At 36.0% G+C, this 72,089-nt stretch overlaps 1 protein-coding gene across 1 annotated transcript; it reads left to right on the top strand.

Annotated features, from left to right (window-relative positions):
* The first annotated feature begins 35,060 nt into the window (after nucleotides 1-35,060).
* Nucleotides 35,061-62,895, top strand: LOC131061670 (uncharacterized). Its single transcript, XM_057995488.2, has 7 exons — nucleotides 35,061-35,480; nucleotides 36,215-36,357; nucleotides 49,728-49,999; nucleotides 51,713-51,867; nucleotides 52,511-52,773; nucleotides 55,915-55,977; nucleotides 61,902-62,895. Exons 1-7 carry the CDS (start codon nucleotides 35,201-35,203, stop codon nucleotides 62,151-62,153), a joined length of 1,428 nt encoding a protein of 475 aa, XP_057851471.2. The 5' UTR covers nucleotides 35,061-35,200; the 3' UTR covers nucleotides 62,154-62,895.
* The last annotated feature ends 9,194 nt before the right edge of the window (nucleotides 62,896-72,089 follow it).

Raw genomic sequence — 72,089 nt, 5'->3', positions numbered from 1 at the left:
CCTCTTGTCTATTATAGGGAAATTTGACACACTAGTGATACATAGAAGGCACTGCTTGCATTTCATGTATCCAAGGTTGACCTAATAAAATATTGTAGGTGAGGTCTATGTCTAAGACCTGACACATAGTATCCTTTTGCACTGGTCCAACTTGAATGGGTAACATCATGATTCCTTTAGATGACCTTTCCTCATCATCATAGGCCTTTATGGTAATCTTTTTATGGGGATCAATAGACTCCTCTGAGAAGCCTAATGCGCAGATAAGTTTTAAAGTACATATATTAAGTCTAGCTCCTCCATCTATTAAGACTCTTTTTACTCAGTGTTTATAAACGATGACTTCAATATGGAGAGGAGTGTTATGCGGATGACTCAAGGAAGTATTATCATGCTCTGAGAAGGTGAGATTATGAGGCCCTGTCATATGAGTGACCATGGCTTGAAATCTGTCTGCATCCAGATCTTGAGGTACATTTGTTTCCAATAGCGCTTGCTCCAATATGTTTTTGTGTTTTGGTGACAGTTTCAGTAGTTCTAGTATAGATATCTGAGCTAGAGTTTTGCGTAGTTGGCTGACTAAATCATATTGGATTTTTGGTGTAGTGGTTGTAGGCACGGTATGTCCCTTCAAGACATATTTCTGAGCTCTGGTGGTTACATTGATGGATTCATGATCATGTTGGTCTCAGATTGTGATGACATTTACCTGATGGTCTTTAGCTGATATGTGACTGATGGTGTTATTGTAGATGTTGTTGATACGAGCTCCACGTGCATCATTTGAGGTTGAAGCTCCATCTTTGTTGTAGTTTGGAAGAGGATTTTTAAAGGCTCCATGGTCACCATTTGTTTTGAGACCATCTACCGTTAAGTCACCCCGATCAATCATGTCTTGAACAATGTTTTTCAATCTCATGCAATCATTTGTTCGATGACCTTTGTTATGATGAAAATCAAAATAATATGAGTCATTCCACCAAGGTGGTTTGATTTGGGGTTCATAGTTGTTGATTGCAGGCAACGAGAGAATCTTGTTTGCCAAAAGCTCTCTGAATGCTTACTCTAGTGATTGTCCCAGTGGTGTGAAGACATGTTTCTGGAAATTGTTAGTGTTGTCGCGTGAATTGTTATTAGGTCCTTGATTCATGGTTTTGTTTTGAGTATCATTGGTGTTGTTTGCATTGGGTTGACCTTGATTGGTATTTGGTGCATATGCGTTAGTGTTTGGATTAGCACCTTTAGGATTTTTCATAGCTTGAGGATTTCCAGATAATGCGAGCACTGGTTGCTTGGATTTTAGATCATGCGATTCATTGTTGCCTTCATTTTTGTTTCGACTCCAGAATCGAGACTTGTCTAAGTTGCTGTTGTTTTGGTTATTATAGTTTGATGAATTTGTTCCTTCGTTGAAGAATTTGAGCGTTCCCTTTTTTACACATTGTAGCGTCCTAAAATTGCGACACTTGCAATTTCGACTGCATTTGGGTCTTCACGATGGCGACGCAACATTGAACATGAATGGAGACCCCGAAACTTGTTCACGACACCAAAAACTGCATTTTTCAGCACCCTGGCCTGATTCCTCCTTGCACCCCGCTGTCCCTGGAGGTGAGACCAGGGCGCCCAGCGCCCTGGTCCCTGGTCCTATTTTGGGCCCGGTCTCTTTTGGGGCCTCGGGTCTTTATGTTTGTAATTCGGGAAATAATCTTTCCTGGTCGGCCTAAGGTCAGAAAAATCAGTCTATCAACCCTAATTGACAAGTATATAAACTACATTTTCCTCTCCCATTTTGGTAGAGAAAAAAGAGGAAGGACTTATGTGTACAAGACACGTAAACGACATTCAAGCATTCAAGCATTCAAGCATTCCTTCAAGCAATTGATCATTCTAAGTCTCCATTCAAGGCTAAGTGTTGCATTCAAGACAAGTATTCAACCATTGAAGAGGAGATCACATACAACATACAACAACATCTACACCTTCGCATGTAAGAATACAAACATTCTTACAACAAGGTACTAGTACTTGTTTTACATTACAATCATTTACATTTACAGCATTTCTCATTTCTTGGTTAATTCTGAAACCGGGGTTTGACCTAAGGGCAAACCCCTAATCCCTAACCCCCCAATCATCTTCGCTTTTCTGTGTGTAGGTTGCAGGTCCGCGGCTGTAATTGAAGATCTGGAATCCTTGTGCAGAGACGAACAGATCCCCCTTTGTTTCGCGGATTTTTCGGAGGACCGTGTGCACGCCGGGCGCCATCGTCCCGTCAACTTTTGCTCAAATTTGCAGGACAGCGTCGTCTCGACATTTTACTGCTAATTCTAGGTCCGCAGCTTCATCCTATATCCCTATCTCAGTTTATAAGTGAATCTTTCTCACTTTTCATGCATTCCTAGCTTAATCCTCCTATCTACATTCTTTACAAAACAGGGTAGCCTTGTTGTCTTAACCCTTGAAACTCATTTAGAATCCAATCTTGCATTGTGTAGGATTGGATCTTGTGGGTTTCAACCCCTCTTTTGAATGTAAAGTCTCCCCTAAGTGAAAACCGTCAACCCTAGTGACCTCCTTCCCCTCTCCTCGGAGTGGTGGGGGGAACACTTAGGGTTCGCTCGCGATTTTCCGCTTTACATTTTGGTGAACTCGACGTGAACATCCTTTCTGATTATTCATGGTTAGATCTGAAAATTTGCTTCCTTAATTACATTTCCATGTTTGATCTTTTGCAAATTTTAGAGGTTGATTGCATAAAAACCCTAAATTTTCTTTTTAGTAATTAAGCTTGTGAAATGTGTAATTGTTAATTCTTGTTTCAGATCTACCCTTCTATTACAAATTGTCAATTCATATTTGTGCTTTAATTCTGAAAATTAAGTGGTTAAGTGTCAAAACCCTAATTTTTAAAACCCTCTTGATTCAACCTTTGACTGATAATTTCACTGATCAAAACATTTCCAAATCGGCTGTAACTTTGGATTCCGCAACAAAATCATAATATCTTTCATCCCTGAAAATTTGGAAAAAAGTTGTGAGGACCGTGTGCACCCCGAGCGCCATCATCCCCGACATTTTTTCCGAAATTTCGGGAGCTAGATCTTACTGTATTTTTATGCTAAAATCCAGAATTTTGGCTGATTTTATCAATTCTAACACATTCAAAATTAAAGTCAAAGTTGGTCTAGTGATTGCTTGGATTAAGGCTTCTAATCATTCAAAAATTGGTGAAATTGAAATTTTGTGTCAAAATTATGTTCTTACTGTCCTAAATCTGAAAAGTGTGTCGGCATTCATTCGAAATTTCAGTGCTTTATTCAAATTTTTGCAATTTGTGACTTTTGAAATTAAGTGTTTAATTGCAACAACTTTGATTTCTGCTTTCAAAATTGAATTTTGCGTGAAATTGAGTCAACTTTTAAAATTCAAAACTTGCATTGCTTTTGGTATTCCCTCTAAAATCATAAAATTCAAAATTTCAGTTTCCCTCTCTTTTTCAAAATTCAAATTTTACATTTTTCAACAATCTGGGTAGGGTTCAATTTTGAGATTGCAACTTTAATTTGGCCTATCTACAGATCGTAAAATCACTCAATTTTTTCAGATTAGCTTTAAAATCATCATAACTTTCATACCTGAAAATTTTGAAAAAAGTTGCGAGGACTGTGTGCACTCCGGGCGCCACGGTCCCTGACATTTTTTTCGAAATTTCGGGAGATTGTTGTGATTGCATTTAACAGCTTAAATCTAGGAGATTGGCTGATTTTATTGAAATTTGCTATCTCTGAATTCAAAATCTTCTCTCCCTCTCTAGTGCATGAGTTTTACAACAATAAGCCCTACTTACACTATTCCCATTAGATAAAGCCTTAGAATTAAGTCTTTCCAAGGTTTAATTACCGAGGAGATGGAACCTAATTTGAATAGCCTTTTTAACGAGGACACGGGTAATTCCTCTAATCCTCTTAATGATGAAGAAGCTCTCCATGAGGTTTCTGTAGAACAACTTTCAAAATTGGATAACCAATTTGACGATTTTCGACAATGGATGTCTCAAGAATACCCCGATAGTCAAGCTCTTCCTTTAATTGAGGGTCTAAAACATATGCTTCAAAGTGATAAGAATGGAATTGATATTTTGCGTGGTATTGCACACATTGTGGATTCGAATGTGATGCCTATGAAGAGTTGTGCTGAAACCTTAGGTTATACACAACCTCCCACTCAAGTCAATCATTCTATTCCTTTGACAACTTCTATTGCTAGTATACCTACTTTTACATCAAACATAATGACTACTTCTATACAAGACATTCCGCCTATGATCACCAGTCATGGGGGCAATCCTTCCTCTTCAATTAACCCTATTCCTTCATTCAATCCAACTTCTTCATTCATTCCTTCAATGAGTGTCCCTATTACATCTCCACAAATAAACATGATGCAAGGGGGCAATTCATTTAACCATTCCATTCCTCCTTGTAGTGTTCCTCCTTTCCAATCATCTCCCATGACTAACTATCATAGTGTCCCACCACCTTACTCTCAATCAATACCTTCTTTCAATAACATAACACCTCCATCACAATCTAACACATCTAATATGAACTCTTCGACTGAAACGACCATTAACAATCTTGCGCAAATTGTCTCTTCTTTACAGCAACAAATTGCCTCTATGAATCAATCTAAGTTTAGTGTGCCCACATTTGATGTTGTGAGCCCACTTTCTCTTGACATTGTTCAAGCTATTCCTCCTAAACATGTTGAAATCCCGCATTTGGAGCTTTATAATGGTAAAGGTGATCCTCTAACACATGTTAAGACTTTTCAAACAATATGTACCGATTTTGCTTATGACCAAAGGTTGCTTGCAAAACTGTTTACTAGAACATTAAGAGATAAAGCCCTACAATGGTATTACTCGTTGCCTTCTTATTCTATTACTTCTTTTGAACAACTTGCAAATGCTTTTATTCAACAATTTCAAAACAATATAAGTCCTAAAGTTACTTTGATTGATTTAATGCATTGTAAACAAGGTGTTAAAGAAAAAGTGACTGATTTCATTGGTAGATATAAGCATTTGTATGCTCAAATTTCTTTTCCAATGCCTGACAATGATATTCAAAGAATCTTTATTTCTAATTTACAAAAAGATATTCGATATAAACTTCTATTTTCTAAGTTTACTTCTTTCCAACAGTTGTGTGCAACTCTTCACAATTATCAACTGACTGTGAGTCAAATGGAACAATCACATCCTATGGCTCCGAGTGATAAGGGTGATAGTAGTCAACAACCATTTGGGAAGTTTAAACCGAACAAAGAGTCCATCAAATTCAATGAAAACACCATCAACAACAATGTGAATGCAGCATCAGGTCCTATTTCTAAGTTTTTCAAGAAAGAAAGAAAGTTTACTCCTTTGAATGAATCATTGCATAGTATTATGAATAAGTTATTGGAACAAAATGTGCTTACTCTTCCTCCTATAAGGCAAATCGATCCTACAAAGATTAATTCACCCTATTTTGATAACAAATCTTTTTGTCAATTTCATCGTCAACCTGGGCATGATACTGAAAAATATTTTGCTTTAAAGGGTAAAATTCAAGATTTGATTGATAATAATACTATCTCTGTTTTTGGAGTGAATGATAAAGGCAACACATCTGTAGCTCCTCCTAACCAAAATCTTCAGATTTTTATTGATCCATTACCTTCTCATACCTCTAATGCGATTGAGACTAATGATTCCTCTTTCTCATCTGATGGTCTTGTGTCTATGACTCCGAATGTGATTAACTTTGTAGAGCAGCAAGAAAACCCTAAAGAACCTTCTATCACATTTGATTCTAGTGAAACTATCAGGGCACCTGATGGTCCTTTATACATAGTTGCAAAAGTCAAGAATACACCTTGCCGTGGAGTGCTTATTGATCCTTCGTGCATGGTTAATGTTATTACTGAAGAATTTCTTTTTACTTTGCAATTGAATCAAGTGATCTATGACAAAACAGATGTGGTTGTGAAATTATTTGATGCATTTTCTTCTCCTGCAATTGGTTCTATTACATTACCTATTGAGGTCCATAACAAATCCCTTGATGTGAACTTTGCTATTATTCCTTCATCTGAACAATTTCGTGTGAAGCTAGGCTATCATTGGCTATCTTCCATGAAAGCTATTGCTTCTCCTATTCATAAGTGTTTGAAATTTCCCCATAATAGTGAAGTTGTTACTGTCAATCATAGTCTCTTTAAACCAGCTGAAAGAACTTATAGCGTTCCTATTGATTATTTTTGGCCTAAACAATTCCAACCTCTTCCACCGCGAAGTGATCATCTTTTCAAATCTTATCAAAAGTGGAAAACAGATATGATCCTATCTCTAAGTGAACTTAGACACCCAAACTTGATATTCCTATCGTTCTTGAGAAGGAAGTTCTTCCTTTGAAAGATAAAACTAATGTCTTTCCTCAAGAAGATTCCCAACCCATTCCTATGGATGTGACTATGTCTATGTCTAATAAACTTTCTAAAAGTAGACCTATACCTCCTCATCATAATGGACTTGGTCTCCTTCCTAAACCAAATATTCCTCCTTTATACGGAGCAATTCCTCCTCCTTCTTTTTATAGAGAGAAGAGACCTTCCTCTTCTCCTATTATCCAGCCTAAGAGACCACAATCTAAACACCCAAGTGATAAGGATGAGAACATTCCTCCTCCTCAATCTTCTCCACTTCCTACTAAGACTAGACGAAATCGTTCTGCACGTGAACGCCGACGAAAGCGTCGTCTTAGAGCTCAGGCAGCTGCTTTTCAAACTTTGCAATCTCCAAAAACACCTTCAACAAGCATTATTCCATTTTCTCCAAAATCTCCTAAACATAAGATACATGATGATCTTGATCCTGTGTGAGTTAAAGATCCTATTTTTACAAATCTTGATGATGATATAGATGAAAATGTTATTCATGATGAAAATGTTACTTCTCTTGCTTCTGATAGTGAATATGAACTTGTTGATATTGATAACCATTTATCTAACGAATTTTCTAAAGCACTTATCCTAGCTCCTAGACAAGAACAACGTGGCTTGGGACATGAACATAGCCCTTGTTTGGATCTCGTGATAGCTCCATCTGCTGTGTTGGATGTTCCTCCTCTAGCATGTTCCCTGCCTTCCCGAAACATTGATCAGCAAGATCGAGGGGTAGATGACGTGCTAGACTAGTTCATTAGCATAGCAGATTCTCTCCTCCTCTCTTTTGTTACTTCTTCTATGTGTTATTCTCATTCTTCTATTTGTTGTCCTTAGTGTTGTCTACTTGAGGACGATGCAAAGCATTGAGATCTCTGTTGGTCTCTCTCATGTTGACTCAAAAGACACATGTGTTCCCTTCTTCTAGGTGACCTTCCTTGATTGGGGAATGAAGAACAATTATGCATACATACATATGATATACATGAATTATCATATAGCATACTGACCCCGAGGAAAGCGAAGTCACCTTGTGCTTTGTGTTTTGTGTCTATTATCCTTGGGTTTATCTCACACTTGGGGGCTAAATCTTTGTGATAACATGCTCCTTTCCCTTCTCATTTCTTATGTGTATCACTACCTTAAAGCAATCACCCCCGTTGAGGCGTGTGCGATCGCTTTAACGTACGGGGGCATACACCCCGTCTATCTCTTCAAGATACTTGAAAATTTCTTGGCGAACTTAGCTTTGCCTTGAAAATTTTTGGCATTTCTCTTGCAGGACTCATAGTGAGGGAACCTTACCACTGACAGTCATGGTTCTCCCTCGTGATCTTCCCTTTTACTTTGTCAATCGAAGTCGTAAGATCCTTAGTCGACTGGGGGCTTGGTGTGTCTTGCCTCCTTGACGTGGTGAAAGTCTTTCAATGTTGTTTCCTTGTACTTTACCGGAAGTATGAGCGTACACTTATACTCCCGCTAAAGTGGGGGCTAAATGCAACGTCCTAAAATTGTGACACTTGCAATTTCGACCGCATTTGGGTCTTCACGATGGCGACGCAACACTGAACCTGAATGGAGACCCCGAAACTTGTTCACGACACCAAAAACTGCATTTTTCAGCACCCTGGCCTGATTCCTCCTTGCACCCCGCTGTCCCTGGGGGTGGGACCATGGCACCCAGTGCCCTGGTCCTTTAGGACTAGGGCGCCCAGCGCCCTGGTCCCCCAGGACCATGGCGCCCAACGCCCTGGTCCCTGGCCCTATTTTGGGCCCGGTCTCTTTTGGGGCCTCGGCTCTTTATGTTTGTAATTCGGGAAATAATCTTTCCTGGTCAGCCTAAGGTCGGAAAAATCAGTCTATCAACCCTAATTGGCAAGTATATAAACTACATTTTCCTCTCCCATTTTGGTAGAGAAAAAAGAGGAAGGACATACGTGTACAAGACGCGTAAATGACATTCAAGCATTCAAGCATTCAAGCATTCCTTCAAGCAATTGATCATTCTAAGTCTCCATTCAAGGCTAAGTGTTGCATTCAAGACAAGGATTCAACCATTGAAGAGGAGATCACATACAACATACAATAACATCTACACCTTCGCATGTAAGAATACAAACATTCTTACAACAAGGTACTAGTACTTGTTTTACATTACAATCATTTACATTTACAGCATTTCTCATTTCTTGGTTAATTCCAAAACTAGGGTTTGACCTAAGGGCAAACCCCTAATCCCTAACCCCCCAATTGTCTTCGCTTTTTTGTGTGTAGGTTGCAAGTACGCGGCTGTAATTGAAGATCTGGAATCCTTGTGCAGAGACGAACAGATCCCCCTTTGTTTCGCGGATTTTTCGGAGGACCGTGTGCACGTCGGGCGCCATCATCCCGTCAACTTTTGCTCAAATTTGTAGGACAGCGCCATCTCGACATTTTACTACTAATTCCAGGTCCGCAACTTCATCCTATATCCCTATCTCAGTTTATAAGTGAATCTTTCTCACTTTTCATGCATTCCTAGCTTAATCCTCCTATCTACATTCTTTACAAAAGAGGGTAGCCTTGCTGTCTTAACCCTTGAAACTCATTTAGAATCCAATCTTGCATTGTGTAGGATTGGATCTTGTGGGTTTCAACCCCTCTTTTGAATGTAAAGTCTCCCCTAAGTGAAAACCGTCAACCCTAGTGACCTCCTTCCCCTCTCCTCGGAGTGGTGGGGGGAGCACTTAGGGTTCACTCGCGAGTTTCCACTTTACACACATGCTTCCTCTACTTGAATGTCATTTTCGATCAATTTAGCGAAAGATGGTATGCATTGGAGTTTGAGCTTGTAACTCATCTCACCATTCAAGTTGTCGATGAAGATTTCCATTTTCTCCTTTTCAAGAATATCTCGAGGATATCATGATACCATACGTCGCCAGCGTTGAAGGAATATCATTAATGTTTCATTGTTTTTCTATTTGGTGTTGCAGATGTCTAGCATGGTTATAATATGTTGAATGTTATAGGAGTATTGTGTTATGAACTTGTTAACCAATTCATCAAACGATCTGATAGGTGGTGTAATTTTGGATAACCATTCCATTGTTTGTCCTCCCAAGCTTCTTGGGAATAACCTCAGCAGATAGGTGTCATCATGAGCAAATTCAAGACTCATGGTATAGAATTCTCTGACATGATCACGGGGATCACTTTTTCCATCATATTTGTCAAATTTAGGTACGTCTGAGTTTGGAGGAAAAGGGATCATGTGCAATCTTCTATCAAAAGGATAAGGACAGATTTCATTTAATGAGTACCACACTATTGTCCCTTGTTGCATATCTTGCATTTGTCTTTGTAACATTTGCATTTTTTGAGTAAGGGAAACCAAAGGCACATTGTTTTGCTGAGGGAAAAGTTCTTCCCTTGTATTGATCTTGGGTTGAAATAGTGTATGGAATGGTATGTTTTGCTCAGGAATGTATTGTCTTGGTGTATGTTGCTCTGGTATGTTTTGATTTGGGATGTTTTGTCTTGATGTATGTTGTTCTGGTATGTTTTGATCAGGGATATCTTGTTCAGGGTCGCGTGCTTCCCCTTCCCGTTGTCGTTCTTGATATTCGTAATGTTGAGGTCGCGTTCTAAACACATCTGCGTCAAAGTTTTCAAGGAGTTTTACTCCTTTGCTTGTGAGCATGAGCAAGTATTTTTCTTTGTCATTTTCCATGAGCTTTTCTACAAGCTTTTGGAATGAAACACTTTCTTGGCATTCCTGAAGGAGCTCTTCAGAAATTTCAGTATCCTCTAGGTGTGGACCTTCAAAAGGATTTGATAACCTTTGATTCATACTAGATTCTGCTTGTGTCTCGCTTTGTTGGTTTTGTTGAGAGCGAGTAACAAGCATTTTAGTAGAAACTTTTAGTGATGAAGGGGACAAAATCCTCTTCGATATGTTGCTCGAGGGTTGGTGGTTCAGGTCAGGGTGTGTTATAAGTGATACACTCGTCGAGCAAGAACGTCGGATTGATCCTTCCTCCACGATTTATGATTTGATTAAAAGCAAATTTTTGACAATATGCCCTAGTCTTTAAAGGCTCTTTGTCAAATTCGTTGGATTTGTTTTGGATATAACATTTGACGTGATGAAGGAATACTCGATGAGATTTGAAGAGTTGACGATTGATGTATAAAAACTTGTTTCTCTTGATAAATTTGGAAAAACTTGGTTGTTGTTTCCTTAACGTGGTGTTACGATAAATATTCTTTCTTCTCAAAATATGGGGATTAGTCATGCATAAATGATCAATGGTTTGCTTTTGATTTGTTTTGGATATAATTGATCTTGTTTTGAAAATTCAAGTTTTACTCTATCAAAGTGAAGGTTTAGATGTCCCTTCACAACAAAGCGTGTCAAATGATATGGATAAAGTCTCCCGATATGGAAACTTGATTTAACAACCTGAGGTTTTAAACAAATGTTTTTGAGATGAAATCCATGAGATGATAAAGGATTCTTTTGATACTTGTGATGATGTTTCCGGATTTTGATAGGATAGATATGTTTTATCATGCGATCAGTTTTGGATTTTTATAACGTTTGTTTGACACAAACTTTGCTCAAGAAATGGCTTTTACAGTTTGTTTTTGCTACTCTGTTTTGATGAAAAATGATGCTGATGAAAAGAGGCTTCTAAAGATGTTTTCTAAATTTTTAAAATTCCTCACTGTTTTGCCCCCTGTTTTTTTTATTTTGGTCACGCGCTAAAACAGAGACAAGATGTGCTATCAAATTTACTTCACGCGCTAAATAAAGGACCACACGCACTAAGCTGCCCCCTGCTACGCGCTAAAGTTTTCGACTGCTTAAATTTTATTTTCTGCCTGGCTCAAAAAGCTATGCGCTAGTATGGGTCTGTGACGCACTAACTGTTAAACCCTACGCGCTAAAATGTGACTCCTATGCGCTAAGCTGATGCTTCAACGCGCTATGCTATTTTCCAGATGCGCTAACTATTTAACACTGTTTTGAAATTTTGGATAAAATGCTACTGTTTTGACTGGATGCGCTAACTTTTCGTTTTGATGTGCTAACAAATGTACCCTATGTGCTAAGAAGTTGTTCTCACGTGCTAAACTGCCCTGATTTTTCCTTTGGTTGGTTTTTGCAATTTTTGGATTTGATTGTGAGTTTTTTTGGTCTTGATGGATGATTTTCTGAAGTAGTAAATGCAAGCACAACACAAAAAAGACAACCATTTTGCCTAATCTAACAAAAAGTGTATGTTCTGTGAGGATGTGTTCAAATCCCCAATGTTTTAACAAGTTTGGATACGAATAATACACTTCACGAAGACTCTTTATTCAAAGGTCATAAATAACATCATAGCCCACTAGTCTCGATACTCCGTCAGCTCAAACAACCATGTCACCCCCTAGAGGGCGCCCATTTTTTTGCCTTTTGCCAGAAATTAACTCAAAGTGAATCACTTCACAATTGAGTAGTTATCTTGGGAGATACATGGTGAGTGATCTTGGGGGTGGATTCTTCCCCACCCTTGCACTATGATGTTATAAATGTCTGGTTATTGACTCAGCTCAAGGTTTCTATTTCTATGGTTCGTAATCAGGCTTCCTGTTCGGCTGTTAGTGATAAACTCCCTGAGGAGGCTTCCTAACCTTTAGAACAAAGGCTTTACGTATCTCGAGGATACTAGGGGAAGGCTAATCGCTGTGCACAACCGTTGAAAAAGATTTTCGTCACTTTCCACTTTTGATTATAGTGGGCTGGAATACTTGGCGTCAAAGTCATTTCCCACTTAGATCATTCCCTTCACACCGGCCATAAATGGCTTTAAGAGTTGATTCCAACTCCTTGGGAAGGTAGGTCTGCTAAAAGATTTATTGCTTGAAGTAAAGAAAGCTTTAAGAGTGGTCTGGATTTTTGATCACCCAATTAAGGGGAGAGCATATTCCTTCCACTTTCGAGACAAGGCAAACAATTTTTTTCTTTTTTCTTTTTAGCTTTTAAGACAAATGATTTGCTAACTCCTATTGAGAGATGTTGCTCCAAAAAGCATGGTGTTAATTTTATTTTCTCCAAATCAATGATTATTTAATCTAGGAAAATAATCAAGTCAACAAAACAAAAGTTTGATTTTGGATAACAAAAGGAAACCGACAAAAGGGGAATAACTTCCCTCCTTTGATTGTAACAAAAGCTTTTAAGTGTGGTTCTTTCCTTTGCAAATTTTTTGAAATGAATCCTTTTATACACCAAAGGATGGTGAGGTTCTTTTTATAGCTACTTTTGCAAAAAGGAAGGTTTGTATGGTTCTTTTTAAAGCCCAAAATAATTTTTTCTCCTATGAAAGCAAGAAATTTTCTGATTTGCGGTTCTTTTTATAGCCCAAAAAAACAAGTGAGTTCAATTTTAAGAATGAAAGAAGTTCAAAATTTTAAACTAACTTAACCAAGTTAGTGAAAATTCTAACTATCTTAATAATTTTAAAACTAAGCTCCCATCTGCAATAAAATTGTTAGAATCCTGCAAAAGAACAAGCCAAAAACGTTAGATGACGGGTGGACTTCAACAAGTCTAAATTTTACCCTCGGTTATAGATTTTAATTTTTTTATTTTTGTCTGTTTTTTTATGTGCTACAGAACAAACTGTATGCGCTACAAAATAACAGTGATGCGCTGAAATAAATCAGTGATGCGCTATGCTGTTTTCGGGATGCGCTTCTCTATGTTCCGAACGCGCTGCTCTATTTTTCTCCCGCGTCGAGACCTACAGGAAAAGTTTAGTATTGTGATGCGCTAATAAACAGACTCCACATGCTAGATGATGGACCCAATGTGCTGAACAGTAAACTGGATGCGCTAAGCTGTTGACTAGATGCGCTAGGGAATGCTTCCCACGTGCTAATTCTTATTTTCCGCGGACCTGCAAAAGTGGTTAAATTTAAAAACCGATTTGATATATGGGGTAATGCCCCATGGTGGGTGCCAGAAATGTATGCGGGAAAAGCGGGCCGATAGAACTCAATATGTGAAAAACGGAGCTCTATGGAGCCTTGCTCACACACCCACATGACTTCTTGGTGCAAGCTACAGAGTCATCAAGTATGGCTCAGCTTCCCAAGGATGGTTCCATGGTTCTCTATCTTGTACGGTCCCTCAAACCAATGTTTTTGCTCTCAGATCATTGAGCAAAATGGTTTAGGGATGACAAATGCAAGAACGAGGGATGCTTTTGATGATTTTAAGATGAGATGCATCCTAAGCTATGCATGATGCTACAAATGCAATAAACTAGCTATAAGATGACAAGGTTAGTAAACTGGACTATCCTAGTATACTATATTAGTTCATGATTTAAGCTAAATGATAAGGAACATACTCTAAATTAGCATATTTAGATTAATTCCTATTTAAAAGAGAAGCTAAAATGATGAGCATAAAATGAGATATGAAAGCTTGAATGGATTTAAGTATAAGTATGATGCTAAAGACTTGGATGATGAAAATAGAGGAATGAGAGCTCTATTTGTAGCAAAAATAGGGCAATGGATGGTCAGGATTGAAGAGTTAATCAAGGGCCAAGTTTGAAAGTTGGGAATCCATGTTTGCAATTGACACCAATGAAATGGTGACAATTGTCAACATAAGGTTGGTTGAGAGGAGATGTAAGAAGCATTAAATGCTTGAGAAGACCTCATGGTTACCCTAGGGGTGAAGGGTTAAGGTTAAGTTAGGGTTATCAATTGGATAAAGCTTTTACCCAAAGGATAAACTCTTGTGCAAAGGTTTAAGGATAACCATTGTCAAAGCAATAAATGCTTGATGAGACCCTTGGGTTAGATGGAGATTGAGTTTATGGAAATTCTTTAACCATGTAAGAGGGTTGAGTTAACCATTAATGGTTATGAAGACTTTGGGGATAAATTTGTAAGAGTCCTTCCAAATTTGGGGGCATTCAACAAGTCTTTAATGCAATTTGAAGACTTTACTCCAATTTTGAGAAGTGACCTCCTCAAATTTAGGGAAAAGGGATAATGGATGGGTTTGGGTTAATTAATTAGGTTTAGAAGAATCTAGAAGAGGTTAGAAAGAGGGTTAGGATGCAAGTGGGAGGTGTAGGATTTTGCAAGTGGGTGAGGGAAAATAGGTTTTAATTGAATTTAATTCAATTTGGTTGTAATTAAATAAATTAGATTTATTTAATTTAGGATAACTATTTTAATTAAATTTGAATTTAATTAAAAAGTGGACAGGGGCTTTAATTGAATAAAATGAATTTATCCTATTAAATGGTATAGTGAATTTAATTGAGTAATTTACTTAATTAAATAGAGGAATATGGGTTATTTAATTAAATTATATTTAATTAAATAGAGAAATGAACATAAAATATTCATTTAGGAATATGGTCATTTTTATACATCTACAGTAATTACGGACATTCCTCACAGAGTTGTTGGCGATGTTAGATGAGTTAGGGAGAGATGATGGGAAACTTGCATATTTGGTGCCACTTAGAAGAGGTCCGCCCTTGTTTGCAGCCATGGCAGCCAGAAGGATCCTCTGTGAGTTCGATCACCTCTTAGCTTTTTTACCCAGAACCACCCACCACTCTCCTTCCTCATCACTCTACATCAGAGCGTAAATGGTCGCAGGAAATGTCAAAATTCACATTTTCGCTTCTACAGCCACAGTTGAGTTACTGAATAAATAAGGAAATATTTTAATATTTCCTAAGTTATGGATTTAAATAAATTATATTAAAGTGATATTATAATCACTTTACAATAATATAATTTATAATAAGTTGGCCCCCTTTTTCCTAGGCATTTGAGACATAAAATGTTGTAATAATAAGGGGAAAACATTATAATAATAAAATATAATGCCTAAGGGATAAATTTTTAAAGGAAGACTTTATTTTATTAAAAATAATGAAGTGAAATCATAAAAACCCTAAAAGTGACGACCTAGGGTTTGGAGCTTTTTTAAAAGGCATTTGGAGATCATTTTGCATCATCATTATTATTCATTTTTTTATCGACTCTTCTTGTGAAGCAACCTGCAACTTGCAAAACAACAATTGTTTATGAGTTTGGGAACAAAAACTCTCAGCTCTAGGGTGATTGGACAAAGCCCCAACCACCCACAACACATAGGCACATAAGAGAAGCTTCAAATTAGGCTATTGAAGGCCAAAATCTTGAAGTTTATTGACAAATACAGTAACTACAGTGCATACACATCAGATATGGGTTAATTGGAGGACATTAGCAGCAAAATAAGTACTGTTTTTAGCAGATCATACCTTCTACAATAGGCTCGTACTTCCTATTCATGCCTGGGGAGGATAAATAAATAATTAGAGGGGTTTAGTGGTGGAAATAAAGTTTAAAATTATTGTCAGACATTAATAATAGTAGATGATCAATTATTTCAAGGAAATTACAACATGTGTGACCTACATCAGCATTTCATTGGGGAAAATTGATCAATTCTAGAGACCTTGCCTGACGAACTTGGAGAATTTGCATTAGATCTACCATTTATTCATTCATTTGTTTCAGATAATTATTAGTGAAGAAAATAGATAAATTTGGAGCAATTGATAGCACTTGAAGGCTCTAGTATTGTTCAGTGCATCACTTCCAACAATAAAATAAGCTCATCCAAGCTAACATGGGACACCTTGTAGGCCAATTTTGTCTTTGGATGTCATAAATAGTTATTTCTTTGAATTTATAAATTGCTAGTAATAAAATCAGAATTTTGAGTTTTCATTTTAGTCAATTATTCTTTCATGTATTGCATTATATTTTCATTCCTCATTGGCAAACCAAAAAGAAAAACATAAAAAAACTGAAAAACTTCAAAAAACCCAAAAATACTTTGCTAGTCAAAGATTGAAATCAAACTAAAACAATCAGATTTGGCAAGATTCCTAGTTAGCATCTTATAGTGGTATTAGAGCTTTGATTATGTCAGCTTGAGGGTAGAAGTTAGTTGCTTCAACTGTTGATTACATCAATGGCCAAAATTAAGAATGGAAGGTTATTACCTACCTTCCTTCCTGCTTCACCAGTGAAGGAAATGGTACCTAGCTGGGAGAAAATAATGAAGGGCCCTGCAAAATTAAGAGAAACAAAACAACAGAACAATCAAGAATTACAACATTTCGATGATTCGCATTCAAGAAAATTTGGGTACTCTAAGGTTTCATCTCCATCTACAAGGTCAATTAAGAGACCTACTGCCATGACAAAAAATGGTGCTTTTATGAGCAGCTACCATAAGTATTTCTCCCTTCCTAAGAAGATACTTGACCTCCTTTCCTTCACACAATTTATGGGTGTACCCAAAGTAGATGATGATGATTTGGTATCTATAAGTTCAAATCAGTAGTGTAAGAGGAAAGATTATTTAAATGAAGTATGCGAAAATCTACATGAAGGATTTGATAAACATGCAAATCCATTCATGAAGACAAAAGGATAGCATTGGGGAGTGACTCATATGAGGCATCATCATCTTTGCAAGAAGATTCACGAGAGGATTCTATTATAGGAGAGATCAGCATGACTTCCCTTGATGTAGGGCATGAGATTGGCATGGATAATCACATTGTGCTTAAGGCACTTGATTATGAGACACAAGATGGGACAACAAAGAGCATGTTTGTTTTCTCTAACTTTGATGACTCCAAAGGTAAGGATACAATGGAGAAATTCGGTCCTCATTCTCTGATTTATAACAACAGTGGGGTAAGTGCACCAAGATGGTGAACAGAAAAGTGGCCACATGCCAAAAAAAAATAAAAATTCATAACCCGTGTGGGTTCTAAAATTTCAAAAACATGCTAGGCTTGGTAACACCAAACCTAGAGAAAAAACAATTAAAAAAACCAAAAGTTCCTCAAAACTCGTATGGGTTTTGAGGAACATTTTTTTTAAATAAAAATATTTAAAGTTTCTCAAAACTCATACGGGTTTTGAGAAACATATTTCTTTTGTTTAGGCCATGGGTTTTGGCCATTTTCAATGCCAAAACCCGTGGAACAACAGCAAGGAGAAGCCAAAAAAAGCATCAAACCCACATGAGTTTGCAACAATTTTTTATTTTCCCATCATCGAAAGCAATTTTCAACAATGGCACCCCGTCGAACAGGTAAGATTTGATTTGTTTGATTATTTTTCTTTACATTTTAATTAAATTAGGGTTTTTTAACTGATTTAAGTTTTGTTTTTATTAATTTGATGTCAGATTCTTCAAGCAATCCCCAAAAACAAAATAGACAACAAAGACCTCCTCCTGCACAAGCAACACAAGAAAACCCTGCTAACATTGCACAAGAGCAACAAGAAAACCCTCAAAATCCTGAAAATGTTGCTCCTCAACAACCATCACCACCCCGAAACCCTCCACATCCTCCATTAGATCATGTAGATGCCACACAAGAGGATCTCATCAATTGCCTTACACAAAATAGTGCCCAAATTTCTATATTGGTGAATAGGTTGAGGACCTCTAGCCTTGAGCACCACTCAACCCTTGCCAGAACACTAGAAACAATGGCTAATAGTGCAAATGAGGTATCTATGGAGGTTACGAAATGGGGTTCATGGAGGGATAGATGTCAAATATTTTATGCGGATGGGTTGTCATATGATCAAGTGAAGAAAAAGGGCATAGTTAAAGCTGACATATGTGCTCTTTTCACCGATCCTATTACCAATAACAACCTAGAACTAAATATGACTCGATTTCCTATACATTGGTGTGTTCATGCTAGGTTGAAAGATGCTTTTTGGGATAGGTGGTATATGGTCTTTGACCAACCACCTTGTAATAATTGGGAGGTGCCTCTATATTTTTTGAGAAAGTTGTATTGTGAGTTTATCCTCGGCGACAAGCCGAATTACTTTGACATCCGACAATTTCAGGGTAGAGGGAGAGGCTCTGCGCAGGATAGACCTAGGGCCCATAGGGTGGCAGATCCACAACATAGGAGGCGTAAAACTCCTAAACCCATGGTTCATGTTACTGTCCCTATATCCTTGAAGGAGTCTATGGAATTATAAACTCTTCAAGCAGCTGCATCATTGACTGATGTCATTGTTCAGCATGGCACACAGTTGGTTGGAGTAGAGGATGTACCAAAACCTGTAGCACCTCCTTCATCAGTGACACCTCCTTCATCAGTAGCACCTCCTTCCCCAGCGACACCTCCTTCATCAGCAACACCTCATGCATCATTTGGCACGAGCCAACCCATTTAGCATATGTGCTCCACCTGCCAGGGTGTATGTTCTGGTGTAGACACTGATGCGGACGAGGATGGTGGGACATCTCATTCGTGTACATGTTGCGGGAGTAGATGCCATGCTTCCACTGTAGAAGATGTGGCCCTCACCGACGAACTGCTCAATATGTTGTACCCTCTCTATCAAACACAGGTGTGTTTAATTCTGTTTATGACATGTTATCAATTAAGTGACTAAATCTTATAAAAAGAAATAATTTTTTACTTTTAGAACAATTTAAAGTGACATATAAATAAAATGCATTGCAGGGTGCAACAGGTGGTGGGAGTACACCACATATTGTTCAGTCGACTCCACGATCATGAGTAGTTTCACCACCACAGGTAAAGATTTGTAAATTTGTTAAAAATATAATAATACATTGGATTCAAAATATATTTTGTTAATTATATGTATCACTACTTGATATTTTGTAGGGCTTATCAAGGGCTGAGATGTCCCAACTTGATGATATCACGCTTTCAACCATTGACTTTGGCCAAGATAGCTATACGGTACCATTTAGATTTATATATATTTTACTTAAGTGATATATTAAATACATGCTCTTTTCCCTTATGTTAATTTTTTTCCATTAGTTTACCCCACCTGCCTCGAGGACATCTGGTGTGAGAAAGCCATCCTCTAGCACTCCAAGGAAGAAAAAGATATCCTCTCGGACACCCAAACGATAGAAGGTAATTCACTACAATTTAAATTCAATTGTTGAAATGTATTATGATTAAACATGTATATGTAGATATTGATAAATGCACTTAATTTATTTGTTCTATCTATAGAAACATATGGGGTTTATGGAATTAATGAATGCACCTAATGTTGATGAGGTTCAGCAGAGGGAAGAGGTGATATCTTCATATTCACTTTGGATTGCATTCTTGCTTATTCGAAATAACTAAATCCTTTTATGTCTATATCGTATGTTATCATTTTTCATACAGGAAATGGTAATAGTTGCATCAGATTCAACTAGGCCTCCTAAGGTTATAGGAGAACTATACAAGGCTTCGGTGTGCATTTTTTCTACATATGTTAAAAATATTTATTTTATCTATTTTTTCAACAACTTTGGGTTATTAACTTGTATGATTGTATTTAAACTATTACAGGCCCCTTCCAAACTTCCTACTGTTATTCTACTATTCCATTTTAGTAGAAGTCCTACACGTATATTATGGGATCCAACATGACCAAGGCAAAAGGTATGTCTATCTTAGATCAACTCCTTTTCACTCAGTGCACAACGGAGTTGAAACCGTCTAGTTAACTCATTTTTTATCACTTACCATGGATATAGGAAATGGTCTTAACTAATTCATCTGTGACTTTGCCTTCTACGACCATAACACATCCATATGAGGCTCCGGTATGCTTTAGTTTTTTAGTCTATATGGCGTATACTTTTAAACTATCTATTGCTCATATTGTGTATACCCAAGTACTGATACCGATAATGTTGATATTCTATATTTTGATTGAGTGAATTTTCTTTGAGTCCTTTGTGCATGAAGAGATTGGAGTGAAGTTATTATTTCATAAACTCATGCTTATGGAGTAAAGTTCATCATTTCAAGAACCAATTAAGACATTTCATGCTTATGGAGTGAAGTTCATCATTTCATCACCTATTAAAGAAGAGTTGAAGCACTTATGGACAATTTTTTTGAACCTATGGGGTCGTGTTGTCGCTGCCTAAAAAATCCTATCTCGGTTTCAGACAATTCGATTCCATTTTCTTGTGGTGAGATTTTTTCTGTAGCATCAAAAACCGTCAAAAGCTGTCAGTGAGAAGTGGCAAAATAGTGCATCTTTCATTCTGCTTGTCGTGGAAACAAACCGTCAGCGTGAGCGCATCTAGGTGGACAGGTTTACGCTAGGTGTGCCCTTGTCTTGCTCCCCAAGGTGTCTGATCGTTACGAGCCACCTCATAGTGACGTTTTCCCTTGTGCGCTCAAAGTAGAAAAAATGGTCAAACTTTGACGTCCTGTAACTCAGAGACCGTGGCACTTATGAACGATCTGCTTGAACCTATGGGGTCATGTTGTCACTGCCTACAAAATCCTATCTCGGTTTTGGGCAACTTGATTCCGTTTTCTTGTGGTGAGATTTTTTCTATCGCATCAAAAACTATCAAAAGCTGTCAGTGAGAGGTGGCAAAATAGTGCATCTTTCATTCTACTTGTCGTGGGAATGAACCATCAATGCGAGTGCATCTGGGTGGTCAGGTTTACAATAGGTGTGCCCTTGTCTCACTCCCCAAGGTGTCCGATCGTTATGAGCCACCTCATAGCAACGTTTTCCCTTGAGCACTCAAAGCGAAAAAAATAGTCAAACTTTGACGTAGCCTAACTCGGAGACCGTGGCACTTATGGATGATCCGTTTGAACCTATGGGGTCATGTTATCACTGCCTACAAAATCCTATCTCGGATTCAGGCAACTCAATTGCGTTTTCTTGTGGTGAGATTTTTGTTGTCGCATCAAAAACTGTCAGTGAGAGGTGGCAAAATAGTGCATCTTTCGTTTTGCTTGTCATGGGAACAAACCATCAGTGCGAGCATGTCTGGGTGGCCATGTTTACGCTAGGTGTTCCCTTGTCTCTCTCCCCAAGGCATCCGATCATTACGAGCCACCTCGTAGCGACATTTTCCCTTGAGTACTCAAAGCGAAAAAAAAGGGTCAAACTTTGCGTAGCCCAACTCGGAGACCGTGGCACTTAAGGACGATCCATTTGAACCTATGGGGTTATGTTATCACTGCCTACAACATCCTATCTCGGATTCGGGTAACTCGATTCCATTTTCTTGTGGTGAGATTTTTCTGTCGCATCAAAAACTGTCAGTGGGAGGTGGCAAATTAGTGCATCTTTTGTTCTGCTTGTCGTGGGAATGAACCGTCAGTGCGAACATGTCCAGGTGGCTGGGTTTATGATAGGTGTGCCCTTTTCTTTCTCCCCAAGGCATCTGATCATTACGAGCCTCCTCATAGCGACGTTTTCCCTTGAGCACTCAAAGCGAAAAAAATGGTCAAACTTTGACGTAGCCTAACTCGGAGACCGTGACACTTATGGATGATCCGTTTGAACCTATGGGGTTGTGTTATCACTGCCTACAAAATCCTATCTCGGATTTGGGCAACTGTTGCAAACCACCACATGTAGGACAAAAACCTCTCAAACACATCATCTTATAATAAATGCACCCGTCATCTCGTCTACATAGTACACTCGAAATAAATTCTCTCGGTGACTTAGGAGGTGCTTGTAGAGCACATTCCTGCAAAACATTGTTAGTGTGCAAAGTACAACAGATATAGCGATAAGTATCATAATGCATGAAAAATTCAACATGGACCCTACAACAACATGTAGTATGTGCATGATTAATCTTAACATAAAATGGTTTTGTCATCTCAAAAAATCTTTGATTAATTTTAATCCGAGGAAAGCTTTGAAGAAACCTTTCATAAAATTGTGTTTGAGTTGTATATAAATAGTGTTTTGGATGTGGCTCACGATTACTAATTCCAATTCGCCTTCTAACAACATCTCTTTGGTTGGGTGAAACCCTTGTGTTTTCATGCCAAAATCTCTCAATTAACGTTCTTAGTGCATCAACTACAACCTTGTCCTTGCGTGGGAGTCTACCAGAGAATGCCCAAAGAGAATTATTGTTAGGATGCTCAATTTTCTCTCACCTCTCTAAGGCATAGTGTAATGTGGTTCTACTTATCCTTAATGACTTACTTATTTTGCTTATTAAATGAGATTTTTTAATTTCCTTTCCCATTATGATTGATGTGAGGACATGACGAGTAACATTAGCATCTTTAGTGCGTGATTTTGAACCAATGGCTTGGTATGCATCAAAAAGATTTCTCACAATGGTTCTTTCACTATTATTTTCAGATGTTCTTAACCCCAAAATTTTCATTGTCTCTCTAAATTTCAGATTTTTAATCATTTCAACAACTAATTGGCATCTTCCACTTTGATTTAAGTTTTCAAAATAGTTATTCCAAATTCTTCTAACCGTTCTTCTACAAGTTCTTTCGAAAATTTTATCATGCATTGGCTTCACAATATTTTCATCAATATCTATTAGGAACTTTGGTTTTCTACGAATTATTCTAAGAGGTGTTAAGATTGGTGCATGCTCTTCGTTTTCATTAGGTGCGTTATGTGCATTGATCACATCAAATTCAAATGGTAAATCTTCTTCAATTTCATTAACATGTGCATTCACCAAATCATTTTCAAATGGTCTATGTTCATTGCATTAATTAGGTGCATTCATCATATGTATTTGAATTGGTGTATGTTTATCATTTTGATTTGGTGCATTAATCATATCAATTTTAATTGTTGAATGTTCATCACTTTCATTAGGTGCATTAGATGGCGTACCTTCACGTAATCTCTTCATATGCTCCCTTTGTCTCTCCTTTTCTGCCTCTCTTTGTTCATTTGTTCCTCTCTTATTCTTTCCCATTGTCCTACACATAACATCATGATGACAATCCACAATCAAATAGCAAAAAAACAACAAATGATCATCATTTTGTTATAATCTAAAGTAACAATAATAAAATAACTTTAAAAAAAACCAAAAAAACAACAAATGATCATGATTTTGTTATTATCTAAAGTAACAATTATAAAATAACTTAAAAATCAATCATTCCAAAGCAAAAGTGACAAAAGAATATGAAAACCTGATTGTTATTGTCCCAGAAAATCATGTGCAAAAGCAGTGGGGCCTTCAAACAACTTACAATGTTGTTTTTTAAGCCGTTGGGACTAAAATATATAAAGATTTTCCCATAACCCGTATGGGTTATGGAAACCTTATATGTCAACGTTCACAATTTCTCATAACCCGTATGGGTTATGTAGAACTAGAAGTTTTGGCCTTGGTTCTACCCATACGGGCTATGTAGAACTAGGAAAAGGAGAGGGGGAGAGAGAGAGAGGGAGAGAGGGAGAGAAGGAGAGGGGAAGGAAGAGAGGGAGAGGGAGAGAGCGAGATTGGGAAAAGGAGAGGGGGAGGGAGAGGGAGAGAGAGGGAGATTGGGAAAAGGAGAGATCGGGGAAAGGAGAGGGGGAGAGGGAGAGAGAAGGAGATAAGGAGAGGGGGAGGGAGAGAGGGAGATTGGGGAAAGGAGAGGGGGAGAGGGAGAGAGAGAGAGGGAGATTGGGGAAAGGAGAGGGGGAGAGGGAGATTGGGAAAAGGAGAGGGGGAGAAGGAGAGGGAGGGAGATTGGGAAAAGGAGAGGGGGAGAGGGAGAGAGGGAGAGAGGGAGAGGGGGAGGGAGAGAGGGAGAGGGAGAGAGCGAGATTGGGAAAAGGAGAGGGGGAGAGGGGGAGAGGGAGAGAAGGAGAGGGGGAGGGAGAGAGGGAGATTGGGGAAAGGAGAGGGGGAGAGGGAGAGAGGGAGAGGGAGAGAGCGAGATTGGGAAAAGGAGAGGTGGAGAGAGAGAGAGAGAGGGAGAGAGAGGGAGATTGGGGAAAGGAGAGGGGGAGAGGGAGAGAAAGCGAGATTGGGAAAAGGAGAGGGGGAGATGAAGAGAGGGAGGGAGAGGGAGGGAGAGAGGAAGGGAGAGGGAGAGGGAGATTGGGAAAGGAGAGGGAGAGAGGGAGAGCAGGAGAGGGGGAGGGAGAGAGGGAGATTGGGGAAAGGAGAGGGGGAGAGGGAGAGAGAGGGATATTGGGAAAGGAGATGGGGAGAGGGAGAGAGGGAGGGAGAGGGAGAGAGGGAGGGAGGGAGGGGAGAGAGAGGGAGATTGGGAAAAGGATAGGGGGAGAGAGAGAGGGAGATTGGTAAAAGGAGAGGGAGAGAGGGAGAGAAGGATAGGGGGAGGGAGAGAGGGAGATTGGTAAAAGGAGAGGGGGAGAGGGAGAGAGAGGGAGATTGTGAAAAGGAGAGGGGGAGAGGGAGAGAGGAAGGGAGAGGGAGAGAGAGGGAGATTGGGAAAAGGAGAGGAGGAGAGGGAGAGAGGAAGGGAGAGGGAGAGAGAGGGAGATTGGGAAAAGGAGAGGGGGAGAGGGAGAGAGGAAGGGAGAGGGAGGGCGGAGATGGGAAGAATAGGATAAAGAGAGGGAGAGGGAGAGGGAGGGGGAGAGAAGGAGAGAGAAGGGGGAGAGGGTGAGAATAGGATAGGATAATGTGTGTGTGTGTGTGTGTGTGTGTGTGTGTGTGTGTGTGTGTGTGAGAGAGAGAGAGAGAGAGAGGAGAGAGAGAGAGAGAGAGAGAGAGAGAGAGAGAGAGAGAGAGAGAGAGATGAGGTAGAGAGAGAACAAGGAGGAGAAAAGGGTGAGAGAATAAAAAAATAGAGAAGTGTGAGGGGGAGAGAGATGAGATAGAACTCAAGGAAGATAATTAGGGCTCAGAATAGACAAAGACAATGATGGGGGAAGTAAGACGAGAGAGAGAGAGAGAGGAAAGAAGAGGTACATGCATGTATACAAACATATATACATATATCTATATAAATATATGTATATATAACTATAGATATATATATATACATACATAAACACATATTATCTAGGTATGTATAAAACATGTGTAGTAAATGCTAAGTTTACAAGCATACACTATTATATCTTCATAAACCGTATGGGTTTTGTGAAACCAAAAAAAATGTTTTTAGTTCTTCATAACTCGTATGCATTTTGTGAAACAAAACAAAAATTTCTAGTTCATAACCCGTACTGGTTATTTAGAATTGTGAATAGTACTTTTGGTTCTTCAAAACCCGTGCGAGTTTTGGCTTGGTAAGAGGGTTGGAAAATGACCCTAAGGCTTGCAAGCCTATTTTCCCCCCTTTTTTGTTCCTTTACACGTTTTTTCATCCTCCACCATGATTTCTTGACTTCATCATCATCAGGTTTACAAATGATGAAGTGGGTATCTCTAAAATTACCACCATAATCTCACACATCTTCTTAGTTTTCTGACCATGTAAATTTTTTAATTTTTGGACACCATTAGCATAGTAAACTTTAATTTTTTTTATCAGTGCCTTGACAGTCCTTACAGACATATGTCTACCATTTTTTTAATAACTTTTGATATACTTGACCAAATTCAAAATACTAGATTATATACACTTCTAAAAAAAAAATTGCATTTTTGATTATTTTGATGCAAGTTATGCCCAGCGCACGAACATGTACCAAATTTTCAAAATGCGATCACTTCCAAAAATCATAAAAAATAAAATACTCAACGAAAAATTACAAAAAAATACACAACTTCTAGATCTCACTCTTACCTATCATCCTACCAAAGGGTTTTGAAAAATACTAAATCTAACTATATATTTTGTGCAACGCACTAAAACAACTATGTTATATTTTTTTGAAAAAAACAGGAACAGTTTTTCATGCATGAAAGGTTTGACCCTCTTAATCTTATCCAATTTTTTTTAAAATTAGTAGTTTAGAAACAAGATTCAGAGTACTACAATTCTTATTCTTTTTTCAACTCCTAGTTTTGAGTGCATGACCTTCAAATAGCTCTTTGAAGTTCAAGTTTACCTATTTTCAGAAAACAGTGGCCACTTATACCCCCCTTTTTGTTCACCATCTTGGTGCACTTACCCAGTGATTCATCCTCTCCTTTTCATGACGTTGGTGATTCTAATCATTGGGAAATGAGTCATGATAATTCTATTGCGATGGGTACACATGAAGCATGCTTTGGTCATGATAAGTCACATGGTATATCTCATGCTAGGACTGGGTTTAAACACTTTGGGACAACTGATATAACTTTGTCCCAAATGATGAATGATGCTTGGCTAGAAAGGGAAAGGCAAGGCAAGCTATTGGCTCAACAAGCCAAGATCAATCTTGAACGTGTTCATGATGTTCACCATTCATTTGATTATAAGAGACATGAGTTGCCTAATTTAGAATTTCTAGTTGAGGTATTTGATCATTCTCTTAGTGATGATAGTGGTTTGATTGATGAATCTCTTAGTGGGATAGCCACTCAAGAGTTGTTTGTATGGAGTAGTGTTGACATGCATACTTCATTTTTGAGTTTGTCACCTATTTCACTTGATATGGGAACAATATCTTTGTTGGTTGGTGACTTCATATTCTTTGATTCCTTGTGGAGTAGTGTTGGCATGCATACTTCATTTTTGAGTTTGTCACCTATTTCACTTGATATGGGAACAATATCTTTGTTGGTTGGTGACTTCATATTCTTCGATTCCTCATGGACTAGTGATTGTCCTAGTTGGAATCATGTGGCATATTCAGACTTTTCATTGTCTACATCAGTTTCCCAGCAGTATGGGAGTTTTTGGAGGTATACCTTTGGGATAGAGATGGAGTGTGGAGTAATTTTCCTTGATTGACATTGGTTTGTTGACATGTTTGATATCACGTATATTGTTGAGAAGAGTTAAAACGACGAAGTTGGGTGGCCATTTATGTTAGTTCATTGGCATGTGGGGGTTCACTTTCACATTGTTTCGATATTCTACATGCTTGTATGGTTACTTCATCGTGATCATTTGACATTCTCTTACTTCATCCCCTACAAAATATTCTTCATTTTGGTATGGGATCCAGGGATTGGTGTTCAGTGTGTAGGTATAGATTGCTTGAGGACAAGCAATCTATGGGAAGGGAAGACTGTAATATCCCCTTTCTAGGCAGCAGGAGATGAGCAAAGGGTTGACCTATCACTTGAGTTCCCCTAGGTCAACCTGATGGTTAGGGGACTCATTCTAAGGGGCATAGAGCTTTGCAGGGGCTCTATGAGCCATTTTGAGTGTTTGCACAACAGTTCCTAATTTTTAGGGAAGTCTCCTATTTTTTTAGGGAGAATTGGTAGTTGATTGGATGACCACTCGGGGGGACCACAAAGTAGAGCATGAGCCTTTTGAGCAGTTTCTAGAGTTTGGAGTGAGATTCCTATTTTTTAGAGCGAGTTCCTATTTTTTAGGAGGAACTACCAATTAACCTGCAAGACTCAGGTGACATCAGTGACCATAGTGCTTTAGACGGAATTTAGATCTGAGTCTTGGATTGCATTTTATGAATAAATAAGGAAATATTTTAATATTTCCTAAGTTATGGATTTAAATAAATTATATTAAAGTGATATTATAACCACTTTATAATAATATAATTTATAATAAGTTGGCCCCCTTTTTCCTAGGCGTTTGAGGCATAAAATGTTGTGATAATAAGGGGAAAACATTATAATAATAAAATATAATGCGAAAGGGGTCAATTTTTGAAGGAAGACTTTATTTTATTAAAAATATTAAAGTGAAATCATAGAAACCCTAAAAGTGACGACTTAGGGTTTGAAGCTTTTTAAAAAAGCATTTGGAGATCATTTTGCATCATCATTATTCATTTTTTCATTGACTCTTCTTGGGAAGCAACTTGCAACTTGCAGAACAACAATTGTTTATGAGTTTGGGAACAAAAACTCTCAGCTCTAGGGTGATTTGACATAGCCCCAACCACCTGCAACACATAGGCACATAAGAGAAGCTTCAAATCAAGCTATTGAGGGCCAAAATCTTGAAGTTTATTGATATTATATAGTAACTACAGTTCATGCACATCAGATCTGGGTGAATTGGAGGACATTAGCAACAAAATAAAAATTGATTTTAGCAAACCATACCTTCTACAATAGGGTCGCACCTCCCATTCATGCATGGGGAGGCTAAATTATTAATTAGAGGGGTTTTAGTGGTGGAAATAAAGTTTGAAATTATTGTCAAACATTGATAACATTAGATCATCAGTTATTTCAAGGAAATTGCAACGTGTGTGACCTACATCAACATTTCATTGGGGAAAATTGATCAATTCTGGAGACCTTGCCTGGCAACCTTGGAGAATTTTCATCAGATCTGTCATTTATTGATTCATTTGTTTTATATAATTATTAGTGAAGCAAATAAATAATTTTGGAGCAATTGATAGCACTTGGAGGCTGTCATGTCCCCTCCTTGATCGAAGTAATTATTATTAATATGATAATTATCAAACAAAAGATTATTTGAAATTATTAAATGTTATTTTTTAATTAATTAATATTTATTATTAATATGATGAACCTTATAGTGTATTTTTATCTTATAATATTACATCAACGTGTGGCCAAGGTGGTGGAGAATATTACTAAGTGATTTATTAAATACCAATGAATATGTAAAAAGAAACATGATATAAATAATCAGGATTTGGTATAGAGAAATATGCAAACAGGACTTGACTCAGAGCAACACTTACCAATGAAAAAATATCAGGCAACAAGCGACTTCATAGAACCAAAGAATATATAATGCATCGAAGGATATACAAGGTGAGCAAGATATTAATAGAACAACACGACTATGAGCAGTGATCAGATTGAGAAATGTATTCATTAATTATATGATTTAATAAACTTACGTCTGTTGAGAATAAAGATAAAATAATTCAAAGTTACTTATTATCAAGATGGTCGATTGGGTCAACTATATGAGAGACGGTTACATTATAATAATCTATCTGTTTAAGAATTATAAAAAATCATTAAGAAAATGAGATTATGATTTGTTAAGTAACCAATCAAAGTATAACTAAAAGGTGCGATTACTAAAAAGTCAACGTATTTTGATAAGATGTGACTTATCTTTGGAAAACTCTTCAATGAAGAGGCATGTCTTTATAATGAAATATAGGTATATATAAAGGTTGTGAATCGTAATTGATTGGGGGAGTACGAAATATATTAAAAATAGATCTATCATGAGAATAATATGTGTGATTAATGCTGGAAATAGAACACCGTATACATAAAAAATATACAAAAAATATGAAATATAAGAAGAGTTTTGGGGTAGGATATATGAAGATAAATAAAGACCATGGATTGGATCAGATCAGAACTGTTATTAAGTTACATGCAGTAGCATCTTTGTTCTTGGTGGTATGTGTGGGATGTGCTTAATATATAATATTTGTTATGGAGGATTTAATAGTAATATTTAAGGATAATACTAATACAGTATATGATTCGTAATGATATTGCTATTAGGTAGAATAATGATTAGTGTTTTAGTAAATGGCAGTGAACTGATCTGATCCAATCCATGGTCTTTATATATCTTCATATATCCTACCCCAAAACGCTTCTTATATTTCGGATTTTTGTATATTTTTTTATGTATATGGTGTTCTATTTTCAACATTAATCACACATATTATTCTCATGATAGATCTATTTTTAATATATTTCGTACTCCCCCAATCAATTACGATTCACAACCTTTATATATACCTATATTTCATTATAAAGACATGCCTCTTCATTGAAGAGTTTTCCAAAGATAAGTCACATCTTATCAAAATAAGTTGACTTTTTAGTAATCGCACCTTTTAGTTATACTTCAATTGGTTACTTAACAAATCATAATCTCATTTTCTTAATGATTTTTTATAATTCTTAAACAGATAGATTATTATAATGTAATTGTCTCTCATATAGTTGACCCAATCGACCATCTTGATAATAAGTAACTTTGAATTATTTTATCTTTATTCTCAACAGACGTAAGTTTATTAAATCAAATAATTAATGAATACATTTCTCAATCCGATCACTGCTCATAGTCGTGTTGTTCATCACTGTAATTTACTAAAACTCTAATCATTATTCTACCTAATAGCAATAGTAGCAGACAGATCTGACGCCTGGTTTGCCATTGTATGTGGAGTTAAGTATGAGTGCCTTACGAATCATATACTGTATCAGTATTATCCTTAAATATTACTATTAAATCCTCCATAACAAATATTATATATTAAGCACATCCCATACATACCACCAAGAACAAAGATGCTACTGCATGTAACTATTCTGCAGTAAAACATATAGTGATACTATCTGAGAATATATATATTCTGTAGTAATTTGAATGAATAAGTAAATGTGAGATTATAAATCTGATTGAATTATCAATTCAATATCAGGAAGAAGATTATGTTAACGCTGATTGAATTTAGGTTAGATGGTTTTTGTCTCCTAATCAATGTAGTTTAAGTCATAAGTATGTTGAGATGGAGTAATTAAGGTTAAAATAGGTCTAAAACTGGTAGGAGACATTACAGAGGCTCTATTATTGTTTAGTGCATCACTTCCAACAATAAAATAAGCTCATCCAGGCTAGTGTGGGACACCTGGTTGGCCAATTTTGGCTTTGGATGTCATAAATAGTTATTTCTTTGAATTTGTAAATTGTTGGTAATAAAATCAGAATTATGAGTTTTCATTTCAATCAATTATTCTTTCATGTATTGTATTCTATTTTCATTTCTCATTGGCAAAATAAAAATAAAAACCTCAAAAAACTGAAAAACTGAAAAACTTCAAAAAACAAAAAATACTTTATTGTTCAGAGATTAAAATCAAACCAAAAATATCAGATTTGGCAAGATTCCTAGTTGGCATCTTACATCATTGTAGTGCAATAAAAGACTTATTTTGCTGAAAATTCTCTAAAATCTTTGTTAAAGATTGGTAATACTTTGAAGGTTATCAAAAACATGTTGAGAAAACATACGAAATATCATATGATTATTGTTAAGGAGTTGAAACATTACGACAAGCTTCAAGGCTATCCTATGCCATCTTTTTGGAAGGAAGATGTGAAGGAAAAAACTCATGCAGAATGGAAAGAGAAGTTTGCAAAAGTGTTAACAAAAATCATTAATATCGTAAATAATGATGATGAGAAATTGTAGATAATTTGAGTTTTCAATTAGATAAGTTGTTAATGCTTGAGTATGGGATGACGTAAATCAATTCTATCAATGTGACATGCCGACCATGAGTATTTAGATCACTTGGCCAAGATGAATTAGTTTATACTTTGGTAGATTTGAGTATAGAAAGGGAAATGCACATTGAGTTATACTTTAGTTTATGTAGAACCTTGGCATATCAATTGAATCACATGTGTTTATTGCTATGAGATGAAAATGAAGTATGATCAATTTGCATTTCCCCAGACTTTAGTGTCTTGGCCATTTCAACATTTTATTGTTAATTGTCATTTTCCTATGGTTTCTTTAGTTTCATTTTGGCCAAATCAATTCGAGGAATATAGTGTCTACATCAAACTGTGCACTGATTTTGCAACTATATTTTCTTCTAATTTCCTTTTAGGCAGTGCAACTTCTTTTTGTCCTATATGCCTTCAAAGATGCCTTGTCACATTCTCCTATTATAATTGCTTATCAAATAAAAACTTGACGTATGTACATGGCCTGATGCTTGTTGCCCCCTTATTTTATAAAAGGGATTTCAAGGCCATTAGAAAGTGTTTTGAATTTTGTTTTGGGAGGGTAATATTAAATAGTGTTATAGAAGAATTTTGCAGAGCAATAATTGTAGTTTTTGAGTATCAATATCAAATCAAGTTCCGATAAAATAATAATATTCTTGTAGAATTGTCTCCATACATGCACACAAAATTTTATATGAATACAAACATCAAGGATGTTTTGGGATTCATCTTTACAATTTTATTGTGATGTGTGTTTTGTTTATTGCTTTCTTTCAAGGAAATAATTAAATGCTTTGAATAATTCAAAGTAAACTTATGTGTATGTTGTGGATTTAAAGTAGAATTCTATGAGATTCACATTTTAAATTTATTAATGTAAGGCATTAATGTGATATTTCTAGTAATTCAAGTTATATTGATACAAAGATATCCTTTAGATTCGCATTTGGACTCCATACCATAGGATAGGTACCAATCTGGTGAATTGCCTAAACTTGGTTTAGAAACAACCACAAATTATGAAATCATTTCATTTTCACGCTATTAAGAGTAGTATTAGTTAGAAATTTGTTCTCAACATGGTTAAATGTATGATTATCCTATAAATGAGCCAATTCAAGTGAAATCAAACATTTCCTTGGTATATTGTCATTGAGAACCATCTGCTATAGATATATAATATCTGAATATAATTTTTTGAAGATCATAAGATATTGTAGAGGAACCCACCTTGGTCTTGCAGAGTCAAAAGTGTAGAAGACACCAATCTTTTGATTAGGTCTTGTTTGTTGGTTAGTGATCCAAGATTCTATGCATTGAACCTGGTTAATTCATAGGAAATTTTGGATAATCAGTTAGAAAAACCAACAGGGTTATTTTTATGTTTTTCTTTATTGTAAAGATTCATTATATTATAGTATATTATAATCATTTAGATGCTTTTTTGCATCAATATAATTTTCAATAGTTGCATAAAAAATCAATTGCTTTTTCTTTCTCTTTGTGATAGGTATCTTGGTGCAAGTGATTTTTGGGAGTTGTGGGTTTAACAAACAACTCCAACATTTTGTTTGTAGATACTATTGATTAATGATTAGTTAAGGATATTTAAATGAATGTTATACACTACTCATTGAAACTTTTATGCTTGTAGGTTTTTAATGGAGCTATGGACTTATGAGGAACATGCAAAAAATCATCATATTTTTTATTTTTTTGAATGCTTGAATATTTAATTTCATGTTGACTATTTCTTTACTTCAACATGTATTTTCATAGTAATTCACAAGAAAGTCAAAGTGGAAGTAAAATGCGAGGGAACAAATTGCATACCACACACTTTTCCCTTTAATTTTGGACTCACTATAATTCGATTGTCTGTAATGAAATGATGAATGTATAAGTTACATTTTTCTACGTAAAATTTTGATAATCTGACCCTACCATCACACATCCTTAGGGACTAGTCTTGAATCACATATTATCCATACATATACTTAGGTCAAATCCATAATATAATAATGAACTCAATTCAAATTTGTGATGAAGAAATGACCCCCAAGTTTCCAAGTTCAAATTTTATCATAGACCTAAGTCAACTCCCTTCCAACCAATAACGATTTGCTAACTTAAGTGTGAAATGTTTAAACTTGCAAAACCTTGATTCATTTTGATGATTTTGAAACCATTAAGCATATTTAGATAGATAGGTTAATAAGCTTTAAGGAATATTAACATTAATTAGACATATTATGTGATTACTTAGCATGTCTTTGATAATTGTTCAAACCATTAATTTAGTTCAAAGGGTTTGACTAAAGAGAAGCTCCTCATATAGCAAGGCATTAAAGGTGCTCATCAACACAATTAGCTTTGTGGGCATATTCTAGGTGTTCATAAATGTGTAGATCATTTCTATTTATAGAGATTGAAACTATAAACGTAAATCAAATTTGTAAGTACATATTAAATTTGACTTTAATCCACAATACAAAAATGATCCAAAGTGAGACAATGAATTTTTTAATTTGATAAATGTTTAATACATTTCATATATACAAAATATGGTAACAATCACCAAAAATATCTACAACTAAATATTTTATATTAATTTTTAAAACTAAATACCCCAACTCTTCACATAATATTAATATGCATTTCTTGACATAATTTATCTAAACTTGTAATTCTAGAATAGTTTATTTATTACAATTAATCAACTACTTAATAAATAGTTTATATTTTCAACCACTTAATATTGATTTTCCATACTATACTATACATAAATAAACTAGACACACTTTATTGAATGGCATACTCTATATTTTCATTTTTTTAAAAATAAAATATAATAATATATTTTCTAAAATAAAAAGTTATTATTTTTCATGTTTGTATTAAAAAATAAGAATAAGGGCAGGTCCCCATGCGGCTGCTTAGCTTATTTTGGCTAGCAGCCACTGCTCAATTTTTTTAACATTAATTTGTGGAGCTCGTGGCCCCATGAATGTAAAATTTTGCTGCTTATAATAAGCAGTCATCTTAAATTGCATTATTAAAAGAAATATTTAATTCTAATTGGTCACATAAATTGTGGAGAAAAAATTGGAAACAAAGGAAATTGTTTAGGAGAGCCACATGTCAATCTTCTTAATAAGCAGTTGCTGCTTATATCCAGCCCCCCTTTTTTTTCAAAGCTTATTTTTAAGTTTTAAGCAGCTTATTTTTAAGTTTTAAGCAGCCACTGCTCCACTTAAATAAGAAAAGATTCCAATTTATCCTTTCCTCTTAATTAAAAAATTGCATGGGAACACTCTCACCGCTTAATTTTAAGCAGAAGTTGCACTTAAGCAACTGCATGGGGACATGGGGTAATTAATCTAAAACATTAAAGGGTAATTAACGTCGTGTTCATTTCTAATTTGAATGAGGCTGTTTAGCAGGCCTTCGGTATTCTTCTTCACTGATTTTTTCTGCAATATTTATTTGCCTTTTTGCGGCCAGTGAATGTGGAGTCTCACACGCCAACAGACATCTATAGTTGTGGATTCAAGGTTTTATCGACTTTAATGGCGAAGCCTGGAGGAGGCGCGGGTGGAGGCATCTGGTTAGGTGTTCCGAAGCAGTGTATTTTTCTTGCACTGCTGCTGATTTTCTGCATTTCCACAGCCCTTGCTCTCATTTTCAGATCTGTGTGTGACGAACAACAATCTCATCTTCACCCGCAATTAAGAAGTTATGTACCCGATCAACATAAATCCTCCAGAGTGAGTGGCACGACTTCCAATGCTCTGGACTTCATGAAGTTGAAGCTCGTGCTTTTGGTCTCCCACGAGCTCTCCCTTTCGGGTTAGTATCAAATTCTCGTTTCCCTACTGTCATCATTCTGGGGTTTCGCCAGAACCCTAGTTTACTTAACAGCCTTGGCACAGAAAACGATCTCATGTCATATGCACTACTTCGCTCAAATTTTCCAGGAATTGTTTGATCTTGGGAGTGCATTTTAAACGAACTAGTTATAACAAATAGATTTTGAGATAGTCGTGCCATTATTAGTTCTAGATTAGCTTCTTACCAATTTTCCGAAGTCCAGAAGTAACGAGGCAATTTTTTTTATTAAAGTTCTATTGAATGTAGTATATAACATCAGGATGACCGAAACGAGAATGTAGCATATAACTTCAGGAGGACCAAAACAAGAATGTAGTATGTAACATCAGGAGGACCAAAACAAGACTCTAGCTGTAGAAATTTATCTGCTTTAGCCGCCTGAAGTTCTGAGGCATTAATTTCTTCATCTTCAACTTGGTGAGGCTTCTCCCCAATTCCAGCAGGACCTGGCCATTGCACCCGTCTTGCTTGGTAAAGTTCTCGAGCACATGATTTATCACACTTTCTCTTTCCGTGGTTGTGATTTATAACGGGAAGATTCTCCTCTCTTTGCTGCTAACTACTATGATTGAAAGCCTTCTTCAAATTGGTTTATTTCTTCTCTACGAATTTCTTTATACCATCTAACAAGTTTTTACATATGTGCCATGTAGGCAGCTTTTTTTGAGTCACTTCTTGTTTCTTTTTTTCAGGTGGTCCGCTACTCTTGATGGAGTTGGCCTTTCTATTGAGAAATGCAGGCACTCAAGTTGTATGGATTACAAATCAGAAACCAGATGAAACTGACGAGGTGACTTACAATTTGAAACAAAGAATGCTGGACAGAGGAGTGGTGGTATTATATTCACCCTTTTCCAATTAAAAAGGATACTTTACACACATAAATGCTGAACTATCTGATGACTATGATGATGATGATGATGTCGAATCCTGTTAACTTCCTTTAGACCAGATTTGTTAGTAGGTGATATCTTCCAAAAAAAAAATGGCAACTTTTTTTCTTTCTTGAAAAGGCAATAACTTATTGATATTTAACAAGTTGGTAACCTATTAAATGTTTACTAACATGATGTAATGTCTCCTACCTGATTAACATAATTAATCTATTTCAATATACTAAAATTGATTGAGAGACTAATCATGAAGCCAGTCATTGATATTCTTCAACTTATTAGTTATTAACAAGTGCTTATTTATTTTCCTCATTAGATGATTAATTTCATTATTCATAGTTCTTAATATAGTTATCAGACCCTGCTACTACTTCAGTTTTAAGGGAGAAGGGTCTATGTATGTTACCAAAGTGCTTAGAGATCAAATACAATAGATTCCCTCAAAGTTTTTACAGATCCAAGCCCTTACCTATCTTAGATCTATACCTTCAAGGCTTATGGGTCACTGATCCCCACCCTATCTTGGGACTTAACCTATTGCTTGGATTTAGACTGCCCCTCTTTGGAACATCTCATTCCCATCTTCTTAAATACTGACAGTAATAACATGATTTAGACTGTAAGTATACTAATTTCTTATGTATTATGAATATATATGAAATTAAGTATGACTGTCATACATATTGCAGTCCATATTAATATTACTATTTATTCTGTCATAAAAACATTATCGGGCTTCATATATTAAGTATACTTATTAAACACATCCCCATGCATACCACCAAGAACAAGGATGTTACTGGCTGATCTGATTTTGATCCATAGTGCTGTCACTGGATGCTTTTGATTCCTTTCCTTTATATCTCTCAATGTGAGGGAGAGGTCACACCTCTTCATCATGTATGCCCTTTGGCAAGAGACACACCCTTTGAAAGAGTGAAACTCTTCATTATTTCTGCCCTTTGAAAGGGACACAACCTTTCACAATCAGATCCACACTTCTTATTTAAATCAGATCTGCACTTTTCATTCCCAAATTATCCCTTCTTCAAATGAGTTCTCTCCTCCCTTTTATATTTGGGGGAGTCGCAACTTATCATTTTATGCCTTTTGACCATTCATTAACTTTAATCAAATCTTAATTATATTTAATTATATTTTTTTATATTTTATATTTTATTTTTATTCTTTTATATTTTAATTTTATTATTATCATTTATTATTATTATATTTCAATGTGGGGACATTACAGTCCGCCCTTACTAAATTTGCTTGTCCTCAAGCAATGTCGATTTTAATTTTCTCAAACTGAGTCATCTATCATTATTAATCAAACACGGAGCATACACATAAAAGACACAAAGCATACACATGGATATATGCAAACACATAGCATACACATGAATACATGTATTTTTAGATTTCTTCTTATTGACTAGAATGATTCATTAATTCATCTTTACCCTGCAGGATGGCAGGATCAAAGCTCTGATACCATTTGTAATGTCCCATACCTGATTAACATAATTAATCTATTTCAATATACTAAAATTGATTGAGGGACTAATCATGAAGCCAGTCATTGCTATTCTTCAACTTATTAGTTATTAACAAGTGCTTATTTATTTTCCTCATTAGATGATTAATTTCATTATTCATAGTTCTTAATAGAGTTATCAGACCTTGCTACTACTTCAGTTTTAACGGAGAAGGGTCTATGTATGTTACCAAAGTGCTTATAGACCAAATACAATATCTCTCAATGTGAGGGAGAGGTCACACCTCTTCATCATGTATGCCCTTTGGCAAGAGACACACCCTTTGAAAGAGTGCAACTCTTCATTATTTCTTCCCTTTGAAAGGGACACAACCTTTCACAATCAGATCTGCACTTCTTATTCAAATCAGATCTGCACTTCTCATTCCCAAATTATCCCCTCTTCAAATGAGTTCTCTCCTCCCTTTTATACCTCATATTTGGGGGGGGTCGCAACTTATCATTCTCGCCTTTTGACTTTTCATTAACTTTAATCAAATCTTAATTATATTTAATTATATTCTTTTGTATTTTATTTTTATTTTTAATCTTTTGTATTTTCATTTTATTATTATCATTTATTATTAAATTATATTTCAAAGTGGGGACATTACACATGAATACATCTTAATCATTTGTTTTGTTAGATGAACTATATGTTGATCAGAGTCATTTGGTTTTTAAATCTTTGGAATCGACAATCTTGATATGTGAGATCAACCAAGTTAACTTGTAACTTATTCCTTTATGGTGAGATCATTCATATGTGAGCAATGTCAAAATATTACGGTACTTTGAAATGTAGTTGGAGTCTGTAAGACTTTACAAGATGAAGATTGAGACTATGCACTGCCTCATAGAAGTTGTCTTTTATGTATGAGAAGTTTTAAAAACAGATTAACTTCTAGTTTGTTGGAACAAAAGGCACTGTATTTTATCACATTCATTATTTCTATCGTCATTCATTCTGCTTTTTCATAATCATTAACTCACTGTTGAATCAAACAAGACTCACTAACATATTGATTGCATAAGTCATTTAAGATCTAAACCCCTTGATTGGTGCAGTACAATCTAATTGGAATGAAAAAATCTTCTCAGGTTATAGTATTAAAGTACAGAAGAAAAGGACATTGTCAAGCCTTGGTTTTAAATCATTTAATGAAATAGATCTTGCAATGCCAATCTGGGTTTACTTTGTATGCAAGAGTTTTCCATACCAGTCTAATTCATAAGCAATGTCTGTTCTAAGTTTGATGAATATGTATGATTTATGAGAAGATATTATTATATACCCCTGTTTTGTGGCAGTGGTCTTAAGTACCAACTTAATTTATTTTAAGATATAAGAGTTTGACAGAATTTGTAAATTTACACAGGGAGATCTTCTTCTTAAACCTCAGTCATCACGTTCAACTTTCCAATCAATCCAGAGACAATCAGAATACAGCAGTACCATTGATAGCTTAAATCTAGAAAGCTGAATAACTGAAATATTTACATGAGTTCTTAATGCTTGTAAGTTGTGACATGATCAGAAAAATTGACATTCAATACACCGTAATGATTAGATCAGGTCACATGTACAACTGAAGCTAATAGTCAAGATATTTGGAATCCTGGAATCTCATAGAACAGAGCTAAACATCAAAATTTGACATGCTTGTTTTGTTTAGATTTAAGGCAGTTGTATCACTGTAGTGAGTATGAATCTTAGGTGAAGAGTGGTGAGATTAAACTTAAGGACAATCGAGAGGCTAAAGATGATAGATTTCAATTGGATAAATACTGATGTATGACCAGTTTTCCCCTCCAGTATTTCAAAGCACAGGCATCACGCCTAGGGTTGTACTATCATCCATGTCACATTGAGACAGAACATTGTATGTTGGCATTCTTGGTAAGAACAGAAGTTTAAATTCTTTGTACAATACCTCCAAAACATGTCAGTACAATAGGAGATACGAAAGCTTAGAGTTGCATTACGTCCATCCACTCTAAGCTCAATATCAACATTTCTAAGTCTGCAAGAACTCAAGGTGTGGGAAATATCTGCTTACAGGATATTGCAAAATCAAGACCAACAAGATTCAATCGTATTTAATGGCAGATTGGGCCCACTAATAGAACTATTCCGAATGCTGAAATGCTACAATGCAATTGCTATGTGAATTGATTCCATATGGCCAAGGACATGATGTTCTTTTTTTTTGAAGGACATGATGTTCTTTTTTTTTGAAGGACATGATGTTCTTAATCTTGACATCTCTAACATGATGCCACAGTTCAAGCATATGATTCAAGTACCACAAAAGTTTTCCTATCTCATTCAAATTCATAACAGGATGCACAAACCTTATCTAAATTTTGTAAGTCATGAACAATCTGTGAGGAGGTCTGATGACGAACTCATAACTAGATGCAAAAGCCTTATTCAAATTTTGTAAGCCATGAACAAATTGTTAGATACATTAATGAATATCCTTGTGAACGTTTTATGCAAGACTAGCACCATGGTCCAGTGTCTTTCCATACTGGAGATCTAGATGTGGTGATCAAGGTTTATTGATATAATTCTTAGTTAAGCTATGCATAGTAAAGAAAATGCCATCCTTGGTAATGAAATTCTCTATTGTCACAGGAAGAGAACCTCGACAGTCTCACAGTGCTTTGAAGAGGATATGAAACTATTAGGAGTGTCATCCACAGGCAATCCATCAATATCATTAAAAGCAACACTCTATTCCTGAGATTGATGGTAGTCCATAATAATAAGGGTATACTGAATTTCATGCCACTGTGTAATTGTAAATTATGGATATTAAAATGAGGATATGTATCTCACAATCATTATCTTATTCTTCTTGTCATGTGACAGAGATTGCATTTAATACAAAGATAAAATCTCTTAACCACAGCCAATTATGGTAAGTCATAAATATTCAACAACACTGTCATTATAGCCTTTTGGTAGAAATGGTTCAGTACAAGTAGGACATAGTCCACAAGGATTAGAACAAGTTGAGAGATTTTGATAGGAATCTTGTCAGTCTGTTCCAGTCTGAATCACCAAACATTTAGCATAATCTCCAAGTGTGAGAGAGAAAGGACATCATGCAGGCATTTTACCACCAACCGCAGAGCATAACAAGTTCTCTTGTACATCATCCATGTTGATGCGACTCTATCCTTCATGGGAAGCATCAGAATGAGACACCGTAGAGCAGAGATAGGGATGAGATCACATAGTGTGAATGCCTATGATAAAACTGTGAGGCATTGAACTCAAGTAATCATAGTGATTTTGAGATGCCTTGGTCAAGGTCTTAGAACATCATTGCAATGCATTTGCAACATAATTATAATTAGTATGAGACTACCTCCACTCATTGCATGGATATATTGGTGCAATACAATTGCAACTCAATAGAAGGCTTGAGGCTACAACTCATCACATCACAGTGATCACACAAATATTTGTACAATAAAGGTGTAGAGGCACAACACATCTACAGCATCAAGTTCAAGCTGAATTCATTCATAACTATGGTGACTATCACAAGGTAAATATAGAGAGTGATGATTTGACTAAAGGAGAAATGTTCCCTCGTGATATTGGAGAACTTAAAGAGGAATACTTGCAGCATTACAAGTCCATAGACAAATGATGCATTCTCATGGTAATTGTGCAGTGTGCCTATTAAATAGGCTTACAAAGGGAATTCAAATGGGCTATTTGTGAAACAACCTACACATGCAAGAAACATGAAAGCACAACAAATTAGTAACAATGCTTTTAATTTGGCTGCTATTTTAAATGCCTAGTTTCATCTATAAAATATCTAACATCCCCTTAATTATTAAATCAGGTTTGATTCCAAGCTATATCCAAATTTGACAAATTTATCTCTAATAAGTGGTTTAGTCATTATGTTTGCAAGGTGCTCCCTTGTAGGGAAATAATAAAGTCAAACATCTTCATTATCTACCAACATGTGGATGTAATAGTGATGAATCTCAATACACTTGGTGTGGGCATGGTAGACAAGATTCTTCAATATCTTGTGGACTTTGTTAACATTTACAAAGAGTGAAGTCATTGTAGCGGGACCAAGATGAAGATCAACCAAGATCCTTCACAAAAACATCACTTCACATCCTGCGCTAGTGTTTGTTTTATAGTTCTATTTAGTGGAAAATAAGGCAACTGCAACCCATAACTTAGTTTGCCATGAAATTGCTCGTGATCAAGAGTAAATATTGTTAGTTTTAATGATCAGATTAACAATTAATGAGCAGAAAACAAAAATGCACAGTAAGAAGGACACACAACACAACTATGTCCTGGGAAAACCTCCCTCTTGGAGGTGAAAAACCCAGCTAAATTCTCAGATCATATTAATCAATGAACAGTAGGTCTCTTTACAACTAGCTTCAGCACATGAAGCATTTAGCTCATCTGAATTAGGTGAGCATGTAACTTATCTGCAGTCACCAATGGAGTTCGCTGATGAATTGCAGACCCGAAGGTGAGTGTGGAGACCCTGGAAGATAGTTAGCTGCCACTGGAAATGGTTCGCTATTTCAGGGTTATGAATCGCTGTCCCTTGAACCAGTTTGCACACCTTGAAATATGATTCGCTGTCCTTGTAATGTGAATCGTTGATGCTCATGAATGCTTCGCTGATAAATGATCTTGCTGAATGGAGAAGTTCGCTGAATGTATATAATGAATGCTCTCAACAACTCGAATATATAGGAGATAATACATTCTAATTTCCCTCTTGGTCGGCCTAGACAATTTTCCCACCAAGAAGAATAGGTCTAGGTTAAGTACAAGTTACATATGAACACAAGTTACATGAATAGGTCTTGACCTATTTTTTGTTTACAAGTTACACATATGTAATTCGCCCAAATAGGGCCTGCCCTAATTCAAGCTACATAATATCCCAAATAGGCCCATACACAATAAATTTTAAGGCCGAAGGCCACATTAAAATTTACCAAGCTAGGTCGGCCCAATCAAGGGATACGACCTTGCTACATTTTCAACACTCCCTCTTAGCTAGGGAGGATCCCTTGATCAATCAAGTCACATCGTGACTACTACCATGGCTACTCCCATGGGATGAACAAACACATCATGGAATTTCATCCATGATACCCACCATACCTTCTCGCAGAGGGTGGAAAGGGCTCTAACCTCAGACTTCTCCCAGAGAAGAATACAACACCACCATGCCTACTTGTAGAGGGTGGAACGAGGGCTTTCACCTCAACCTTCTCTTGAAAGATTGCCTTAATAAAATGTGGCTTCCTCTAAAGCTGAAACAACAACAAGCTCCCTTTGAAACAACAAGCTCCCTCTGAAGCTGATGAGCTTCCTCTGAAGCTAATATCAACCTTCCTCGTTGCTTTTGACGGTATGTCAGACTCCCTCTGAATATTGATTCTTCCTCTTCGAAGAATGCAAACAATTATCAAGATTTTCCTTTCTTGAATGCAATTTCTCATCATCCTTATGCTCCCCAGTCCGTTTTGAAAGCATTAAGAGAGATTACTAATAGTTCAAGAAAATATCAATGCTAGAATCCAAATAGCATGAATGAAAAAAATTCATGAACATTATTCAACCATAAAAAATACTTATCTCTTATAAGTTAGTCCTCAACATTCTTTCCTAATTTCGCTTAGCAATGAAATTACCATCCACTTAGGTCATAATGAAGCATCTGATGATGACTGCGTGGCCTTCGGGCCTCGCCATCACTCATCATCTATCTTCAACTCAGTGACGACATGTAGGAGTTGCACGCAAGGATCACTCAAAGCTGTCAACACAGTAGACTGAAATAATTAAAGTAACCTTGATACTAATTTGCAGCATTGTCAACTTGCACAAACCAAGTATCATGCCAATGTTGGGAAATACTGCACCAAATTATAGCTTACCAAAACACTCAGAAAATTATTGAATAAGGACATATCAACTTGGTAAGAGTTATTTTATGAAAGAGCAGATCTGTTAACTCAATCTGGCCAAACAGCTAGGTCAGCCAATAACATCAGATGTTCACCTTGCAAGTGAAACATCAGATGTCCACCTTGCAAGTGACTGGAAACTACATGTAAACTCAAGGAGCCATATAACATTTATGATTAAAGGCAGCGATTCTCACCATGTTCACCCGTCCTTACCTACCGACTATTATGGCCTGCCAGAATAGTAGGGCCCCTTCAATCTTCCTCCTTTCTGATCTGTTTCCAAACTTGGAGGAAGTATTGACTTGTATTTAAGATGAAAACTCATCAGGTTTCATGCAATTATGAGGTAAAAAGTCATGACACGAGATTGAAACGTGCCAATGTGGGTTAAAATGTGCTGGGGCAGGTTAAAATGCAAGTTAAAACATGTTAGGGAAGGTTAAAATGCGTATTTCACAAGGATTTTTTCTATAAATGTTTAAAACCCTGCATTCACCCCTCCAATAAACCCTGGTTTTTTCCAAGTCGAAAATTTTGGCTTGCTGAATGGTCTCTGAATTCGAGTTTGCGAACTACGGTCTTGACCTTGCTTTGAAAGTTGGTTATCTTCTTGTTCATCTTTGGGGGTTTATCGTTGTAAATTGGTAGCTAATGTGGCTGTATATTTGTTGGACCCATCTTTACTTTCCTAAGTTGCACTTATGGGGGGGTGTTGGTGTAAATTCATACTTCACCTTAGATATGTTTATATCTTAAGTGTGATATTGCATCTAATCAATAAGTTTATTTTAGATATTAGGAATATTTAGTTATCCTTACATAAGTAGCTAATAACATGTGCACACTTTGACTGAATGTAGATAAGTGCCACCATTGCCTCATCAATTCTTGATTGATGGTAGTTTGGTGCCATCCATGTCTTAGTCAGATTGAGTTAATTAGCCCATTGATTGAGAGTGATCAAGAGTCAATTTCATGACTTCTTGGACATGTTATCTCCTTGATTCATGTATCCAAGAGGTCTATATATTTCTAAGCAATCTTTTGTATTGCATTTTTTCACATCCTCTACATTGGAATAGGTGTTATTTGCATTCTGTATCATTTGTCTATTTCCTTCTAGCTTATTGCAACTTGTCTTCTTTCACCTAGATCTTGGTTTATGTGATTACAGCTCATTGAATTTTACAATTGATGATGATGCTAATGTTGTTGATAGGCTTTTGGCATTTTGCAATTGACAAGTAACCTTTGCTTCTATGGATGCTTTAACGCTCCTTTTTGATCTACAGCCTTTTGTACCTGACAGGTCTACATATATTTTGCATTTCTTTGTCAAGTTTTTTTAGTCATTGAGTATCACTTAAGGGGGTACGAGTTAAGCAATATATACTCTCTCACTTGCAGATGGGTGCAGTTGATATGGGTAGACTCCAAAACTTTTATGCCTATGAGCATTCTTGGATCTTACACCCATTTGTGATGAAAAGATGATGTTGGTGGTTCTTCTGGCCCAAGTTTTATTAACTTCACTTTGTGTTTGGAATCTAATCATATTCTTGTGTCTTCCTATCCGAGTACTTATCTTTTATAATTTATTGTAATTTTTCATTGCCATTAATCTATTTTGGTTATTTGTGGACATTAATCTGTTTTGTATGTTTCTTGGTTGGCAGTGGAAAGTAAGTATCTCCTTCAGAATACTGTATGATCTGCATTGTCTAGAAGGATTTTGAAATATTTTTGAAACAATAATGTTCATAAATGTGTGGCAGCCTGAGAGGCCAGATGACCTAGCATATATGCTCTAGCTAATGTCAGTTGAATTCAAATATGTTCTTGTTATCATGATATTATGAGAAGTCATATGTATGTAAAATCACAGATTTATAGGCAACAGTTTAACTGGTTTCTTTTGAATTTGACAATTTAATTTTTTTATTAAAATATTGAAATAAAGTATCGTCATATTCTACCAATATTTGTAAAAGCTCATTTTTATAGGTTTGTCTAGAAGAACAGATTGATTTGTAATAGTTGATTAGCACTGCCATTACATTTGCAGGATATATATTTTTTGTACAAGTACTTGGGCATAGATATGAAGTAGGATTTAGTGTCGGAAAAGAGATGGTTCATAGCACAGAGTCTCACTAGGAAATAATATGGAATATTTAAGCAAAGAAAATTAACCAATTTCATCTTTTCATACAAAGCTGCTCAAGTACTAATTTCTGTTTGCTTTCAGTAGACATGCATTTATTAGAGAATATGCTATTTCTTAAATATTAGAGAAAAATGTTTAGCATTTCTGGGATCATTAAAATCATAATATCTTGCAGATAATCAGTCTAAATCTAAATTGTCCTACCCTGTCAGTATTATTCCTGCAATTTACATACCAACTTTCATTGCTTTGTTGTGGTCCTATACGTATTATACTCTCTACCATGAGTCATTTTTGTTGGGAATTAGTGTTCACATAGGTGTTAGAATTTAGAGTTTAAGTTAAATAAGTGTCATAATATTAAGTTATTGAGAAACAATTTAATATTATCATGTCGCATGGTTTGTTAAATAGGTTATTAGAATAGTGGTACGCATTGATTGTTAAAAACAACTCAATATTAATAGAAATTTTGTTTGGGTTGTTTCCTATAAAATAGGATATGGAAATTTTATAAATATGTAACGTGTATTTGATTGAATATGAAAATATAGAAACATTATTATTTTGTGTGCAGCCCTCTGAAAATTAATATGGTATCAGAGCGACTAGAGGAGAAATCATGCTTTGATTCCTCCTAAAATTGTGGGCCTGTTTCTAGAAAAAATCGTGCTTGCCTCATAGAAACAAATATTACTAGGAATTCTGATTTTGAGTTGATCTACTTCTATATTCAGAGCGACAGACTTGACATAACTAACTATGGAGCTTTAACTACGACAATTGTGTATTTCCAATGGATTGAGGATATGAGATTAGCTTGTACCTGAGTTAATGTAGAAGAAGATGGAAAAACAAAGTTCCTAGAGTTCTTTATCGATGTCCAATGAATGACAGCAAATGCCATAGATGGTTCTATTGTCCAAAAGAAAATAGTGATTAGAGAGGCGCACTGCTCTTTGGCACTCATTTCTTTGTAAGTGTCTGTCGTTTTTTAATTTGTAGATTTGGATACTAACCTTTACATCAGCACATGCCTTTGGAGTGACCAAGGCAAAACCTATTGTTGAGGCTGAAGCCGCAATTATGTGGAAGCTAACAAAGCCATCGATACTATTATAAGACACTTAGGTCATGGCTTCTAGCTGACGTTGAAGTAATAGAAGGCATGCGAAAAGTCCACAGATAGGGATTTCCACTGTAGGCCAATTCATTTCATTGCTTGATCTGATTCATAGGTCATTGCTTCTAGGAGATTTTGCATTTCCAACTTGGAGCTCATTTTCAGTCATTTTCCATTATTATTCTTGCCATTATAAAAATTCCTTTTCTTGGCATCCACACGCTCTCCTTCCATCAGTATTGTTTACTCCTCTTGATCGGGGTCCTTTTCTGGTCTCTGCGAGTTTGTGTTTCATTTCAAGAGCTTCCTGGCATGAACTCTCTGTTGCGACCAAGAGAGATAGGCGGTGGTTTCTTATTCTAGAATTTGTGATGCTCTCTGATTGGGTAGACTTTCTGTGCAACCTCCAACCCGAACAATGACACAAGGGCAATTTGGCAGCCTTGGCCCAGTTGAAGACACCATCGTCAGCAGTGGTGATACTCTGAATGTACTGGCACAACTCTCACCTCTACTCACTACTTTTGGCTTTGCCCTGCAGGCTCCCTAAGTCATTACAACACCCCTACGTTGGCTCTAGAGCATTATTTGCAGCGAAGGGTAGGCACAGAATAAACTCCGATAAGTTCAGGCGCATGGAAGAACATCGCATGGGGTATGATTTCTTCAAGTGTTGAATCTCATAGACGAATCTCATAAGGCACGGTGTGCAGTTGCTTGATCTGTCAATGGTGTTTAGTGTTCTGATGTTTTGAGAGGCATGTGTTTTTATTGCATTTTGTTAGTTGTCTTCTATTAGGTTAGTATTATCACTTTTATAGAATCATTTAGTTTGTTGCTATTATTTAAAAAATCTATATACCTAGGTTTGGAAAGAATACACCTTGCATTATAGATTTTCCATTTGGTTACATAAAGAATCCTCAATATGTTGGATTTATTCTTTGTGTTGTTAGTTGTTTTTATTGGGTACCTTGGCAATCTAGTTGTCTTTGTATAGTTGGATATTTTGTGTCATAAAAGTCAAGTTGTATCTTTTTTTTAGATAGGGTCCAATTTTTTCCTCTTCAATGTATGACTCAATGATTGTATGTCATTAAAAGAATGAATGTCAAAAATTCAAGAAGTGTTGAAAAATAATAGAAATTAAATTTCTCATAGTTGTAATTGGAGTGCATGATTGGTGGTACCCGACACTCCATGTAAAAAATTCACATCATGGGGGATATATTAATTCCTCATGTTTGATGAAATGAGCCTCAAAATCCAAATCTGCTAAGTAGCAAATCAATTGAAGGTTGGAGGCACATGAGGTTGGAGGACATTCAATGACCTCTCGTCAGTCACTAGTGACGGGGTCGTGAAACTGTCGTGAAACTGTATTAGTGACAAAACTATTTGTGCCAAAATGACTAAAGACAAGATCGGTTTCCAAGTGCCAGCGACAACCGTCTCATATCATTTGTGATTAGAGTGGCAATGATCTATAATGGTGTCTGCATACGCGACAATGAGGGCTTGGCATTCAAGCTTTTTTTGTTGTGGTTGGATGTGTATGTCCCCAATCACATTTCTTGGTTGTATATGAATGGATGTTTTTTTTCTCCCCATTCACAAGATGGTGTAGGTGATTGGAAGTGTTTGTCCCTAGTCACATAAGTTGGAAATTATGATTGGATGTGTGTGTACCCAATTGTAATTCTTGTGAGTAGAAGTGTATTTCCCCGTTCATGACCTTGTTTTTGGATAGATGTGTTCGTCCCTATCCAAACTTGATGTAAGACCTTGGATAGATGTGTTAGTCCCTATCCTTGGTTCCATGAGTAGATGTGTTTGTCTCTATCCTTGGATGAAGGTATACTGAGCATAGTGAGGCTAGTTCCACTATTGCTTGTCATAAGTAGATGTGTTTGTCCCTACTCATATCTTATGATGAACTACGAAATGTGGTCATCAAGTATTGTGAGGTACTTTCTCCCCATGTTCACACTAATGTTGGGAATTAGTGTTCACATAGGTGTTAGAATTTAGAGTTTATGTTAAATAAGTGTCATAATTTTAAGTTGTTGAGAAACAACTTAATATTATCATGTCACATGGTTTGTTAAATAGGTTATTAGAATAGTGGTATGTATTGAGTTGTTAAAAATAACTCAATATTAATAGAAATTTTGTTTGGGTTGTCTACTATAAAATAGGATATGGAAATCCTATAAATATGTAACCTGTATTTGATTGAATATGAAAATATAGAAACATTATTATTTTGTGTGCAGCCCTCTGAAAATTAATAGTTTTACAGTTTTACTATCTAATGTGTTTTTTAAATTTTTTCTGTATAAACTCCTCTTAATCAATTTTTACATGCTAACTTCCATCTCTTTCATGTGGTTCTATACATATTATACTCTCTATCATGAGAAGTTTTCCCATCTAATGTGTTTTTTTACCCGTACAAGCATCTCCTCTTATATTGAATGTTGTTTTTCCACATTAGGTTTTGCCAGCTAGGGGTGACGAAGCTGTTGACATAGCTCTGAAAGCAGATTTGGTTATTCTAAATACAGCAGTTGCTGGGAAGTGGATTGACCCTGTTCTCAAAGACAATGCCCCACGTGTATTGCCTAAGATTCTTTGGTGGATCCATGAGATGCGTGGGCACTACTTTACTTTGGAGTATGTCAAGCACCTACCAAATGTTGCGGGTGCAATGATTGATTCCTACACCACAGCTGACTACTGGCATAATAGGACTCGGGAACGACTTGGGTAAAGACTATTTGTGGCAAGTTTGCTTCCTTGTTTCAAAATTTGATCTACTATCATATGTATGGAATAGCAGCAACTATTTGTTTAGTCCATGTTTCTTTCTGTCAATATTTTACATTAAAATATTAGCTGTATGAGATTTTCTTACAACTGTTCTGGCCAAGAGAAATGCCACAAGCTTATTGGATCTGTTAAATGTTATGAATAGATACATTTTTTCTTCTTCTCTTGTTTGTAGATAAATTTCGCAAAACAAATAATCACAAACAGACAAATTTTAAATGTAGTGTGCTAATGCCTGATGTTTACTTCTAATGGGGTCTATAATACTATAACCACAGTAACATTCCACTTACATACCATTGACATGGCGTGGCAAAAGTGTAAATGGGATTCAATTACCTGGGTTTATTAAGACAGGAAAAACTTGAGAGACTACAAAATGATAGAATATTTGAAATAATAGAGAAATTCTTGATTTGGTTATTTCATGTCAAATTTATTGTGTAGATATTAGAAATAAACACAATATGTTTAAAAATACCCCATTACAAAAGAAGAGTTGTTAAAAAAAACCAAATTTACTGTCACGTAAGAGACATTATATATAAAGCAATTGTCTGGTCTAAAATTGTAAATGGCTAAATAGTAAATACCTAGCATCATAGAGCACAACCTTTAGGGACAGCCCCATGTTTTTCACCTAAATCCTCACTAGAGTATAAAATTATAAATTATAGAAAAAAAACCCTCCATAGCGTTTGAAATTTTGACCCTAAAACAAATCTATTGAAAGTCACTATAAAAATGCAAATTTTATGCAAAAATTGTAAATGCTTTGGTCTTAACCCTAAATTTAGACACTCCAGTTCTCCCTTGTTTTAATTTTTCTGACCCTAAGTAGAAAAATGAGCCAAAGAAATGAAAGGTGTGCATAAAAAAATTGCAGATTGCGAAACAGCAGGCAAATGTGGCAGGTTTTGATCACTTGGGACTAAAAATTTTCTACTTAGGGACAGCCCCATGTTTTTCACCTAATTCCTCATTAGAGTATAAAGTTATAAATAATAAAAAAAAAACCCTCCATAGTGTTTGAAATTTTGAACCTAAAACAAATCTATTGAAAGTCACTCTAAAAATGAAAATTTTATACAAAATTTTAAATGCTTTGGTCTTAACTTTAAATTTAGACACTCCAGTTCTCCCTTGTTTTAATTTTTCTGATCCTATGTAGAAAAATGAGCCAAAGAAAAAAGGAGCGCATAAAATTTTTTCAGATTGTGAAATAGCAGGCAAATGTGGCAGGTTGTGATCACCTAAATCCACATTAGAGTATAAAATTATAAATTATAAAAAAAAAACCCCTCCATAGTGTTTGGAATTTTGACCCTAAAACAAATCTATTGAAAGTCACTCTAAAAATGAAAATTTTATACAAAAAATTTAAATGCTTTGGTCTTACCCTAAATTTAGACACTCCAGTTCTCCCTTGTTTTAATTTTTTCTGACCCTAAGTAGAAAAATGAGCCAAAGAAATGAAAGGTGCAAATAAAAAAATTTCAGATTGCGAAACAGCAGGCAAATGTGGCAGGTTGTGATCGCTTGGGACTGATTTCAAGTTTTTTTAGTGTAATGCTACTATGGCATAAACTGATTTCTTTTATTTTCAAGTATGATATTATTTGAGTATTCAGAGTTTATTTTTGTGGACAGGATAAAAATGCCACAGACATATGTGGTGCATCTGGGTAATAGTAAAGACCTAATGGAAGCAGCAGAAGATAGTGTTGCAAAGAGAGTTCTACGGGAGCATGTTCGTGAATCTCTTGGTGTACGAAATGAGGATCTCTTATTTGCAATCATTAATAGTATGCCCATGACCTCCTAAAACAATCACTTCTAACATAAATTTAAACTGAAAATATTATTGTCTCCCTATGTGATAGAAATCATGTTATATATCGTGCTTGATTCTTTGAATTTTAATGTTATCATAAGTGCATTCTACGTCTAGGTTTCTTGAAAGAACTGTATATGCATGGCATAATGAGTTCAAATTTATAAATCATGACTTTCTGGTCTAGAGTTTGGAACTCTTGTTTGGCTCACAACCTGTTGCTGAAGACAATTTCAATTCATAATATGTTGGCCCAACTACTAAGTTTACCATACATATTTGCTCAAGAGAAAGGTTTAGCATTTCTGGTTTCAAATTAAATCTTTAAATGAATCTATGTTTTTCTTTCAGAGATAGACAGGTTGTCCACTTTCCTAGCATACGATTGATGTAAGTCCTTTTATATTCAAGGAATGAATACTATTTAAGATTCTTAAAGGCAAGTTCAAAAGCTCAGAAATAGAGGGGATGGTCATAATTTATATGCGGTGTTACTTATGGTCTACAGACTATTCTTATGTTATCTTGCTCATATTGGAAGATATTCTGCAGATATGATTTTTTTCTGTTGTACAATTTTATACTTAATTTGTCCATTATCTGAAAGCATACAGGTGTTTCACGAGGAAAAGGCCAAGATTTGTTTCTACGCTCATTCTATGAGAGCCTTCAAATAATCCAGGAACAACGACTACAAGTACCTTCAATCCATGCAGTAGTAGTAGGAAGTGACATGAATGCACAGACTAAGTTTGAAAAGCAGCTGAGGGATTTGGTCAAGGAAAATAAAATGCAGGACCGTGTGCATTTTGTCAATAAAACATTGAATGTAATACCTTATTTAGCAGCAGTTGATGTGCTGGTCCAAAATTCTCAGGTATATTACAATATCATTGCTGCCTTATATTGCTTGAAACTTTTCGAGTATATCTGCATATGTCTTTATGAGACCCAATTTGATGACTGTGAGATAGATAAGCTCTTTAAATTAGTGTAGTCATCTTTTAATTTTGGTAGACTACTTTTGAAGGCTCTTCTTATGATTGGAAGAATTACCGAGACATTGTTTTCATACTCAATTGTTTACTTAGGATTAACTACTCGAAAAGATCAACCACTTGCAAAGGTCTCTTCACATTTAGCTTACTAGCCCTGACAACAAAGTATCTATTATGCCAAATTAGCTAGAGAATTGAACATGACCTGAGTCATGTTAGGATATTGAGGTGGGAGGACATCCCATTGATGATCATTCATAGGGTTTATAGAGTTAAACACATTAGTTTTATCTTATAGTTTTTAATTTCCTTGTATAATTTTAATCATGTCAATATTCTTTTCACTTCTAGTTGTAATAAATCTTGAGTTGTTAGCCCTAAGTTAGCTAGTTGTTTAGTTGCTTTGTATGTTTATTCCATTCTATTCAGTCTTAAATATCTTATACTTACCTTACAGACAGCAGTATCTCCATTTCTCCATAGGAGATTAGCAATAGCTAGAGACTAAAGGATACACAGGGATTTCTTCACCCACAAACCATACTGAACTCAGAAGGACAATGTTATAGAAAATCCTTAAATCCCTTATAATAAGTAAGGTTTGAATATACTTATTGTTTGAAAGAAATATTCCTACAGAAATAACTCTTATTTTGATTCTTTCGAAATGGAGTCTCACTCATATGCTTAGAAAACCTAGCCAACCAACTACTAAACAGTTCATCGCTGAAGAGAGTATGTTTTTGCCTAGTAATGACACTTTCAAAGATTAATAAACCATAAGGGTTTACTTTTTTCTCTGTAATCCTTCTAAGATTCAGTATGCATACCTGATAGTTGATACATCATACAATGTAAACCCTGAATACTGGATGGTAAAGGGTTAAGCATTCCCCCAAATCCTTATAAACTGATTGCAGACACAATACTTTGAGATCTCCAGCTGAACAATCCCCTAAACTTTTATAGATTCAGGTCAAGTCAGCCAATTCCTCGTGCAGAATAACTGTTGCCATAAGAATAGCCTTATCTGTCTGATCTGATGCATGGAGATCAGTCTCCATTTAGAACCCAGGAAAAAACTGTAGACAATGAAAGCTTAAATTTACGAGAATGACAAAAATCTCAAACAAGAAGAATTAACTGTTCTTAATGTTGGTTTACTGTTTTGACTTGGGATAGGCTGCATTAATTTTGGCTATAAGACCATTAAATATTCATAAATAACTGACTACCGCTTCTTCACAAAAGCTTGTACTCAAATGGATCTCATATCTGTGAGGCATGGGATGGGTCATGCTTATCCCATTAATCTCCTTTCTACAAATATAATTCTATTTTCAAGTTTAGACTTAAAATTATAGTCCAATCTTATTTTTAAGTGTTTTCAATCACAAGTTCACAACATTAGGGTTTAGAATAAGTTCGTACCCATCATTATTCTTAGGTTTTCATAATTCAATATGTTAGGATTTAGACAAGGCAACTCAACATCACAATAGAAAACCCAATCAACCCCAATCAACCAACTAACAACTTAACAATGACATGGCTTCCAAACAGTACAAGGGTAACAAGACACATCCTTGTATGTTCCAGGAAGATGAAATTTTGCTCACATATCAACAACAATTCATGGGGTGTCAATCTAAGATCAATAGGCATTATGCCAAGTAGTTCTTTCATATGCTAGTGGCCCCCGGATGAGAGCACCACCACTTCTATAATGTGATTCTGGATCCTAGGACCTGCACAAACATACTTTCTCTATTAGTAGCAACCAGCCAATGAAAAATAAAGCAGAGTTAATCAATATCAATAACAACTGTTAGATCAACATTATCCACAACATAAAATGACTACACTAATAATCATCGATATACAAATCCATTAGAATAAAAAGAGTTCCAAGTTTTGGGGAAATCACAGGTGCCTAAAAGGGTCTTTCCTCTTAATATCATGGAGTATGTTGCTTACAAAACATGAATGAATTTTGTGATTTGTGTGCTTATCCTTTGCACAAAAGTCCAGAAGTTCCCCATCCCTTACTTAAGGTGGTTCCTGTTTTTAGAAAAGGCCATTGGGACTCATGAAGATGAACCTCTAGGTTGCTAGGTGGTCTGCTACTGCATTTGCAGCTCTTTCAACATGCTCAAATGACATATCCTTTAATATCTAGTGAAGTGATGAGCAATCTTGGATTACTTTGTCAATTGAGCAGTTTTTGATATTGCTACTAATTGCCGCTTGAAATGTGAGTGTCCTTTCATCTGTCAGCTTTGTCCATCTCTCATCTGTTACTATCATCAATCCTTTGTGGAGGGATCCTAATTAAGTGAGGGTGCCAGCCATGCAGCCTAGTGCTTTAAAAAAGATCAACACCGCTTTTCTTTGGCAATTTATGAACACTCCTTTCCCAGCCAGGTCTGGTTTTCCTTTAGATGCTCCACAACAATTCAGCTTTAGATGGTTGGTTTCCAGGGCTAGCTACTGTGACATGGTTGCCTTCCTTCTACTTCCGCCATATCTCTTATTGGGAACTAATATTTCATTTTTATTTATGCTTTAGAACTAAAATTGAATTGAATGTGGTGCTGCCTTATGAGTGCCCTTGCTCTATGTTTTACTTTCCTGGCCCATTGCGCAGTTTTGTTCACTGGAGTGAATTAATACATTTTCTTTTCTTCTTACTATGTGTTTAACAACATTTGCCTTCATGATATTGCAGTCATTGTTATTTTGGGGATGCAATAAGACACTTAAACAAATGATCATTGAATTGTGTAATCGAATGTGCTTAATATTTTGTTTTATTCCAAATTTAGAGGAAACCATTTGATTAGGTTAAAAACTATGCAGTTGAATCCTGATATAAATATCATAGGCTAAAAATTATGCAATTTTTTGTGAGCATATTCTAAATCACTGAATACAGAAACAATGAGTGCTTTGATCAATATTATATTCCAAAATTCAATCTTTGTGGAACAGTTGCTTATTCTTTGATGCATACTATGCAGGCACGAGGGGAATGCTTCGGTAGAATAACGATTGAGGCAATGGCATTTCAGCTACCAGTATTGGTAATCTTGTCAAACCAAACTGTTCATGACTTTGGAGTTGATAAATTTAAAAGCTTTGGAATAATTGGATTTCTTTTTGGGAACTTGTCAAGTAGATAATATATTAATGGGTTATGCATATTGTAACATTGGCAACCGATTGTAGGAAAAAATCTCAACGTGATAAAATTTGTTTCCTTCATTCCATAATTACAAGTTAGAGAGCCATGTAGACTGTTAGATGTTAGTACATACTTTCGTTGTCTAGATAGACTGGTTCAATCTCTCTAGGTGGTTGTTTCTAAAGTGGATCTGAGCAAGCCAATTAAAGAGTTGAATTGCCATTTCCCAAATCAATAAGTTTACATTTTGCATTGTCAAAGGCATTTACTGGTAATTCACAGCAGATGGTTAATGTGAAACACAAGGGTTCATAAGTAATAGACAGGTATAATTAGTCAATGATAGGGTTACATTTGGTTCAATTCATACTGAGATGAGCTGGAACCCAGGAAAAACTACAAATCAAGGGTTGGCATGGCAGACAACAATTAAATGAGATCAAATAAGCTACAATAACTTCTCCAGCAACCTGTTTGGTATTTCAATCATTCAAGTTTGGCATTTTATTAATTGTGTTGCCCCTGGCTATGATTGTTTTGGGCATCTTTAATTCATAGGAAGGTGATCAGCATTTGTTATGAAGCCAATATGCATTTCTAAGGAAGTTAAGGTAGCGGAACAACTTCCTACATTAATTTTGAGAGGAGGGTAATGCAAAATTTTTTCAGATTTTTACAACAATTACAAAAACTTAACAGAAATAAACGTAAATAGCATGTATACCACAACACAATGATTTATGTGGGGAAAACCTTTTGGGAGAAAAACCCCACACTCCAAAAGCTGCCCAATATGTTATTCAGAAATCAACAAGAGGTTACTATATATTTGCAGAGCAAGCTTCTCACAGGAGTACCACCAATGAACATCCAGAGGCAACTCGATAGCTATCTAACTCTCAGAATACATAACAAAGCACTGCCGTAATACAATGCCCTCATAAAATATGGTTGCCTTCTAGGGAAAGTAAAGGACACATAATATCCACCATTAGATCTCAGGTTGATGTGGGGGACATTAGCACACCTCAGGCTTGGCCCGAGTAGATTGTCGACATCCTTGTAAGTCTCAGAATCGATGAACATCCCTAAATAATCCCATATAACAGGAAAAATCATCTGGATTGTAGACAAAAATCCTGAAATGTTCTAAAGATGGGGGAAAAAATTCCTAATTTCTAAATAAAGGTGATGCTGGGTGAGAATCCCCTTGAAGTCCATGCATCCTCAAAATGTCTTGCACAGCCGTGGCGGGCAGGGGACATGTTTCCATGGAACAGTGGGGTATATCTGTTTATGATGACTTTTAGCTAGCTCATATTTTTCTAATTTGGCCCCCCCTTGAGGATTGAAAAGAAATTGAGGAAAAACTGAAAAAACTGGAAGAAACTAAAAAAGAGAACAGAGGAATATAAATTTATCATTCAATGTATTGTTTTGCTTCCCTAACTGTAAGGACACATTCCTGGATTAGAATTTACACGGTTGCTAAGGATTCTAATCTCCTTCTAATATGATAGTTGTATGTGTACCTAACCCACTTGCCTCATTCTAATATGATAGTTGTGTGTCTCTACTTGCCTCATTCTAAAAATATAGCATTTCCAACAATGTTTCTGTGAGTTTCGGTGACAGCAATTTCTTTTCCGGATTTTGGGCATGGCTATTAAAATAATAATAATAATATTTGAATTTTATAAAATAAAAATAAATTCAAAATACCGAAGAATAATTTAGACAAATTAAAAGGAGCTGTAGTGAAAAAAATTGGACATTTAAATATATTTACTAAAAATATAAATATGAGCCCATACTCTGTCAGTCTGAAACAGATTTAGTTATGATGTCAGTGATATTAACTTGCTTGGTGTAAGTTTGCCTGGTTTTGTGAATTTAACAAAAAAATTATGTTTGAATGGTTCAATATAATTCCTCCGGAAAGCATAGGGTGAGGATCTCTTCTCGACACTTGTGGGCAGCCTACCAAACCTTCATCTAGACCAAGGCTCTTAGCTGCTATTTTAATAAACCTTTGATCACCAATAAGATGTGTGTTGTCATTTTATGACACCCTTGGTCCATCAGTAAGAACCGATCAGAGATACGATCTATGGACCAGCGCTGCCCCAGTTGATCAAGGAGAAAGGCAGAAGGATCATAAAGTGTGAGGTGTTGCCTTGTCCGGAGGAAGTTCCTCCCTTGGCCTTTTCTTCCTTCCCCAGAACCCCGAGGTTCCGAAGTTCCTTCTCTTTGCCTTCTCTTTGCCTTCTCTTGTTTTACTTCTCCAGAACTTCGGAACCTCGAAGTTCCCTCTTCGTTTTCTTCCCTTCCTCGGAACTCTAGAACCCCGAGGTTCCGAAGTTCCTCCCTTTATTCCCCTCCTCTTCTGTTCTTCGGAACTCCGGAACCCCGAGGTTCCGAAGTTCCTTTCTCTTCTTCTTCCCTTCTTCGGAACTCTGGAACCCCGAGGTTCCGAAGTTCCTTTCTCTTCTTATTCCCTTCCCCAAAACTCCGGAACCCCGAGGTTATGAAGTTCCTTTGCTAAAGTCCTGCCTTTTCCTTGCCTCCTCAGTTCCCTGGAACCCCGGAACCCTGAGGTTCTGAGGTTCCTTTCGCTTGCCTTCTCCAGAACTTCGGAAACCCGAGGTTCCAAAGTTCTCTTCTTTTGCTTCCCTTCTTCCTTCTCGGAACTCTGGAACCCCGAGGTCCCGAAGTTCCCTGCTGCTCTCTTTTCTCCTTCCCGGAACCTCGAGGTTCCAAGGTTTTTTCCTTGTCTTCCCCACTTCGGGAACCCGAGTTTCCGAAGTACTTGGACTTCTTTCCGGCTGGCAACACTTCCGGATGGCGTGATCAACACTCAAAGCTTTAAATGCTCCGATGACTTTTGTGACTTGTGCACCTTCTTTTGTGGAGCCACAGGGGTGCATTTAATGTTTTTGGTAGGATTTCCATCAAGAGAGGTACGGGGCCATGCTTGTTGTAGTGACTTATGTCATGTCTGCATACTCTAACTTTGGAAGGTCAGTCAATCCACCCTTCTCAGGGTTGCCTTTTCAGGGTATGGCTGGGTTGCTTGCATGTACAGAAGTCAAGTGCATGCACTTCCCTGCACTCCCAGATTGACATACAGGGGTCATGATCACTCTTGCAACCATTTTCTATATGAGGCTGTTATGCCTCATTGTAAAGGGTTCTCTCCCTGTTGGCTTGAGCTATTCTATGCCCTCTCACTTCTCTTGTATTATTCTGTATTTTGCAACTATAAGTTGGCCATTGGCCTTATAATTAATTGAAATCACCATTCTTGCCTTCTTTCAACTTATGTATACTGTGTATGTTTCCTTACCTTCATCATAAGTGTGTGTTTTGTGGTTCTTTTTTCATCTATGCTGTGTTAAATTTATTTCTGTGTGTGACTTGTGGGAAACCTTCTACCCTCTTGACATTCAGGGAATTCTAACCTCCATACATGCATTGGGGTCACTCATACAACTGAAATTTGTGCATCTCCTGGGTGTTTCAGTTGATTCTTTGTGTCATTTCGGGTAGGGAGAGGAACAATCTCTTCTTGGTGCATTACCTCCTTTTGTTTTAAGCATTTCTCCCTTCCTTTTACCTCTGCAAGTTGTTAGGATAGGCTTAGGAGTAAGTTTTGAAGTGTTGAGTTGGTTCAACACCTGCACTTGGATTGAGAAGGAAGCCGGCCTTCTCCGGAGATTCAACCCCTTGTGCAAGGTCCCACACTACGGGGTTGTTTCCATGTTTCACAAGGTTGTTGAGTTGATAGCTCAGCAAGGGTGCGAGCTTTTGTGATAACAATGTGATCACAAGTTTCTTTCCATTCAACAGGTTTCTGATTTTCAGTAATGTTTGTATGTTTTATAATTTATTCCTTGCTTATAACTAATGGTGCCCACCTATAACATTCTTGCTTCTGATAGCAAAATGGAAGCCAAAGAGTTGGCATTCAAATATTTTTGTGTTTTTGGATTCCTTGATTTTTCCTTTGGCTGCCAAGGATGACCTGATGTCCTTACGATGTTGAGGGATGCCTGGATGTACTCCAAGATGGAAATCTTCTTGCTTCACAGGGGCATCCTGGTGATGGCCCCTTGTTGGGGCCTGGGTGCCAAGGACAGCAGGGGATGCTTTGTCCGTTGTGCACTATCCTCAGGATGTCCCCATTGTGGTTGGTGCATAAAACCCAGGGGATGTGTCCCTGAGGCATATTTGGAGAAATTAAGTATTGAAGGCACTTCATGCCTCAGGAAATAAAGTCAGCTGCTTTAATATGGATCTCACTATGGATTTCCGTTGTAGGTTCTTTCCTAGTTGCATACCTGTGAGGACCGTAATTGGTTTTAAATAGGTTCTCATTGATGATGTTAATGGGATCAATTGCAGCAGGAAGTCCATATTGAAGTTGTTTGGATTCGGCCAGTAAAGTATCTGATAAATAATATTATGGTGTCCATGTAGGGAAGGCAGGTCAGAAGCAAGGGAATGAACCTTGCCAGGTCATCCCAATCAGTGGCTAAAGCACCTCAAATCCCAACATCATCAAGCCAACATAACACTCAATTTGATTATATTTTGACGGTCCATGTGGGTGCATAATCTATTAGTGAACTTTCTATTATTTCTTATGATGTTTGCAGCCCAAACTTCACTTGGGCACTGCTACCGTCGAAGGAGTACAAGACTGATGGAAAAATCTATAAAAAAGGGCAATAAGTTAGTGTAAATGCAAAGTGTTTGCACTCTACCAACAAGCAGGTTAAGAGCATATTGCAGGAGCAAGCAAAGAAAGAATGAAGCATAAACATTTGATCACGCTGAACTCCAGCAATCCAAGGGAATTCAAGGTTTAGCTTTCCTGCAAGGGAGACTCAGCCTATAAGGGTTGATGATAAGGAGCCTATCTGTATCCAGGGATGACCAGAACCATGCAAAATCTGTGTGTTCAATAACAAGTGCTCATCAGGGGTAGGATAATGGATATGAGTATTAAGATATTTCTCAACCCCCTGCTTTTTCTGTTCCAAGGATTGGTTTCTCACTACCTCCCGGAATCCCCCGACCCATTCAGGATGTTTTAGCCTGACTAGTATTAACTGGCCATTGCAAGGCGTTTCAGCTTGAGTGACCCTTTCCCTATTTCAATCTCATTCCAAATCTTTGTTCTGGCATTAAGCATGCTAATGCATAGTCAACTATCCTGTCTATTGAGCTCCCTTCCACTCTCCTCACAAAGCAAGTGTGTGGGAGCAAGCCCATGGATGGAATTGCTGAAAAGGCTGCTTTGTTTGAAGCTCTTCTGCAATTGCTGAACTTATTAACGATGTGGGCAAAAATATTGAAGAATAAGGGTTAACATTTTTAATTTCATCCAGCAACCGAAGATTGCATTTGGGCTCTGCATGGATGTCTGCAACAACAGTAGCAGTATGTGTTTCTAAGTCAAATTTCAAAAGATCCATGGTAGGAATCAAGCAGTAGAACAGATTAAGCAACCATGTAAGGGTAAAAATAAGACTTGCTGAAGTTTTCCAGCAAAATGTCCAGCACTCTAGCATCAAACTGTAAACAATCCAAACCAAAAGCTCTATGTAAGCTTCCATTCTTACTTCATTTTGTGTTTTTGTATGCTGACTGACTTACCTTTGAAGTTGTGTCATGTCATCTTACTCGTAAGAATTTTATCTGCTATTGACTCTTATATTTCATTTGTTATTAGTCATCACTACCTTTCAAGTTTCATCTACATGCTCAGATCTTTGTCTTTTTCTCTAATAATATCCATACTTTGATTCATTTTATCAGGGCACAGCAGCTGGAGGGACCACTGAAATTGTTGTCAATAGTTCGACAGGTTTTCTGCATCCTGTTGGCAAAGAGGGTATTAAGCCACTTGCAAAGAACATTGTGAATTTGTCTCGTAATGTTGAGCGCAGGCTAACAATGGGAAGAAAAGGCTACATGAGGGTAAAGGAACGCTTCATGGAACATCATATGGCAGAGAGAATTGCTCATGTCCTTGAAGAGGTGTTAAAGAAATCAAAGCTTCACGCATAAGCTTTTCTATATTCCCATTCTAAATTTTTTATACACCACAAAGATGGAAGAATTTCCAATTCTCGTTGGTGGAGACAACTATTCAGTAACTATCCTGACTGTTTCATTGTTAAAGCAATTGTCAGCATTAATGAAAGAGATGACTATTTACTTGGAAATTGTCACTTATTCATCATTCTAGCTTCATAGATTTGAAATTGAAGCTAGGACTCCAACGAGGATGCTGGCAACGGTTATGGTATCAACAATTGTGTAGATGATCAATGGTGACAAATTACGGCAATCTTATTTCACATGGTTGGCGAATATAGAGCAAAGAAGTGTCAGAAGAGTAGTTCTATTCATGCAATACAAAGCTAATAGTAATGTAGTTAAGCGGGTGGTGAAATACTTAAGATTGCAGCTGGAAGAGCAATTTTCTGTTGAACTTTCTATTTGTTGTGACTTTGTGAATATTTCATGTTTCCCAAGAATTTTCAGTTTCACATGATGAGACCCGTTGTGTTTTAACTACAGCCATTGTAGGTTATAAGAAAGCTATTATGAGGTAAAGTGGAGACAAAAGTGGATGAAAAATACGTGCATTACACTGTCTATCATTGTCCAGATGGCTGTAAAAGAGGCTGGTAACTTAATTGTCACACTATTATTTTCCAGGTGGATATAAAAATGGCTGGTAACTTATACTTTACACTATTATTTTCCAGAGGGATATACAAGTGGTTGGTAACTTCATACCTTACATTGTCTATTATTTTCTGTGTCGGTATACAAGTGGCTGGTAACTAACATATCACACTATTATTTTCTTCTTGGATGTAGAAGTGTCAGGTACTTGTGGACGTTAATCACCATTATATTTTTCAAAACATTCCTTTGATCCACCAAATTTCAACTCTTTGTAATGTGATTTGCGCCATCAACAGTATACAATTGAATAATAAGAAAATGATTGGCTCTAAATTACATAAATTTGGAGGTAGTCCATTAAAAAGACATTGTAAGTGGGAAATGCATGTATACTTAATCAAACAAAAGTTGGTAAGCAAGAGGGCAGTCTTCACTATGAGTATGGTTTGAACATACAATGACGAGGACAAGGAAATTTGTTTACTAAATAGATTTACATAGAAAACCGTATTGTAAACAAGAGAACCTACGCTCAATAGATAAGATATGAAACCTACGACACCTTTGAAGGCTTATTCTAGATTATAGTTACAAGACTCGTACTCGCGTCAATTGCGGTAAGCTGATTTTTGCCCTGGACTTGTGCTAGCCTCAAGCTGATTTTTAATTTGGTGCCGAGATGTGGCAAATTGAAAAAATCATAAAATATAATTTTTTAAAGGATTTGAAACTTTTTTCTTGCAGCTTTATTAAATAATCTTTAAAAACATTAAACTAATCAAATAGGGGCTATATTGATTACATTAGTATAAAAACTAAAAGTAATAATGAATTTTATATTTTAGCTGAATGAAGCAAAAATGTTAGATTTTTAAAATTATAAATATAGTCAAATATATATAAATCTCATGGATTATGAAATCCATGGCATCAACATAATTATCAAAACTGAAAAATATAAGTCTATAGTTTGAGGAGCTTGCATCACTCAACCCATGTTCAACACCATGACAAGTCTTATGCTTGGATGATGTTGCAACTATGATATTTGCTGTCTTAGTGATACCAACTCCAACATCCAAGGGATATCCTTGTGCTACTACTTCTGCCTCTTGATCCACTTGAGCAACCCATGCCAAGTTATCATCGCTAAAGACAACAATGTCAACCTCAGTGATCCAATTTGATTGTGGATCTACCTCTTCTAAATTAATAGGACACAAGTCAATGCCTTAGATTTGTTTGCGATGAAGGCAAAAGTTGAAATGAACATTTACAAAATCATTCAACCTTTGCATTAACAACCTATTGTGCTTTTTGGATTGTATGTGCTAAAAAATACTCCAACTACACTCATATCTTGAAGCACTACATGGTTGGCACAAGACATGAACATCAATCCTTTGAAGATTTGGCACCTTAGCATCAAACATCTCTCACCATGCATTTGAATTGAAAAAAAAAAAGAATATTCTATTCTGTAACTTTGAGTTTCAGAGTCCTCTTTCAATATTGCCTTTAAATTATTAATATAAAATGGTAAAGAGAAGTTCAATTTTTAAATTTAAATTATGTTCTTGATAGATTTTGGTTGCAACATTGTTCGACTTGCCTTGCATATCTCTTGTACAAAGAGGTCTCCTTGAGCAAGCCTAAAGATCGAGCTATCTTATTGACTATCTTTGCTCCAATTAATGTATCATGTGCCATTTTCTCTACAATTGTGTAAAGTCCACTCGACACCTCCTCATCGACCTTAAAATCTGTGCCAAGTTGGAATGCCAAATTAGGGAAGTAGGCAATGGCATGTAAAGGCTTGTGAAGTTGAAGGTGCCATCGTCAATCAATGATCTTGCATATGGGATGGTACTCATTCTCAACTCTTGAATAAACAAATCTAATTGCCTTTTTTTGCCCTATTTATGCTCTCATATATGTAGTTCATTGTAGATTTCTCTCCACCAACAATTTGTAGGATAATCATTAAAGGCTTTGTGAACTATAGTTATTGTGAAAAATTAACATAAGCGGGAACAAAAATTAACAAGTGAAATGAAAACTACAAACAAAAATATAATGAGAAGTTACCTCTACAATCTTCTTGGCTGATTGCCAAAAACTTTGCTCATCAAAGATCTAATCAGCCACGTCAACCCTTACATTGCTTTTTGTATATGATGATGGAGACGTCTCCTCACCTACAAACATGCACCTCAAAGCAACCTTAGATTGAAGCAAAGATTATAGTGTGATAAAATTGGTTGCAAAGTGAGTTATTTTAGGATGAGACAACTCTTTTTTATTCGTGAATTTCCTCATAAGTTTGATGAATTAGGTGACTAGCTTCAACTATGTACATCTAAAGGTTGGCGTAGACAACTCAATGCACTCAGCCTGGTTGGAGTGCCCAATGGGGCAATCTAATGTCCTAAGCAAATGATCATTTAATTATCAACTAGGGATGCATCTTCAAAGATGATTTCAGCACTATATTTACACTAAATAAGTCTTCTAGGTTGTTCTATCAGTTGTGTATGAGAAATAAACTAAATTGAAAAGATAATAATGCTGAAAAAAAATCTAACTACACTACACAACAGAGGTTGTAGGTTGACTGGTTATTTGACACAAAAGTGGTTGTAGGCTGAGTTTTCTAAAACTAATGGAATTAAATATGCTGAAACAAAACCTATCTTAAATAATTCACTACTAATAGTAAAACATAATGAATATTAAAGCAATCTAAACTGCTGTAGATGTAAACTACTATGGAGTCACAATTCCTCAAGTGGCCCTTGCTTGAGTGGCTTCAATCTTAGTTATTAGCATTCGATATTCAATAAACAAGCTACAATATTCAAATTACTTTCTTGCACTAACTAGATTTTTTTTTCTCAACTCAACAAGATCTCAGATTTATACATGAAGTTTGAGAGTTTGATTAATTAAAGATTCTAATCAACTCGTAACAAATGTCAATTCTCCCACAACAACGAGATGACTTATTCTTTCTATAATTAATAATAATAAAGACCAAATTAACAAGAGTTGATGGTGTCACAATCCAAATCAAATTCCTACAACATCATGAATTGTTACAACTGAAAACATGTAAAAACATGGGATAATAATTTATGAGTCATGATTTGTTTCCACAAGTTTCTCTATTGTTCGTAGACTTCAATAACTCCAAATCCACGAGATCAAAATGAGGTGGAAGAGTCCAAATTGAATTATAACTCATACCTTAACTAATGCCTCCAAAACTGCCAGTTTTGTCTGCCAACTTTTGGCGAATGGTTCTCCTTAACTAATTGACTTTTTTTGCATTCTCTATACATGTTTTGATTCAAGGAAGTTCGTCAAGATCCTCCAATATGAGGTCAAGAGAATGAGTAGCACGAGAAGTCCAAAACAAGGAGGGGTGCCTATCCATAATAAGTCTACTTTGAATAACATGATTTGCTACATTATTTGTAATTATTTGTATAATGCTCTTCTCACCCATCTCAACCAAGATTCCCTCCAAGGTCTCACAAAGGAACTTAAAAGTTTTTTGTGTTTCCTAAAGCAACAATTGACTTTAAGAACATTGTGCCACCTAAGAAAGAAAAAAAATAGCAATTCACCAAATTAGAAAAAAAAATAAAAATCACTAAATGAATGGATTTTACAAAGTACAATTACCTGAGAAAGAAACAAGGGAATTTAACAATAATCTACTTCTTCTACCGGTCCAACCATCAATGATGATGATGCAACACTTCTTCCTCCATATGTCACTCTGTTCATCAATTTTATCTTTCAGATCAACTATCTTTTGACTCAAAATAGAGCCCTTTATCTCCTTGTCATTATGGGCTTTGAACCTCATACCACAGATAATAATGACTTCTATCATATTTTGCTAGTAAGGAGAGCTAAAACAAATTAATTAAACAAAATAAGTCTTTTAAATTGAGAGTTTAACTTTTAAATCTTCACTCCCACATATTCTTATAAGAAAAAATTTCAATAGATGTTGAAATCAAACCATGTATTTTTTAAGACAAAAATAATAATAATTTGGTTGCATGGAATGGAATGGTTCAATAGTACTAAAAGTCTCCAATTCCACTTTTTGCAGCCTCATGCTTGTCCTTATTTCAACTCATGCTCTCTAGCGATGTCTGGGAACTTGGACCAATGTGTGGAACAACATATGAATTTAATTTAGATGAAGATTTATGAATTTGAGGCCCAATACTTACACTGCCACTACTCATAGATCCAAGAAATGGATAAATTGAAGAACTCTCTCCACCAATGGTTACCATCTATTCTCATTTCCTCTTTGTTAATTCTTTGTTGTGCAAAAGTCTCTAGTTGACTTTGTATTTCACGTATAACTTCAAGGGGCACTTGTTTGAATGGATTAGTATCATGGTACAAAATGTGTGCAAGGTGATACTTCAACAAATTAATAGCTCCTCCAGGGAATTTCGTTTTCAAACTAGGTTAGACATTGTGCTTGAAAATTTGGATCGATTCATAAATGAATAGTAGGCTAAAATAAATAATAAATAAATAAAATTAATATTTATACTTTCTAAAATTAAATTAAATTAAAACAAAAACTAAGAACAATTAGGTTTTGCAGCTAAAATTTAAGAAAAAATATAAAAAGTAGTTAGGGTTTGGTTATTTGATAGCTAGGGTTTCTTGTCTTTTCATTAACCTAAAATGGAATAAAATAAAACAAATGTTGAACACAATAAAAGAATGTGCATCTTTAAATTTGCATTAAAATGAAGAAATGTAGCTCCAAATCAGCGGTGGCCTCTTCCAAATCCTTCTCAATCTCCTCTGGATACGTCAATGGCGACTATAAACCTACCCAAATGATTTCAACTACTAATTTGTCCTTAATCAATCTATTGGTTTTCTTTCCAATGTCATACATTTTTTTTTTGTTCTAAAAAAGTAGTTTTCCTCTCGTTGTGTTTGAAAACAAATTAAATGGCTTTTTAGGGTGGAGGAGATCACTATATGCATTTTTGTTTTAAGTGTTTTAATATTTTTAATTTTTTTTAATTTTTTATTCAACTATTGCAACTAAGTCTTGTTAGAAGGACTCATCGGATCTTGTGAGTTTGAAAGACTTGGCGAGTCTCCAAGACTCTCTAAGACATAGGTCTCGAGTACCCAAGATTCATTTCACTTGGCTTGCTTGGGAGTCACCAAGTCTAGGTGATCCTAGGTGAGTTGTGTTCTAGACATGGTTTGTAAACATTTCCACATGGCATTATGGCTTCACAATTGAAAGATTATTTTATAAACATATGAGGATAAATAGTTGTAGATATATGTATGTGAGGGAAGGTAACAAGAACAAGAATGAATTCTAATATACAAATGAGATTTATTATTTTTAAGATTTCGTCTCTTATCTTTTAATTGATTAAATACTGAACTAGCAGTATTAATTGTAATTTTTGACACATTTGAGTGTTACTTCTCACTTGTAGCTCATAAATTTTGAAGACAATAATATAGGGAAAAAATAACTTTATAAAATGAATAGGTGATTTTTTTATGTTGAAAGAATACAAAGATTGTACATATATGAATATCCATTGTAATGCTTCTTGGATTTATAGGAAATCAATTGGGATATTTTCGAAAGTCTTAAACAAGCAAAAAAAAATGTCTTCTATTTCGAAAAATATTTTAAGCCTACTATGTTGTGGTGCTTTGATGCAAATAATAAATGGATTAGATGAACATCTGGCTCATAATTGCCCAAAGTAGATAATAAAAGTGCAACAACAAAGAAAAGTAACGAAAACATAAGAATAAGGAAGAACAATGAAGAATTTGGAAAAATAAAATCTCTATTATACACCAAAAAATTTGGAGATATAAAATCACTATTATAATGTCAAAGAATTGTACACTCAATAACACCACAAACCTATCCTACTCAGCTAGAAAATATCAACCTAATGGTGTAGACTACATTGCATTCTATATGTTGGCTTTAACCCTAGCTATGCTAATGCCCTCCTAAGTTCTAATTTTAGGTCTTCCCTTAAACTTGACTTCAGCTCATATTTTCACTAACTCTACAAAAAGAAAATGTTAAGTACTATACTGATACGATCCTACTAGGTCTTCCCCACAAGTGCAAGTTGAACATCCTTTATGCTCCACTTGTCTATAAATGAAGCTCCTTGTCTAGAAATGAAGCTCCAAGATTTAATGTCACTTTGCCTCTCATTTGTGTTATTCTTTAGCTATTTTTCAATCACCTTTGTAAGCTACTTGCACATAACTAACAATGTGATCAATTTCATATAACTAAAAAAGTGTTTGCCATTTCCATATGTTTCCTGACATATTCATTGACCAAGTTGTGGACTAGATCCTATATGGCATAATTAAGCTTATGTGGCAACACACAACATCAAAAGAACACTTTGCTTGTATGGTTCTTTGTGGGCTTATATTTTAATTTTGCAAGGCAAGACTCTACTTAACCTCGTGTGCCCTTGTGGCATCAATGTCTCAACTGCTAGTCATTGTGTTATAACAATAGATTTTGTAGGGCTTCAAAACCCATAAATACAAAATCACAAACCAAAATAGTGAAAACCCCCTTAATAAACACAAACAACACCAATATTTCAACTAACAATCATTGTGTTATAATATTAGATTTTTTAGGGCTCCAAAACCTTAAAATCACAAACCAAAATAGTGAAAACCCACTTAACAAACACAAACAAGACAATTTATCCACTATGTTACAACTAAAATTGAACAAAATGAGGGAAAATCTTTTTAAATGATACATAATTGCTTGACACCTATGATGGTTTTCAATTAGACAAAAGAAATTTAGCAAAAGACAAATTCGACCACCCAAGATGAATTAACTCTCCTTTAGTGTACATGAATATTCTTTTAGCCTTCTACTATTCCAACAAATGAGATATTGATTGAGCTTACCTTGTCAAATTTTCTTGCCAATATTCTCATCAAGAAAATGCTCTATTTCATCTCATTGCCTTCTAGGTATTTTCTCTTTCTAGTGAATGTTGTTTTGTGATTGTGTTTCTTCTTTCATTATATCATCGTGTCTAAGAGAAGTAAAAATGATTAGACACACTGGATATCAATGAGATATCCAATCCTTCCAGGTATTCAATTTCATACTTCTTGATAGAGAATTGTAAGAATTTGCATGAGCCAATCCTTTTGGGTTTCAATTTATTACAATTTTTCTCTAAGGAACTACTCTTTCCTTAGGCACACCATGACCAACTTCCTTTCTGAACTATTCCTCTTTCTTTTGTACACATTTGTTTGTGCCTTGTTTTTGACATTGATCACCTCTAGCTACTTATTGACTTGCACATGGACCTCATTTATATTAGTACAAATTCTTCAATTTTTGCATTGATATCCTTTCTATCCTTCAAACAATTTGTGACACCATATAGACTTGTTTCATACACCACCTAATGTGGTGTCTTCCCAATTTATAAGTACATCAAGCTAAACACAAACTTTGTCTACACCAAAATGGAGTCCCACAATGCAATCTTGTCTCCTACCAAACATCATAAGTTTCTAAAGACTACAATAGATAACCTATACTTTACCATATGTCTATAGATGGTATGTACAACTATAATTGAGTCATGCACCAACTATCAAATTGTATGTTAGAAGTGATTGAGGAACTTGGTACTCCTTTCAAAAGTTATTCTATATGGTAACCCATGTAATCACACTAGTTTGTTGAAGAACAAATTTTCTATTTTTGACACAACATTCTTTTTCCTTCAAGGAATGAAATGCATCATTTGTGAGAATCCATCAACAACTATTTGTAACAATTCAATGACAATCCATTGAGAGTTTCTCCCAAGGTTTATCTAATACTGACAATGACTTGTAAAACCCTGTTCTTTACACCACATCATTTGCCATTAAACATGTTCTACATCTCTCAACAAACTTGTGCACATATTTTTCCACGTTAAGACAATAATATCTCTCCCCTAATTAGGCATGCATATTGTTTTCACCAAGGTGAACTCTTGATCCTCCACTATGCAACTCTCTAATGATTTTCTCTTCCATGAATTTTTGTTGGTTGCACATTTCATTTTAATGGAATAAGTAACACTCTCATGAAGTAATACTCATACGAGCCTTTGCCTTGAGCCTACAAGTCTATGCATGTCTTCTAGGAATTTGTGAAATATTCATATTTGCAACATAAAAATATTTCATTCCTTCCATACCTAGTAACTTAATAGTCATAGTAGCTAGCAATGCCTACATCCTACTTGAGGTGTTTGTGACCTTATTGGACTTACCAATTCCATGCTTCAACACAAAATAATAACCCTACAAATACTCTACCCACTTCATATGGCTGTGGCTAAACTTTTCTGAGGTATCGATGTACTATGTTTTTGATATTAAAAGCAAAAAAAACAAGGGTGTGATCCTATATAAAGATTGACCAAAAAAGGCTGCAAACAACTGATCAAGAACAAACCTTTGACAATAAAAGCCAAAATAGACCACTTACAACACACTAGCAGAATATCTAGTAGCCCACATCAAAGGTGGGTAGAAAAATCACCCACAACCTAGGGAAGAGTTTGAGGAGGGGGAAGAATGATCTTGTTTCCAACAATGAACAATAGTCCAAGAAATACTATCATTTGGAACACCATCACAAGGGAGGCCAATAGGAGGGAACCCATATTGCGACTATCAACACCAGGAGTAGAAAGTTGATCAAACAAAAAAACATCCACCAAAGGTTGGAATAGAATAGGAGCAATAGATAGAGAAGGTTCCATAGGTCAAGAGAGGGCCACACTAGTAGCAAGAGGTGGAGGAGAATCCATCACCCATTGATGAAGATTCGTAAGAGAAGGCCAAAGACTAGCAAATCTACACATCAAACTGGAACTTCGGTAGAAGTCCACATTTTCTAGCACATCTTGGCCACATACCACAATAGTGGAGGTCTAGGTACAAGGAAGAGGATGATATTTCCCCTTGGGAGGAAGGGAAACAATAGATCATGTAACACAAGCAAATCTTCATCCACCAGCAGTAGAAAAAGGCTTTGGAGGAGGGATCCCAACACTAACACAACCAGAGACAACAACAACAAGAGGAACCTCATCACACACCAAATTTGCAAGAGTCCCAAGAACCATAGTAGTAGACCCAGAGACGGTTGCAATAGGAGGCACAACTATAGTTGGAGTAGGCCTAAAACCCTCACAAGTAGCA

This window comes from Cryptomeria japonica, chromosome 7, assembly GCF_030272615.1.
Source record: "Cryptomeria japonica chromosome 7, Sugi_1.0, whole genome shotgun sequence".
NCBI lineage: Eukaryota > Viridiplantae > Streptophyta > Pinopsida > Cupressales > Cupressaceae > Cryptomeria > Cryptomeria japonica.
Note: the sequence above shows the minus strand (reverse complement) of the source record. Positions and strands in the feature narration are given on the sequence as shown.

Bases quoted from the DNA above. Each gene is read 5' to 3' on its own strand.
- LOC131061670 (XM_057995488.2), top strand. From the start codon at position 35,201: ATGGCGAAGCCTGGAGGAGGCGCGGGTGGAGGCATCTGGTTAGGTGTT. The intron at 35,481-36,214 runs GTTAGTATCAAA...TCTTTTTTTCAG, and splicing joins CCACGAGCTCTCCCTTTCGG to GTGGTCCGCTACTCTTGATG. The intron at 36,358-49,727 runs GTATTATATTCA...TTTCCACATTAG, and splicing joins TGCTGGACAGAGGAGTGGTG to GTTTTGCCAGCTAGGGGTGA.